A 72,089-nucleotide genomic window follows, 5' to 3' on the forward strand; every position below is an offset into this window, starting at 1 on the left:
TTGAAATGAAAAAATCAAGTTAAATACTGACACATGAGTCACTTTGCTTGGAACGTCAACATGTTATGACCGGAAATGTAATTTGGGTAACTAATGTCTGAACACATGATCGAATTTTTGAATTTTGGATTTTACTAACTTTGTATCCAATGTCCAGAATGTCAAACTTTACGCGCTTTCCCTTCAGTGTTCCGTATACCGACCCATTGTAAAACCATGCCGATGTCACACCTTCTGTATCAATTAGTCGCTTAATGGATTCACTATTTTCCTTTGTTAAATCGTCCCCTATTCTGATCTTTCCCGGGGCGTTTTTAACCGACGATCTATGTCGCATAATATGGGCTTTTCTGTCATTGTTTTTCATTGCCATTATGATGGATCTCGGGTAATCTGTCTAGAACCCGGGATACGATGGACTACTACAGTTTATGATTTTAATATCTGTATCGATCGGTTACTTTGTATTCATGTTGGTAGTTTACTCCAAAGCACATTACACATGGAAATAACTAAGGATGGGTCCGTGTAGGCGGATTATATTTTTTCTGCAGTGCTAGCTACCTTCATCGCCCGATAAAACAAAACAGACAGTTTAATGTATCTAAATTTTTAATGCATTTCTTAAAGAAATAAACTAATTTTAAAAGAACTAAAATGGCATATGGTTGACCCATTCGTTACTTTAAACGGAACAGCCAATGTACCCTCGACGTTGATGACGCTCCATATTTGGTAATGATTACAAAGACAGGTGGTACTAAAATACCGGATCGAACTAGTTTGCAACAAACTGTATTCATTGTCACAGATGAAAGCACTTCAATTTCAAAAGAAATATAAGAGAAAAGATTCTGTGAAGTTACATATATTTCTATGACGAGCTTGATGTGTTTTTCAAAGTTTACGTTGTGACGTAATAGACACAGCCGCTGAAGCGACGCTTCTATGCTTATTTTCTAATGTAGACTGGCTAATTTTCGGCACATAACACTTAACCATATTCTAGGATTAACAAATTATAAGTGATATTTCAGCTTGGGTCGAAAGCATGATAAGAGCTCGTCCAGGCCCGCTCTCGATCACGTTTTCTTACTTCTTAATAAATATTATGTTTATTTCAAGAAATGTAGGAAGAAATATTCCATAGCAGATTAATATTTCATATTTCAATAAAACCCATATAAAATCTTTTCCGAACTAAAAATGATTGCAGATTACATTAAAACCAAAATAAAAGTCAAATGGCAAGATAAAGGCAAAACATGTGGTCGGATAAAATTACCTCCGATATAAAAACCATACAATACAGTAGGATAAAAATCACAGGCACCTGATATATAGACACTACAACACCCCCCCCCCCCCATCCACTTCTGATTTTTTGCGGCGATGACTTCTCCGAAATTTGTGGATTTTATGCGATAAAATTTCATTATCAAAGTTGGTGGATAAAAATTTAACCAATATATAAAAACCGACAACATTGCAGGATAAAACATTTAGTAAGATATATGCCAAGCATCCGGCAAGATCAGAATTTCATCACAGAAATAAACCTCCTTATAAAAACTGGGCATACATAGCGATACAAAGAACAATAAAAGTAATATGTTTGAGGAACTAAACACATCTGTTGAATACTAACAATATATACTGTATAGAAACATATGATATTAAAGGCATAAACATCCCTTTAATAAGTCGGTTTCTATGTGGGCAGCATATAATTTATAAGTACACTAAAAGTACTTGTATCGCGTATAAAAATTTATCATTTTAGTGTAATCTTCAAAGTCCAAGCCCATTCACATGGCATCTTACGGACACTAAGGGCGGGAAATACAACTTTAAGACCACGTGACTCTTGTGCAAAGGACACCACCGCATCCGACCCAAGCAGTGTGACCTCGGAAACGGGAATGTCCTTCAACGCTCCCAGGGTCACCTCGTTCTCATACGGCCAATCCAAGATTATACAATAAACAGCTTTCTTTTCTGACTTGGACGCTGTGTACCTGTAAATTCAAAATGTTCATAAAATTGTGTGAGTGCATTGTAATAAACTTTCACTTAAATATACTAACATAGCTTAAATATTTAAATTGATCATAGAAACCTTGAACATGATTGAACGTAACATTTAATAATGTAATTGTAAAATTATTTCTATGTTGACTCAATATTGACTTCCATATTCCACGCTATCCATCATGACTAGAATATTTAAAATTTCCAAATTTCAGATTTACTACTTACTATCTATCACACTCTCATTATGGTGACTTGATATGCCCAAATTGTCACTGAGTCATTCTAGTGACTTAGTATGACCCATTTCTCAATATGTCCTTTTCTTGACTTAACATTACCCATTTCTCAATTTCTCCTTTGGTTGACTTAACATGACCCATTTCTCAATATGTCATTCTATTGACATAACATGCCTACTTTCTCACTCTGCCATTTTGTTGACTTAACATGACCCATTTCTCTATCTGTCATTTTGTTGACTTAACATGACCCATTTCTCACTGTCATTCTGTTGAATTAACATGCCTAATTTTTCACTCTCTCATTTTCTTGACTTAACAAGATCCATTTCGCACTATGATCGACCCCTAGACCTTCACAAAGTCCATAGAATTGTGATTCATAACATGAAAAGTCTACTTACTTTTATTTACAAATAAAAGCCTTAGAAGTTCAATTTCCCCTACCCCATGTGTCACTGTCATTATGGCCACTATAACTAATCGATTCACTTGCGTTAAGTTAATAATGTCTGATTATCATCGTTTCACACAGGTAATATGACATGCTGCACTGGTCAACACGTCATCCTTTCTGTCATTGAGTCATCCTCATGAAATACCACCCCCAATTTATAAGTGTGTCTCTTTGCTGAATTAACTTATTTACGTTCTCATAAAGTCATTTTAAGAACTTTACATCAATTAATTGTCAATATTACCACAATATATCACTGTGTCATTATTACCACGCTCTATTTATCACTGTGTCATTATTACCGCGCTCTATTTATCACTGTCATTATTACCACGCTTTATTTATCACTGTGTCATTATTACCACGCTCTATTTATCACTGTCTCATTATTACCACGCTCTATTTATCACTGTCATTATTACCACGCTTTATTTGTCGATGTGTCATTATTACCACGCTCTATTTGTCACTGTCATTATCACCATGCTCTATTTATCACTGTCATTATTACCACGCTCTATTTATCACTCTGTCATTATTACCACGCTCTATTTATCATTGTGTCATTATTACCACGCTCTATTTATCACTGTGTCATTATGTTGACTTACCACGCTCTATTTATCATTGTGTCATTATTACCACGCTCTATTTATCACTGTGTCATTATGTTGACTTACCACGCTCTATTTATCATTGTGTCATTATTACCACGCTTTATTTATCACTGTGTCATTATTACCACGCTCTATTTATCACTGTGTCATTATTACCACGCTCTATTTATCACTGTCATTATTACCACGCTTTATTTGTCGATGTGTCATTATTACCACGCTCTATTTGTCACTGTCATTATTACCACGCTCTATTTATCACTGTGTCATTATTACCACGCTCTATTTATCACTGTGTCATTATTACCACGCTCTATTTATCATTGTGTCATTATTACCACGCTCTATTTATCACTGTGTCATTGTTGACTTATCACGCTCTATTTATCACTGTCATTGTTACCACGCTCTATTTATCACTGTCATTATTACCACGCTCTATTTATCACTGTCATTATTACCACGCTCTATTTATCACTGTCATTATTACCACGCTTTATTTATCACTGTCATTATTACCAAGCTCTATTTGTCACTGTCATTATTACCACGCTCTATTTATCACTGTCATTATTACCACGCTCTATTTATCACTGTGTCATTATTACCACGCTCTATTTATCATTGTGTCATTATTACCACACTCTATTTATCACTGTCATTGTTACCACGCTCTATTTATCACTGTGTCATTATTACCACACTCTATTTATCACTGTCATTGTTACCACGCTCTATTTATCACTGTGTCATTATTACCACACTCTATTTATCACTGTCATTATTACCACGCTCTATTTATCACTGTGTCATTATTGCCACGCTCTATTTATCACTGCGTCATTCTGTTGACTAACCACGCTCTATTTTTCATTGTGTCATTATTACCACGCTCTGTTTATCACTTTCATTATTAACACGCTCTATTTATCACTGTCATTATTACCACGCTCTATTTATCACTTTCATTATTACCACGCTCTATTTATCACTGTGTCATTATTACCACGCTCTATTTATCACTGTGTCATTATCTTGACTTACCACGCTCTATTTATCATTGTGTCATTATTACCACGCTCTATTTATCACTGTCATTATTACCACGATCTATTTATCACTGTGTCATTATTACCACGCTCTATTTATCACTGTGTCATTATTACCACGTTCTATTTATCACTGTGTCATTATTACCACGCTCTATTCATCACTGTGTCATTCTGTTGTCTTACCACGCTCTGTTTATCACTGTGTCATTGCTGACTTATCACGCTCTATTTATCATTGTGTCATTATTACCACGCTCTATTTATCACTGTCATTATTACCACGCTCTATTCATTACTGTGTCATTCTGTTGACTTATCACGCACTTTTTATCACTGTCATTATTACCACGCTCTATTTATCACTGTGGCATTATTACCACGCTCTATTTGTCACTGTGTCATTCTGTTGACTAACCACGCTCTATTTATCACTATGTCATTATTACCACGCTCTATTTGTCACTGTGTCATTCTGTTGACTAACCACGCTCTATTTATCACTATGTCATTATTACCACGCTCTATTTGTCACTGTGTCATTCTGTTGACTAACCACGCTCTATTTATCACTATGTCATTATTACCACGCTCTATTTATCACTGCGTCATTATTACCATGCTCTATTTATCACTATGTCATTATTACCACGCTCTATTTGTCACTGTGTCATTCTGTTGACTAACCACGCTCTATTTATCACTATGTCATTATTACCACGCTCTATTTATCACTGTGTCATTATTACCATGCTCTATTTATCACTGTGTCATTATTACCACGCTCTATTTATCACTGTGTCATTCTGTTGACTTATCACGCTCTATTTATCACTGTGTCATTATTACCACGCTCTATTTATCACTGTCATTATTACCACGCTCTATTTATCACTGTGTCATTATTACCACGCTCTATTTATCACTGTGTCATTATTACCACGCTCTATTTATCACTGCGTCATTCTGTTGACTTACCACGCTCTATTTATCACTATGTCATTATTACCACGCTCTATTTATCACTATTTCATTATTACCACGCTCTATTTATCATTGTGTCATTATTACCACGCTCTATTTATCATTGTGTCATTATTACCACGCTCTATTTATCACTGTGTCATTATTACCACGCTCTATTTATCACTGTGTCATTCTGTTGATTTACCACGCTCTATTTATCACTGTGTCATTCTGTTGACTTACCACGCTCTATTTATCATTATGTCATTATTACCACGCTCTATTTATCATTGTGTCATTATTACCACGCTCTATTCATCACTGTGTCATTCTGTTGACTTACCACGCTCTTTTTGTCTCTGTGTCATTCTGATGAGTCCAAGGCGTTGATTTATATATAGCTTCTCCATTGACCTTCAACCATGACCCCAACTGACGGAATCTTTCCTCATAAATTGGGTCAAAGGTTCCCCATGATGTTGGCCCGGCATTAATTAGTATGTTACCTCCAAAACTGGTAAAGTAAAGAAAACCCTTTGAAATAGAAATAATGATTAAATGAAAGGTAAAGATAATGAACAGTGATCAATCTCATAAATCCCATAAGCAATACAAAATAGGTAGTTGGGCAAACACGGACCTCTGGACACACCATTGGTGGGATCAGGTGTCTAGGAGGAGTAAGCATCCCCTGTCGACCGGTCACACCCGCCGTGAGCCCTATATCTTGATCAGGTAAACGAAAGTGTCCATACTCAAAATCAGTTTGCCAAGAACGGCTTAACAATCGGTATGAAACACATAAGACAGCATTTGACCCAATGATATGTTGTAATGGCAAACTAGATCGCTATAACGCTCAATCTCGCCCACTCTGAATGTCACTACAGTGTTTTGTACCTAATGGTGTAAATCATTTCCTCTAACAGCTCTTCTATGGAGTAGTACTGGCTTAGATCAGCGTTTCTCCTGTACCCCCAGGAGTATCTGTCTATCGTCATGGCATTCACCCATTTATGTGGCATAACATGACCTAAACAAATCAACAGTACATGTACTTCTGTTAGAATAATTTATATTTAAAATTTAATTATTTCATCGCAATGTTTTATAAATAAAGACGTTTTTGCCCAACTCTTTGGTATATCTTATAGGAGTTATGAGCTTGATCAAAGTTTGTTATTATAACCTTTCAATTAGAAATGAGAACAATCACTTATTTATAATTAAAGGTTGCTTGCAGTTTTGTTATGAATAGATTGAAAAGGTAATGATAACGAACGGTGGTCAACCTTATGATGAAATGTGAATATAACGAACAGCGATCAATCTCATAACTCCTCTAAGGAATACAAATTAGAGAGTTGGGCGAACACGGACCCCTGGATATACCAGAGGTGGGATCTAGTGCCGAGAAGAAGAAAGCATCCCCTGTCGACCAGTCACACCCGTCGTGAGCCCTATATCTTGATCAGGAAAACGGAATTATCCGTAGTCAAAATCAGAGTGCCAAGAACGACCTAACAAACAGTTTGAAACAAGTCTAATAGGAGTCGATATCATGGCAGGTTGTATAGGCAAACTAAATCGTTATAACGACCATAGAATCTGCGAAATGCAAACTTTAGAGGATACTATTGAAAGCCATGTAACATTAACTTGTTTGTCTGTAGCTTGTCTCGATTTCAAAATTGATCATACGCAGAATAAGTTCCTGCCTATCGAATCAGTTGAGAGATATAAACACCATATGCAAATGAAGAATACATATTTCTTTTTAATAGAAATAAAAGTATAACAAATACATATCCTTAGAAAATTATCAGTTTTAAGTCAATAACTTAATGTCTTAAAGAGATTGTTGGCAAGATCTATCAAAATATCTATTTCAAATACCCGGATGGAAACGGTCAGAACATGTCCATATCCCTCCATGCTTGCAGAAGCAGTCATATCCCCATCTGTCATTTACCACAATAGTGTCTTTCACTGGACTGCAGGAATAACAAAAACGACATCAAAGTAAAGAGACCAAACAATAATTTATTTGTAGTAGTTCGAAACCAAATAATCTATTCAGCATTTATGCCCTAAATAATACTGGTAAATTCTAATTCGAGTGCAAACTTGTTGATATCATTTTAACTTCTTCTGGGAGACTTAATTAATCAACTTCATATTTTTCTCTTCCTTTCCTCACCAAAAGTTATGATAGACAGATGTATACATGCAAATCTTTATTTCTATCATTTACCTCTTGTTGTACAACCAAGCTAAGAATATTGTAGAATTCCAATACCAGCTGGGAGCTAACCAGCCGGCGTCATTCCACAGGACATCTGGCTGGTAAGTATTGATAATCTCATAAAGCTGGGGATGTATATAATCCTACAAAACGTAGAACCGTTTGATACATTGGTTTAATAATCCGTTTTCAATTACTACTGCTTTCGTGGCTGTTACAGATCAGGAAATCAGGTGTTCAAAAAGACACAACTTTCATTTCGAAAGAACGAAAAAAGTACGTTTCCATGAAATCTAATAAATGAAATTTATCTAATTTTACAAATCCACCAATTTAATCACCATTAATTGATAAAATATCTTGGGGGGGGGGGGTACTATCTATTTAAAATCTTTAACATGAGGAGAACAAAGTTCTTACTGTGGTCTTAAACTCGACATTTAGATACATCGTTCTTGGCACACTGATTTTGACTATGGATAACTCCGTTTACCTGGTGAAAATACAGGGCTCACGGCGGGTGTGACCGGTCGATAGGGGATGCTTACTCCTCCTAGGCACCTGACCCCACCTCTGGTATATCCAGGGGTCCGTGTTTGCCTAAATCTCTAATTTGCATCGTTTATAGGAGTTTTTAACTTTTATTCATGGCATATACGTATCCATATCCTATATAGTAAAGGACATGACAGAGTCTTCCACATCTGCTTCTTATTTAGATATTTTATTGTACATAGACGTTAACAGTACACTAAGAACAAAGCTTTATGACAATTGCGATATCAGCTTCCCCATCCCCAACGCTCCATATTCATGTAGCAATATTCAATGATTACCTGGATAATGTATTCTAATCAGCTTTTAAATAGCGACAGGCTACTTAAAAACAATTTGATGGTACTGGGTTTCAAAAGTCTCGTTTAAAGTCAGCATTTCGCAAACTATATGGCTGTTATAACGATCGTATATACAAATACAATTTTGAATGCTGCCTGACGTGTTTCATACCAATATGTCAGATGCGACTACGGATTACTCCGTTTACTTCATTAAGGTAGAGGGCTCACAGCAGGTGTGACAGGTGAACAGGGGATGCTTACTCCTCCTAAGCACCTGGTCTGACCTCTGGTATGTCCATGGGTCCGTGTTTGTCCTACGCTTAATTTTGTATTCTTTGTAAGAGTGACGAGATTGATTACTGTTCATTATCTTTACCTTTTCATTCGAAATTATGTATTCTTTTTTTAAGTTTATGACAATGGCCATATTTTGTAATCTTCATTTTTTCAATCTTCAGAAATGTAAAGTATCCTAATATCCAAGAACACCTTTTCTCAAAGATGAAAGGCGAAGATAAGGAACAATGATCAATCTCATAACTCCAATAACCAATACAAAATAGAGAGTTGGGCAAACCCGGACACTTGATATACCAGAGGACGGATCAGGTGCCTAGGAGGAGTACCCCCCCTGTCAAACGTGTAAGATGTTATGTATTCGTTGGGCCTTTCTTGTTGTAACTCACTTTGACATATCTTTGAGTGGTGAAATTATTCTTTTGATCTGTGAGCCATATTGGGTTAAACCATTCTATCATGGCATGATAGAGCCCAAATTTTACATCTGTCCCCTTCAGTGCTTCCTTTAAATGACCTGCAGATACATAATGTAATGGTTATTTTATCAAAAATATTACAAACACATAAATCCCTATAGTTTAATCCTCAATTAGATGACAATTAAATAACATGCTCTTGAATTGGTATAAAGTTTATATGCAAGGTGAAGATAACGAACAGTGATCAATATATGTAATCATTTGTTCTTTTTGAATTGTGTTTCAACTATATATTGTCCACATATTCATATAAAATGTTGTATCAATTGTGATGATAATAGAATCCATATCTTCTATAGATTGTGTACAACTGTATATGAAATGTTGTCATAATAGTGATGATAGTAATATTTATATCTTCTATATATTGTATACAACTGTATATGAAATGTTGTCATTATAGTGATGATATTGATATTCATATCTTCTTACCCACTAGGTCTTGCTTTGGACCGACATCTCTTGAATTCCATTGATAGGTCACATTAGTTGGGTACATGCTATATCCATCACAGTGTTTAGAAGATAGCACAACATATCTACGAACAAAAGAGCAACTGCTTTGTTCAGGTGGAACGAATTAGTGAAATACATATTTGTTGGAGTCAAAATCAACAAAGTGTGATAAAGCACGTTTTCTCCATTTCATGCGATGTTAATTTGTGGGAAATTTGATCATTATCAATTTACAGATAATATTGTATTATCTATAGACTTTGTTTCAACTGAAGTGTATATTCAGCATTATCAACCAAATATCACAAATTAAGGTGGCATATTGTCATAACATTATGGCCGATTTCATTTCAGACAAATGCATAGATAAAACCAGTCATATATATTTTTCTTGTTTCCGTTCAGTGGGGTTAAAATGTAAGGTTGTCGATCTGAAATAGAGTCCCTCAAGTGATTTTGATTTCTTTCACCTTGTGATCTTTTCATTAAATTAAGTAAATGTTTCAATTCAAAAATATTGTGCATATCTGTTTGTTTTGGTGTTTTGTACCTCTTTGATAAAGAGAATTGATAGTACTGGACTTCTTTCATAAAATGTACGATTGCGGTGGATTTCCTCTATTTAAAGTTATCTTTGTTTCTCTATCTTCTACTTAGCAGGTTGTATTGATAATGGAATAGAGTACCATGTTGAAAATTTGATAATCAGATTTGATTTTCCCTATCTTCTTTTTGAAGTGATGTATGAAAAGTAAATGAATAACGTTGTTGAATGACGTCGCGAATATTTGTAACGTTATTTGTTAAAAACCGCTGCTGTGATGGTTTTTAAAAACAATTTTGACATCTTTTTCTTTAAAGAAAACAAACTCGATTACCCCATAATTTTTTTTTTCATAAATATTTTTTTTAATTGTTTTTGTTTCGCTTTGATATCAATATTATCAAAATGAACAGCATCAATTTCTGTCTATTTTAAGTTGAATTATGCAACGAATAAAGTGAATCACTATTATTTTCTATATAATTCAATGGAAAACAGTGTTGCAACCGTTCAAACAATGGTATGTTAAAGACCTAATTACTAAAACCCTGTTTTGTTGAATGAAAAACGATTTTCACAGAGTAGTATATACATTGCCAAGATACATTGGTCAAATTTTAAGGTGGGGTTTTCGAGTGAGAGAAAAAAAAAGGCCTGTAAACCTGAAACCTACGTTAAGTTAGATCGATACTCGTGTGATGCCATTGGTTTTTGCAAAAATCTTTATAACATTAAACTTTGCGCATAATAGAAGGATCTTTTAGAAAAATTTTATTCACTGAATGAAATAAAACATTTGGTAAACTATTGCTTATATTTTCCATAGATAATTAATCATTCATAATTAAAAAATGTTGTCAAGGACAAAAAACCTATCCTTGTATTAACTCTACTGTATGTCTATTATACAATGATTTCCTTAACATCCACAATTAATTTATATATATTTATGGATCAGTAGTTTTTCAAAACTGTTGACATGAACAATTTGTCATTTTAACAAGTTTTTATCTATATTTATAATTTTTTTTACGAAAATGTGTGATTTTCCTATGTTGACAGATACTTCTGTTTTTGTATGTCTGGCATCTTAAAAAAGGGTGGTGGAATACACATTTTCTCTGGTTATTACTTAGATTAAACTACATTGAGTGGAAATTAATACAGACCATCAATATTGATAAGTCACACGAGGGTGGAGCTACCTTAAATCATTTTGATTTCGGCATACTATAAAACCTGGCCTGTCCCATTGGCCTGGTCGGGCCTCAAAAGTTGGCCTGGCCTCAACTTTGGCCTCTAAAATGGTTTGAACTCAACCAATACTAATTTTTTAATCTAAAATTTCGATTGATTTCATTGATTTATTATCGGTTTTATTTTTTTCAAAGTCAAAGCAGATAATTCATATATTTCTGTTGTTTTGTAAATGTACACTTTAAAATAAACTTGAACTACCACCAATCTGATTGATTTTATTGAATATCTATTGATCAGTTTACTGATAAAATGATTTTCTTTTTCCTTCCTAACTTATGTACTAGTACACATAAAAAAAAGTATACAATACTAAAGACAGACCAAATTTGAGGTCAGGCCAACTTTTGAGTCCAGGGCAACCTTCGAGACCATGCCGAACTTTGGGTTGGAGTCAAATCAGAGGCCAAATTTGGGACCAGGCCAAGGTTTATGATATGCCTTTTAATTTCTGATTTCAGATGCTTCTTTGATACATTTGTTAAATTGTTTAAATGCTGATACAAATAAAAAAATTCAGTTTACTTGATGAATGTTTTGTTCAATGCAGGGAAGGATTGGACAGCAGACTGCAATCCCATAAATGTCAAATCCGGAAGTTTATATTCAGACATAACTAATTTGGGATCTTCGAAGGGTTTCTGATTTGTCAAAGAGCGTTTGATAACTAATAAATCAACACTGTAGCAAATATATCAACTGATGAACATGAAGGAAGAATAGACATAGACAATGTGTCAAACTTTAACACCAATACAGGTATGCTTAAAATCTAGAGATTGGTTCAAACCTTATCTTTCACAGAGAAAACAATTTCTCTTTATCCATAACATTCCAGCTTAATGAGTTATGAGTTCTTCAGGCAGTGTAGTAAGTCCTTTATCATTCAAATCAAGAATGCGAATTCATTTTATACACATATGATAGTGATACTTTATTTCCTCTTAAGCACAGCATAATATCACAAAAGTTGTTTTCTCAAACAGGTGCCATTGAAGTCATATTGTTTGGTTCAAAAAGAAAATTAAAGAGATGTTCATGATTATCATTTATTACACAGCTTATCCCACTATTCACATTTATACCATGACTAGTATCCAAAGGTCAAGAGGTTATAGCTCTACAGATACTCCAACCAAAATATAACAATGTCCACTAATGAAAATAGCACTCAAATAGTCTAGTGTTTACACGCCTATATTGACTTATAAATATTGTACTCACATATATATAGTGTATATACATATAAATAGTGTACATACGTATAAATAGTGTACATACATATAAATAATGTACATATGTATAAATAGTGTACATACATATAAATAGTGTACATATGTATAAATAGTGTACATACAAATAAATATTGTACACACATATAAATAGTGTATATACGTATAAATAGTGTACATACATATAAATAGTGTACATACGTATAAATAATGTACACACATATAAGTAGTGTATATACGTATAAATAGTGTACATGCATATAAATAATGTACATACATATAAATAGTGTACATAGGTATAAATAGTGTACATATGTATAAATAGTGTACATATGTATAAATAGTGTACATATGTATGAATATTGTATACATATGTATAAATAGTGTACATACATATAAACAGTGTACATACATATAAATAATGTACATACATATAAATAGTGTACATATGTATTAATAGTGTACATACGTATAAATAGTGTACATATGTATAAATAGTGTACATACGTATAAATAGTGTATATGCATATAAATAGGGTATATACATATAAATAGTGTACATATATATGAATAGTGTACATACGTATACATAGTGTACATATATATAAATAGTGTACATACATATAAATAGTGTACATATATGTAAATAGTGTACATACATATAAATAGTGTACATACGTATAAATACTGAACATACATATAAATATTGTACATACATATAGGTAGTGTACACACATATAAATAGTGTACACACATATAAATAGTGTACATACGTATAAATAGTGTACACATGCATAAATAGTGTACATACATATAAATAGTGTACATACATATAAATAGTGTACATACATATAAATAGTGTACATATATATATATATATATATATATATATATATATCCAAATTGTGTTTTTAAAAAAAATCACAGTGTCCGGTATAAAATATTAAAAGAAATAGAATAAACAGTACACAAAGTTAAAAATTTAACGCAAGCGCTTTCATTTTATAATCCTCAGGCGTTACATTTTAAAATAGTTTTGAAATGGTTTGACGTCATAAAGGCGTCCTAACATTTCACGTACATAACGACGTCATAAACGAATGAAGGGAAAAGGATTTTACGTTAAGCATATTATGACGTCATAGATAATAACAGTAAACATATTTTACAGTAAGCTATTGAGAGCCGGTTTTAAAGTCTTAATAAAGTGTCTTTCTTTTTCTCGTCGGGAAATAGTATTTTCTGTATACAGTTTATAAAACGGAAATACATTGAATTGTCCGTGGCCACACACATCTATATGTTCACTAACTTTAATTTTTCTGTATTCGGGTGCTGAAATGTGTTGTTTATGAACTCGTATACGAGTTCGCAGAGTAGTTCCAGTTTCACCGATATAATGTTTTCCACAGCCAGCACATGTTATAACATAAATTAAATTTTTGGTGGAGCACGTCATATCTGAATTTACCGTAAATTCCTTGTTGTTAAATTCGAACGAACTTCCTTCCCTTAAGTATGGGCACGTTCCGCATCGCCGATCGTCACATTTGGTAACGGTGAAAATTTTTTTGTTGGACTTTTCCTGAAAATTAGATTTACATAACAGTCTCCTAAGATTTTTCGGTTGTCTCTTGCTGTTGATAAAAGTATATTTCTTCATAATTTTCCCCATTTTTTCATCTGTTTTTAGTAGGTCGTTGAGTTGCCGAACGATAGGTGTAACATTAGAGTTCCTTGGGTTGTATGTTGTAACAAACGGTAAAATGTGTGAATTTGTTGTGGGATTGATTTTGGATTTATTGATAAGATTTTCTCTATTACAAAACGTGCCATACCTTACAACCTCGCCAGAAGAATATGTACCATCGTTAGCGAAGAACCTACCAGAGAACAACGTTTAGGGGAATTAAATAGTTATTTACAAAAACAGAATTATCCAATCAAACTTATAAACGACGGAATCAAGAAAGCCAGAGAACTCAATAGAGAAAATCTTATCAATAAATCCAAAATCAATCCCACAACAAATTCACACATTTTACCGTTTGTTACAACATACAACCCAAGGAACTCTAATGTTACACCTATCGTTCGGCAACTCAACGACCTACTAAAAACAGATGAAAAAATGGGGAAAATTATGAAGAAATATACTTTTATCAACAGCAAGAGACAACCGAAAAATCTTAGGAGACTGTTATGTAAATCTAATTTTCAGGAAAAGTCCAACAAAAAAATTTTCACCGTTACCAAATGTGACGATCGGCGATGCGGAACGTGCCCATACTTAAGGGAAGGAAGTTCGTTCGAATTTAACAACAAGGAATTTACGGTAAATTCAGATATGACGTGCTCCACCAAAAATTTAATTTATGTTATAACATGTGCTGGCTGTGGAAAACATTATATCGGTGAAACTGGAACTACTCTGCGAACTCGTATACGAGTTCATAAACAACACATTTCAGCACCCGAATACAGAAAAATTAAAGTTAGTGAACATATAGATGTGTGTGGCCACGGACAATTCAATGTATTTCCGTTTTATAAACTGTATACAGAAAATACTATTTCCCGACGAGAAAAAGAAAGACACTTTATTAAGACTTTAAAACCGGCTCTCAATAGCTTACTGTAAAATATGTTTACTGTTATTATCTATGACGTCATAATATGCTTAACGTAAAATCCTTTTCCCTTCATTCGTTTATGACGTCGTTATGTACGTGAAATGTTAGGACGCCTTTATGACGTCAAACCATTTCAAAACTATTTTAAAATGTAACGCCTGAGGATTATAAAATGAAAGCGCTTGCGTTAAATTTTTAACTTTGTGTACTGTTTATTCTATTTCTTTTAATATATATATATATATATATATATATAATGTACATACATATAAATAGTGTATATACATATAAATATTTTACATACATATAAATAATGTACATACATATAAATAGTGTATATACATATAAATAGTGTACATATGTATAAATAGTGTACACACATATAAATAGTGTAAATACATATAGTGTACATACATATAAATAGTGTACATATGTATAAATAGTGTACACACATATAAATAGTGTAAATACATATAAATAGTGTACATACATATAAATAGTGTACATATGTATAAATAGTGTACACACATATAAATAGTGTAAATACATATAAATAGTGTATATACATATAAATAGTGTACATATGTATAAATAGTGTACATACATATAAATAGTGTAAATACATATAAATAGTGTACATACATATAAATAGTGTACATATGTATAAATAGTGTACACACATATAAATAGTGTAAATACATATAAATAGTGTACATACATATAAATAGTGTACATATGTATAAATAGTGTACACACATATAAATAGTGTAAATACATATAAATAGTGTACATACGTATAAATAGTGTACATACGTATAAATAGTGTACATACATATAAATAGTGTACATACATATAAATAGTGTACATACATATAAATAGTGTACATACATATAAATAGTGTACATATGTATAAATAGTGTACATACATATAAATAGTGTATATACATATAAATAGTGTAAATACATATAAATAGTGTAAATACATATTCAGGGTCAACACGAATCAGTAAGTGTAATACATATTGATAAGTAAACATTACATTTTGTCATCTTATCATTTTTCATATATAAACTGATAAAATTACTGATGACTGTAGTTTAAGATAAAATTACTGATGACGAAGTTTAAGACTTACACATGTATCTATAATGTTGATTATGATATTTCCAAATATATATCAAACATATATCATTTAAACAAAATAGTTACAAAACCAGAACATAACCGATAAATTAAGATCAATCATGTAAAGGCTGAGGCGGTCTGAGAAAGGGGAAATGTTTCCGGGAGTTCTTTTTATGCTGAAGTTTAACGGAGTCCATGCTGACAGCCTAGTGACTCGAGGCGGGTAGAAGAGGAGACAATGAGCGGGGTAAGGGGCGGGAGAGAGCAGAGATATTATACGAATGAGTTAGATAAAAGAGGAGAAAGTGGAACTCCCTGTCCGAACTCCAACACCCCATGTTAGATGATAAAATATTATGGATTAATAATTATACACAAGGAATTAATTATCGCATGATTTCACAAGAGGCATCACTCCCGAAATAAAATTATTCGTTTCTACTTTTCTGTTGTTAAAATACATAAAAAAAAAAAAAAAAAAAAAAAAAAAAAAAAAAAAACTCTTGATTAACAAACCAAACGCGATTTGTCATATAAAGGTATTTCGCCATATTTTAGTACTCACGTAAAATAAGGAATCTAAGCAGTTCCGAGATGCAATGCTTCTATTGATCGATTGACTGATGTTTTCCGCCACACTCAACAATTTTTCCGTTATCTGCTGGCGCCCAGTTTTTATTCGAACCCAGATACAATGTAACTGGGAAGAGACCACCGACCTTCCGAAAATAAACTGGGAAACTTTCTCACTTACCGCGGCTCGAGCGGGATTCGAACCCGCGCCGACAGTGGTGAGAGGCCGTGTGATTTTGAGCGCGATGCTCTAACCACTCAGCCACGGAGGCCCTTTAATGCTTCAATGACGTCCGACGAAAATCAAATAATGTAAAGAATACTTATTCACAATCTCAGATTAATTCAAATTTCTATTACTTACTTTACACCGGATGAGACAATAATGTCTTTCCACTTATATGGATCATAAAACTCGGCACGAAATTCTTTAGCGAAGTCCGCATACGTCCAGTTTGGTGGGTAGAATTTCTTCATAAACTCCACCACGTTTGTTTGTGGCTGTCCTTTCCAGAACCACCAGAACCACTCAGTGGTACAAGAAGGCACCGTGTAAACTCCCCAGTTAATGAACATGCCCACTTTGGCATCGTCGTACCACCCAGGAATTGGACGAGAGTCGATACTCTCCCATGTGGGTTGATAATTTTGACATTTTGTAAGCGAAATGATGTTGAATAATATAATTAGTGCACAAATATTTAGTGCATACATCACGAGAGCACAGTATCAAGTGACGAGATTAAACAGTTAAAAGTCAATCTCCTACAGACAGCGATAACCTCCATACAAGTAAGTACGTCTCTAATGTATTAACACTTTGTACCCAGGCCATGACCTTCTCATTATAAAACGCATGCACTGGACAGTGACCGACTAATACCCTTAGAGATTAGCTGGACAGAGGTGTGTCATACGCTTAAATTAAAGCGGACATGAATTGATAAATACGTACACATTTCACATCTTATTTGCTATATTTCTCTCAGGTAGCATAATTTACTCTACCCATATACATGTATACCCCTAAATGCGATTGTCACACCTGAGTGATTGCCTAAGTGGACTTGACCAGTGCACATCTCCGAAAGTAATGTATAGGGAATGAGAAATAAATAAAATCACGTTTTAAAACATCATGCTTTGCTCAAAATTACAAAATATCTATTGTATACCAGTGAAACATTTTGAAATAATTTAGACCAAAATGCATGCGATAAAAGTTTTTCTTGTATACTTGCTAGTGCATGCAAGTATTGCAGTTGCTTATGATATAAATGCGGAGAAATCATTTGCCAATTACATACTGATATCTTTTCCTTCTAATGGACTAAGCAAAGAGGATAAAATATCTATTATTCCCACCAATTCTTGTAAAATACAGGTGCATGTCATATACATGCATAATATGGCACACACATGGCATGCTCGCAAAAAAGGATCAAATGCGGACATCTATTCAACAGGTACCGGAGATGTGCACTTACCTAAAATGTTAGATTCTCTTTATTCTGATAAATCCACGAAACAAAATGATTAACTCCATTTGTATATCAACAGAACTTTACAACACGATATAAACTGCGACTTACTTCACCCGTACCAATCAGGATGTCTTCAATCAGGGGAGATATCAGAGTCGAAATATTTTTCCTGTATTGAATGCTTGACTCTTGGTCAGGGGTTTTGCAGTTTATAGAAATCGTGGATCTGGTCATGCACGTACATAATGATATATTGCGTTCACAATTAAAACTTTATCGATGATGACATACAAACTTCGATATATAAATAAGGGAATTATGATCGGAAATATACATCTGAGTGAAAATACGTGTATTTGCAATTCAAAATAAACAGTTCATTACACGTACAAATTCATATATAAAAGGAAAATTAATAAATAAACGAAAATATTGTACAACTTTCAAGATTCGTTGTCTCCTTGGGAATCACATAATTATTTACAGTCACTTTGCATGTACATATTCATTCATAGAACAGGAGAGAGAGAGAGAGAGAGAGAGAGAGAGAGAGAGAGAGAGAGAGAGAGAGAGAGAGAGTCCTACTTCAATGTACAATTCATCATTAGAAATAAAAAAAAAAAATATTAGTTTGAACTTTGCATGTAGAAAACATTGACTGTATGTTAGAATAACGGAAAAAGTAAATTGTCAAAAAAGTGGGGGAGGGCAGACCAGGCCCCCTTGCCTACCCCAACCCCTGTATATGTGCCTGATATAACATTTATACAAGTTCAATTCAATACGGCCTTTGAGCAGGGAGGGATCTTTATCGTGCCACACCTGCTGTGACACGGGGCCTCGGTTTTTGCGGTCTCATCCGAAGGACCGCCCCATTTAGTCACCTTTTACGACAAGCAAGGGGTACTGAGGACCTATTCTAACCCGGATCCCCACGGATTACATGGGAAAGAAGGCAATGCAATAAGACTGGGTCTTGAAATTTAATTACATATTATTCTTGTACGTAACATCTCATTATTCTTGTATTATATCAATGATGACATCCGTCTTGAATAATCACATTATGTAAGTATTTTGAAGTAGATATACGACGTGTGTATTTGTGTGTGCGTGTTTGAGAACGGATACGTATGATACAAACATTACTGCGATGTTAATTTTACTTAGATTGCCTAGTCGAATACTCGGCTTTAGTCGAGTACGTGATAAACAAGAGGCCCATGGGCCACATTGCTCACCTGAGACTCATATTTAAAGATTATATATATTTTTTTAAATATCCAATAATAAAAGTTAAGAAACACAAAACTTTTTATAACTGTCTGAAGAGACATTAAAGCCGAAAGCGCTAACAGTGAAATGTTATTCGAGTTTTGTGTTTCTTGATTTATTATTGGATGTATTTACTCTATCAAATACTGAATTCTTTTTTACAAACTATATATATATATATATATATATATATATATATATATATATATATATATATATATATATATATATATATATATATATATATATATGAAAGCACGAAACCCCAACAACACCCTACTTTCTTAAAGTGTCAGATCTGAGAAGATACAAGCCAGTAAAGAAATTTATAAAAGCACTGAAAAGGCCACGACACTGTTGGTTATTTAAAACTCAAATTCTCGACGCAATCCGCGCCTTTATCAAGAGACATATACAGTACAGCCAACGCGGGTCCCTTATTTACTGCGTCACCGCGATGGAAAGTTAATCCTTTCCGCATTACACCGTCGCGGTTTTTCATAGCGGGGCTTCGCGGGACCACGTTTATACCGCGGCAGAGTAAACTACCTGTAGTTGTACAGTTAATAACAAGTCTGAATACTATATATTGTCTCCAATGACAGTTACACTGCATGAAAACTATGGTTTCCATGGTGCAGAAACTGTGCGGAAACTATGCAGAAACTTAAGAAAACAAATCCTTTACGCAAGGTTTCAGTTTGGAAACTTCAAATTTACAAAGGTTTATAAACATCGTTTTAATAGAAATTAATTTGAAACTAGAGTTTAGAAAATAGATAACATGTCGTAGAGATCTATACCTTGACAGTACACTACTTACACATATGTACACTATTTATACGTATGTACACTATTTATATGTGTGCACATTATTTATACGTATGTACACTATTTATATGTATGTACACTATTTATACGTATGTACACTATTTATATGTGTGCACATTATTTATACGTATGTACACTATTTATATGTATGTACACTATTTATACGTATGTACACTATTTATATGTTATATGTGTGTACATTATTTATACGTATGTACACTATTTATATGTATGTACACTATTTATACGTATATACACTATTTATACGTATGTTATTTCGGATTTCAAACATTTCGGTTGAGCATCACTGAAGAGACATTATTTGTCGAAATGCCCCTCTGGTGCATAAAAATTGGTACTGTAAAAGTTTTACATTATAACCCCTGGGTGGAGGCCTCTGCTGGTGTACTGTTAGTCCCCGAGGGTCTCGAAAGCCCAGTAGCTAAGTATTACGTTACTAGCTTGAAAATACGATGTATATTTAATTGCTGTCATAAAATTTAGAAATTCATTTCAAAATTAAGGATTATCTCCCTCACGCATAGCTCTTATCCTTAAACGAATTTGACTCCACTTTTTTGGCACACTGTTTACCCCTATAATAGCTCTAAAACTTCATTGTTATTTCGGATTTCAAACATTTCGGTCGCATCACTGAAAAGACATTATTTGTCGAAATGCGCATCTGGAGCATCAAAATTCGCACCATATAAGTTTTACATGTACACTATTTATACATATGTACACTATTTATACATATGTACACTATCTATATGTATGTACACTATTTATATGCATGTACACTATTTCTATGTATGTACACTATTTATATGTATGTACACTATTATACGTATGTAGACTATTTATATGTATGTACACTATTTATATGTATGGATACAATATTTATACATATGTACATTGTATATATGTATGTACACTATTTATACGTACACTATTTATATGTATGTACACTATTTATATGTATGTACATTATTTGTATGTATGTACACTATTTATATGTATGTACACTATTATACGTATGTACACTATCTATATGTATGTACACTATTTATATGTATGTGCACTATTTATATGTATGTACACTATTTATATGCATGTACACTATTTATATGTGTGTACACTATCTATATGTATGTACACTATTTATATGTATGTACACTCTTTATACTTGAGTACACTATTTATATGTATGTACACTATTTATATATATGAACACTATTTATACATATGTACACTATTTATATGTATATACACTATTTATATGTACATAGACTATTTATACGTATATACAATATTTATACGTATGCACACTATTTATATGTATGTACACTATTTATATGTATGTACACTATTTATATGTATACACACTATTTATATGTATGTACACTATTTGTATGTATGTACACTATATGTATGTACACTATTTTTATGTGTGTACACTATTTATATGTATGTACACTATTTATACGTGTGTACACTATTTATATGTATGTACACTATTTACATGTATGTACACTATTTATACGTATGTACACTATTTATACATATGTACACTATTTATATGTGTGTACATTATTTATACATATGTACACTATTTATACATATGTACACTATTTATACGTATGTACACTATTTATATGTGTGTACATTATTTTTATGTATGTACACTATTTATATGTATGTACACTATTTATATGTATGTACACTATTTATACGTATACACACTATTTATATGTATGCACACTATCTATATGTCAATATAGGCGTGTAAACACTAGACGACTTCAGTGCTGTTAAAGTTTGATACATTGTCCAATGTCTATTCTTCTTTCATGTTCATCAGTTGGTATATCTGCTACAGTGTTGATTTATTGGTTATCAAACGCTCTTTGACAAATCAAAAACCCTTCGAAGATCCCAAATTAGTTATGTCTGAATATAAATTTCCGGATATGACATTTATGGAATTGCAGTCTGCTGTCCAATCCTTCCCTGCATTGAACAAGACATTCATCAAGTAAACTGAAATTTTTATTTGTATCAGAAGTTAAACAATTTAACAAATATATCATAAAGCATCTGAAATCAGAAATTAAAAGGCATACCAGAAACCTTGGCCTGGGTCCAATTTTGGCCTGATTTGGCGCCAACCCAAATTTCGGCATGGTCTCGAAGGTTGCCCTGGACTCAAAAGTTGGCCTGGCCTCAAATTTGATCTCTGAAATGTTTTGGGCCTCAATCAATGCTAAAAAATCAATACGCCAATCAACTCTTTAGTATTGTTTAGTACTGTGTGTACTAGTACATAAGTTCGGAAGAAAAAATTGATTGAATCAGTGAACTGATCAATAGATATTCAATAGGATCCATTAGATTGGTGGTAGTTCAAGTTTATTTTAATGTGTACATTTACAAAACAACAGAAATATATCAATTATCTGCTATGACTTTGAAAAAAGTTAAACCCGATATTAAATCAATGAAATTAATCGAAATTTTAGATTAAACAATTAGTATTGGTTGAGGCCAAACCATTTCTAGAGGCCAAATATATGGCCAGGCCAACTTTTCAGGCCAGACCAGGCCAGGTCAATGGGACAGGCCAGGTTTTATAGTATGCCGAAATCAAAATGATTTAAGGTAGCTACACCCTCGTGTGACTTATCAATATCAATGGTTGAAAGTGGGGAAACCGTATTAATTTCCACTCAATGTAGTTTCATTTAATTAATAATCAAAGAAAATGTGTATGTCACCACCTTTTTTTAAGATGTCAGACATACAAAAACAGAAGTATAGGTCAACATAAGAAAATGACACATTCTCGTAAAACAAAATTATAGATATAGATAAAAACTTGTGAAAATGACTCATTCTTAACGTCAACCGTTTACAAAAACTACTAATTCATAAATGTATATAAATTAATTGTGGATATTAAGAAAATCATTGTATAATAGACATACAGTAGAGGGAATACAAGGATGGGTTTTTGTCCTTGACAACATGTTTTAATTATGAATGATTGATTATGTATGGAAAAATCAACATGTTCACAATCAATAGTTTACCAAATGTTCTATCATATTCAGTGAATAAAATTCTTCTAAAAGATGTTTCTATTATGCGCAAAGTTTAATGTTATCAAGATTTTTGAAAAAACCAATGCCATCACACGAGTATCGATCTAACTTACCGGAGGTCGCAGGTTTACAGACCGTGTTTTCTAGCTCGAAACACCCACCTGAAAATCTGACCGATGTATCTTGACAATGTATATACTACTCTGTGAAAATCGTTTTCCATTCAACAGCATAGGTTTTTAGTAATTACGTCTTCAACATACTATTGTTTGAACGGTGGCAACACTGTTTTCCATTGAATTATATATAAATTATAATGATTGACTTTATTCGTGGCATTATTCAAGTTAAAATAGACAGAATTTGGTGCTGTTAATCTTGATAATATTGAGATCAAAGCGCGACAAAAACAATTCAAAAAATATTCATGAAAAAAAATTATGGGGTAATCGAGTTCATTTTTTAAAGAAAAAGATGTCAATGTTTGATAAAAACCATCAAAGCAGCAGTTTTTAATAAATGACGTTACAAATATTTGCGACGTCATTCAACAACGTTATTCATTTACTTTTCATGCATCACTTCAAAAAGAAGATCGGTAAAATCAAATCTGCTTAGCAGAAGATAGAGAAACAAAGATAACTTTGAATAGAGGAAATCCACCACAATCGTCTATTTTCTGAAAGAAGTATAATACTCTTAACCCACCGCAATCGTCTATTTTATGAAAGAAGTCCAGTACTATTAATTCTCTTTATCAAAGAGGTACAAAACACCAAAACAAACAGATGCACACAATATTTTTGAATTGAAACATTTACTTGATTTAATATTGTAGTTGTATTTTTTTTTAAAGATCACAAGGTGAAAGAAATCAAAATCACTTGAGGGACTCTAGTTCAGATCGACAACCTTACATTTTAACCCCACTGGACGGAAACAGAAGAAAAATATATATGACTGGTTTTATCTATGCATTTGTGAAAGGAAATCAGCCATAATGTTATGGCAATATGCCGCCCTAATTTGTGATATTTTGGTTGATCATGCTGAATATACTCTTCAGTTGAAACAAAGTCCAGAATACTATTTTATCTGCAAATTGATAATAATCAAATTTCCCACAAATTAACATCACATGGAATGGCGAAAACGTGCTTTATTACATTTTGTTGATTTTGACTCCAACAAATATGTATTTCACTAATTCGTTCCAACTCGACAAAGCAGTTGCTCTTTTCTTCGTAGATATGTTGTGCTATCTTCCAAACACTGTAATGGATATAGCATGTACCCAAACTAATGTCGGTACAAAGCAAGACCTAGTGGGTCACTATTATTACAACATTTCATATACAGTTCTATACAATATATAGGAAGATATGAATATTAATATCACTATTGATACAACATTTCATATAAATATGTGGACAATATATGGTTGCAACACAAAACAAAAGAACTAATTATTACATATATAAACTCTATACACATTCAAGAGTATGTTATTTAATTGTCATCTAATTGAGGATTAAACTATAGGGATTTATGTGTTTGCAATATTTCTAATGAATATAACCATTACATCATGTATCTGCAGGTCATTTAAAGGAAGCACTGAAGGGGACAGATTTAAAATTTGGGCTCTACCATGCCATGATAGAGTGGTTTAACCCAATATGGCTCAGGGATCAAGAGAATAATTTCACCACTCAGAGATATGTCAAAGTGAGTTACAACAAGAAAGGCCCAACGAATACATTACATCTTACACGGTTGACAGAGGATGCTTACTCCTCCTAGGCACCTGGGCCCACCTCTGGTATATCCAGGGGCCCGGGTTTGCCCAACTCTCTATTTTGTATTGTTTATAGGAGTTACGAGATTGATCACTTTTCGTTATCTTCGCCTTTCATCTTTGAGAAAAGGTGTTCTTGGATATTAGGATACCTTACATTCCTGAAGGTTGAAAAAATGAAGATTACAAAATATGGGCATTGTCATAAACCTCATAAAGAACAAAAAGGTGAAAATAATGAACAGTAATCAATCTCGTGACTCTTATAAAGATTACAAAATTAAGAGTAGGGCAAACATGGACCCCTGGACATACCAGAGGTCAGACCAGGTGCTTAGGAGGAGTAAGCATCCCCTCTTCACCTGTCACACCTGCCGTGAGTCCACTACCTTAATAAAGTAAACTTTTGTGGAGGATCAAGAATAATTCAATCGTACATTGGAAAGACCCTGCAAATCTGTTCATACCCAAGTGCAATTTGATTGCTGCTTGTACAACATTTCATTATCAAAATAAAAATTACGGTTTATTAATTTCTCTGTCACGAGTCAGTGCTTCAGATGGAACTAGGCCCCAGGCAATACATTAGTTATGGGTCTAACGTATAACGCATCCTCATGTATAACGCACAATCTCAAAGTTTGGTTAATTTCCTTGGAAAAAATGTATGGTGTTTTCTCGAACTTTTCTCAGAAAAAAAAACATGTTTATTTCGCATAAATAAGATAATCAAATGAAACAAAACTTGTTAAACATGGATAATGAATTAAAATTTATTTCTGTCTTATATTTCTTTTCATGCTAGCGAACTTGAATTAAACAATAAAATGCTTTCTTTGTTGTTTCCTCGGGTGATGAAGGTAGCAAGCATAACAGAAAAAATGCGGGTTATGCAAATTTTTTTCTGCAATGATTGCTACCTTTATCACTCAATGAAACAACAGAGAAAGACATTTTATTGTGTATATTTATATTTTAATACATTTTTTAAAATATAAACTAGAATTAAGTTCTAAAATATATGGTTGATCCATTTGTTACGTTAAACGAAACAACCAATACACCCTTTGGCCTTGTTGACGTTCCATATTTGTTAATGATTATGCAGACAGGTGGTACTAGAAAACCAGATCGAGCTAGTTTGAAACAAACATGTATTCATTGTATATTGAAAGCAATGCCAATTTCGAAAGAAATATAAGAGAAAAGATTCAGTGAATGTAAATATTATGAATTAACCCAAGTCTGTCGTAATATTCCTTAAATCAGTTGCATTTCACACATATAGAAATCTTCTGGCGTGATTGACTTTCTTAGGGTGGGAGATTTTAGGGTGGAGGATCTTAGGGTGAAGGAGATGGTAGTGGTAGTTCGTTCTTTTCGGAGGTTTTCTGTCGCACACAGTCCTTTCTCCACCCTGCAAGATGACTGTACGTATCAAGATCTTCAGGGGATTCACATTCCGTGGCTTCGGAAGGTATCGGCGGGGTGACGTCAGAAACGTTCTGTACGGGATGCTCCGAGATTTCTATATGGTGAACGTGAAGACACGCACTGCAGATGTCTGCGATTCCCCCCCCCCCCCCACATCGTCCTCATCAAGCCTTGGTGGATTCTGAAACGTTTTAGGAAAAAGGTGAAAATAAAAAACAGTTACCAATCTCATAAATCCTATAAGGAATACAAAATAGAGAGTTGAACAAACACGGACCCCTGGACATACCAGAGGTGGGATCAGATGTCTCGGAGTAAGCATCCCTTATTTTGAACACACACAAATAGACTTTCTAGATCCCTAAAGGCATACTAATAGATGTAGTTTAGTTTAATTTTATTCAATACGTTTATGACAATAACTACCAGGTACAAATACCAGTAAGAGATTGGAAAATGTTATGGTTTATGTATATCCACACAAAATATTCTGTTGCAATTGCGAGATTGATGGAAAATGACGCACATCAATTTATTTGTATATGTTACTTCCTATCAGACATGATAGTCAATGTAGAATATGAAAGGTGAAGATAACGAACAGTGATCAATCTCATAACTCCTATAAGCAATACAAAAAAGAGGTTTTATGATGAAGATAGGAATGAAAGTAAGACAGAATTTTCTTACATTTTCTGCTGATTCGTAAATGATCTCGCTGTGGACTACGTAAGTATTGAGGCTGAGTTCCAGCTCCTGTGTTTGCATATCTAACCTGTTATAATAACGAGCAGGTATTATAACAATATCTAACCTGTTACAACAACGAACAGGTATTATAACAATATCTAACCTGTTACAACAACGAGTAGGTATTATAACAATATCTAATCTGTTACTAACAGAAACTATGACATACCATATAACTAAACACCTCCTCAACTCCCATTCTCCTCCAGTAAAGCTAACATATTTGATTACATTATTCGATAACAACATTCAACATATGAAAGGTGAATATAACGAACAGTGATCAATCTCATAACTCCTATAAGCAATACAAAATAGATAGTTAGGCAAACACAGACCCCTGGAGACGCCAGAGGTGGGATCAGGTGCCTACGAGGAGTAAGCATCCCGTCCACCGGTCACACCCGCCGTGAGCCCTATATCCTGATCAGGTAAACGGAGTTATCAGTAGTCAAACTCAGTGTGCCAAGAACCGCCTAACAATCGGTATGAAACACGTCACACAGCATTTGACCCAAATGATAGGTTGTATTGACGAACTATATCGTTATAACGACCATAGAATTTGCGAAATGCTGACTTCAATCGAGATTATTGAAACTCCTGTACCATCAACTTGTTTGTCAGTAGCTTGCCTCGATTTAAACCCTGACCATACGCAGAACAAGCTCTTGCGTATAGAATCAGTTGAGAGATATAAACACCATATGCACATGATAATGGAATATTGCTACACATGGTTAATATGACGATGGAGAATGAGAAACTCTAGCATATTTTTGTATTTCAACTTCAGAGAACTTCTGTGAGGAATCAGAGTGGTGTTTAACAAAAGCAATTTTTTGGATGACTGATCACAGATATGAATATTTCCTTTTTCCATTTTTATTGAAGAAGCAACGGTCTATGATGTCAAAAAGTCTAGTCTTTAATTTATCGTGAGGAATGGTCTTGTAAAATGTTGAAAAGTCATACGTTTTGATTTGATTGATTTGGGAAAAGTTTTGCGATTTCAAGTTTACTTAAAGGTCTTTAGAACTTTTTAGAATCCGCATTTGATTAACATCACTTCTGACATATGTAGTCGCACAGTAAATTTGAAGTTTCTCCAAAGCTGTTAATATTTTCGTGAAGAGCAAAGATGGGGGTTTGGTAGAGCACTTACTGTATCCAGCAATGTATCTTTGTTTGTAAGGGTTTTTATATAGTTTAACAATCCAGTATAGGTACGGTAACTCATATTCATTCGACCCATTGACTGGGATATTAAAGGGACTGGTTCACGATTTTTGATAAAAATATTTTTTCAATTTTTATGTTAAACATTAAAAATATAACTCTTTTAATGTTGACAGCCAAATGTTTGACCTTCTGAATGCAAGAATAAAAGCAATATTTTAGCCTTAAATCTCTGTTATGTAAACAAAGACTCGAGTCTTTTTATGTATACAAACAAACAAGTGAAATATTGATTTTGTAATGTAAAGCATCTTAATTTTGCATAGTCACAAATTTTAACTTTTAGATTACACATTTTACCTCAAAAATGCTTGAAATGTGAAAGTTATGATAAAGTTAGATCAATATCCATTTCTTTTGAACATTTCGTAAACAATTATATACTCCAATCTTTGTTTACAAAACAAATAATAAACTCTCTAAAATGAGCTTCTGTAATAATGTATAACCTTAATTTTTATGTGAACTCTTTTAAACACATTAGACAGTTGATTTTGATCATTAAAATGAAAAAGAAATTTTTGGTGAAAATCGTGCATCAGTCCCTTTAAACGTGTCTAAAACTGAAGCATGGGGTTTGAAGAATTTCAACTTTTGAAAGGGCAGTTGGAGTATAAGTACGATTGCCAAAAGTGGAGTTAATGCCAAGTTCGTTTAAAATACAGTTGCAATAACGACTCTTACAAAGACAATGTTGTTACAAGCTTTGATAGCTGGAACCAAAACATATTCCTCATGTAACCTATCTAATTCTTTTATCACTTTTGGTTTACTAAACACAGCAGGATAAATGGTACGTACGTTTGTTTTAATATGCCTAATGCGGGATTTTAATATTCCTCTTATGCTTTTAACCCATTCTGACAAAGTATCAAATTTTTCTCCATATTTAGCCCATCGTCTGGCATAATCTTCGACATAATTCATAATAGAGATGAAGTTCTGTCGCCAATTAAACGACCGAGGTTCTCTGTATTTAGGACCTTTTAGAATAAGTGATTTCAGGTCCTCATTTTCAACTATATCAACATCACCAGTAATGACATATCAAGCTGGATTATAGTTGAACGCAGATGAAGAACAAGAAGACGTTGGTGAATTACGTATAATATGGTCTATGTCTAGGCACTGCAAAGTTTGTTTATAATTAAAACGTTTGCATGCAATAGTAGAAGTATAGCTGTAGGAAATACAGGGTGTAGACTTGAACTTGAAATAAGTTGGAATACACGACTGAACCCTTTTATGACCAAGAATGTTGCTTATGTTGACGGCATTTATTCCTTTGTTTATAAATTTAAGCTTAATGAATTGGCGGCATGGTTTGGAAGGAATATCATCCATGACCCGTGCTGGTTTAAAAAGCCTGTGATAGGCAACATCCATAATCATAGAGTTCAGGCTATATTCAGGTGTTGAAAATTCAAGTATAGACTAGCTGTAGCTTCTTCAAATAACGTATGTAAAACTCTCAATGGAACAGAGTAAAGTTTTGTACGAATATGATGTGGACCTAATTGTCTGTTGACCTAAGGCAAAAGTGAATCAAACATTTATACTTGGTCTTTTATATGAACGATGTCCATGAGTGCGTTTCCGTCTTTGAGTATTGGGAAAGAGTCCCATGACATTCACGTTATTTCCTTGTGCACTAGTCAAATTTCCCACATCATATACATTATCATTGCATCCATATGGAAATACAGTGTCTAGGGTCCTGATCCAGTGATCTTCTCCTTGTCTAGGAAAAGGGGTACTTAATGTTGGATTGTTTGTGTGATGGTAATTTTTTTCCAAAATCCTTACCTTCATGGACAAGATGGAGTGGCCCGGTGCATTAAAATCCTTGTAAAGAAGTTGGTTACCACCATTATTTATTTGAAATCTGTGCCGCGATATTCTTTTATTAAGTGAACCCTTGGTTTCTCCCACATAAATTAAGCTACATAGGTTACAATCAATAGCGTAGATAACATTAGAAGATTTACAAGTCAAATTATCAAAAGTTTTGGTACAGAAACTACGTCCAGTGAGATTACTGCTAAATGAATTTCTTGTGATCAGTATATCACATGTTTTACAATGTTTTGCAGAACATTTTGAGATTGAGCACATGGGATCTAAAAAGGAATCATCAAAAATATCTCTTAAAGGAACATAACAGTCTTTAATTTGGGTATAAGAATTTTGGTTTATGTACCAAAGCTGACAATTTGACGATTGTACATAAGACAAATCTTTGATATCTCGAAGGATAATCCGAGGGACACCAACCGATCTGTAGGAGCCTGCGTCCCTTATATACTCCACAGAGTGACACCTTTTTATAGTGGGCAACGTGTCAGCCAGTATTGTTTGGTCATTGTGTATATTCATGAAGGAACATATATCGAGAGACAAGTATCCTTACGTAATGTACAAATTTACCATCACACAAACAATCCAACATTCAGTAAGTATATAATGTAAACATTCACCGAGGGATTGGAAGCATGTCCACAAGCATTTCTATGACGTCATTGACAGTTCATTACGTTTTAAAAGAACTTCCCCATTCATTATTCACTACTAATGCTAATTGTATTGTTTTTGTAAATAATTAAGAAATAGATATACTATTAATACGCCTATAGAAAGCATGATTAGAGATGAAGCAATAATCACTAAATCTAAGTTCATCAGCTTACATATATGTCAATTCGATATATTCCTTTGAACTCGAGATAAAAGACACCACAAGGTCCTCCACATCTGCTTTGTACTTAGATATTTTATTGAAAATGAATATTAACGACATACTAACAACTCAAATTTATGACAAACGGTATGATTTCAGCTTCTCCAATGTGAAATTCCCATATTTATGTAGCAATATCTCATTATCACCTGCATATGGTGTTTATATCTCTCAACTGATTCAATATGCAAGAGCTTATTCTGCGTATGATCATTGTTCTAAATCAAGACAGGCTACTGACAAATTAATGTTACAAGGATTTGAGCAGTCTCGTTTAAAGTCAGCATTTTGCAAATTATATGATCGTTATAATAATTCAATTTGCCAATACTACCTGTCATTGAATCAAATGCTGTCTGGCGGGTTTTATACTGATCGTCAGGCCGTTCTTGGCACACATATTTTGACAACGGATTACTCCGTTTTCCTGATCAAGATATACGACTCACGGCGAGTGTGACTGATTGATAGGCGATGATTTTTCCTCTTAGGTATCTGATCCCATCTCTGGTATGTCCAAGGGACAGTGTTTACCCAACTATTTATCTTAGGAGTTATGAGATTGATCACTGTTCGTTATTTTTACCTTTCATATACATGGTGAAAATAAATTTACTAAAACTTTATTCACCAAAAATCCAAATCTGCCAAATTTGTGTTCCGTAAAAGAGACTTTACGGTACATGTATGTATGGTATGGTAATGCGATCCAATTTATGGAATTCCAGTGTTATCATCTGCTAATTTGAAAACATATATCAACATAAATTAACGAATGTTTGATGACGTCAACAAGTTATCCATAAAATGATAATTTCAAAGGATAGATTGATAAATCGTTAGATCAATAGATTGACATATGAATGAATCGATATAAAGATAATAAATTTGACTAATGGAGAATGGTTTCTGTAAATGTTAAGTATTGCTTGAGACGTCACAAATGACGTCATAAAATTGCCTGTGAGCGTGATTTACCCTTGCAAACCAACAAAACATTTACAGCAAATAAAAGTCACGTAATTCACGCATAACTTGAAATTGGCTACATCTAGATATTCACATAATTTTACTAATTGAAGAAATTCAAAAATATGCGTGTTATTCAATTTCTCAGCGCACCGTTGTGTATCATCAGTGTGATCAACGTAAACAAGGCCAAACATATTAAACAGTCATTAAACATGCAAGAGAATAGTTGGTGCTTTCTTCAGTAATTCTTTACCCAGATGCAAGTTTGAATACAATATACAGTTATGTTTATCTTTCTGTGTCTATCTTCTGTTAAATCTCAGTACCTCTCATGTCGACGTTTTCTTCTCCGGAGACAGCTAAATACAAACACTGTACCAAGTACTCCGACAACAAAAGAACCGAATCCAACAAACAACAGTCTTCTGGTAAATCCTGATATGAAAATTAATAAAATTACATCAATTGAATACTCTCTCTCTCTCTCTCTCTCTCTCTCTCTCTCTCTCTCTCTCTCTCTCTCTGATGGATTGTATTTTGTTTAACACCTCTCTGGAGAATTTTTCACTCAAATGGAGACGTCACCAACACCGGCAAAGGGCTTAAAATTTAGTCCTTTGCTCGGCGCTTGCAGTCATTGAGCAGTGATGGTTCTTAAGCGTACCACACCTACGGTGACACAGGATATCCATTTTAAGGTCATATCCGAGGACCCATGACATTCACACCTAATGCCGAGCGTTTGACGAGGGAACTCTCACTACCTGTTTTAACGACTTACGTCTGTCGTTGTTAGGATTCGAACCCCGGCCTTCCGCATGCACGGCGAACGCTCTAACCTCTAGACCAGCTATATCACATAATATATACATGTATAAAGGATTCAAAGAATAAAAATCATAAGAGGATGATAAGTCCAGACTAGATTCACTTGTAATACTTTTATCTCTGTCTGCGTCAGGTGTTGATTCTCCATGTACACACACCTCACTATTACTACTGCATTGAGTGGATTCTACACAAGACTGTCCAGAGGAGACCATTCCTGGTAATTACAAATATAAGATACAGAGAAAATTTGAAAAATTGTACATAAGTATGTTAAACACATTCTTGGATAGATCTGCCAAAATGGCTAATTTCGATCACACCACCTTTTTTCTTCTCGGACTAAAGGAAAGATGCTTGCTAAGACATTTTTGATTACTCTTGTTCAGTTCAGGTTCTGTATTCTTCATGTCTTACATCATCTCAGATGAACAATATTTACCCTATTTACACTCAACAAATATTCATAATATGAAAATCACATGTGAGCAATATATATGCATACTGTAAACCAACATTTATTCGCGGCTATTTCATTTTGCGATTCACCTGTGGTAAACTGGTTCACTGCGACTAGTTTTCGCATTCGAGCCTTTTTCGAGTTTATGTTAGACATTCAAGAACTGCTTCACAACGAGAAATATTCACGACGATGAGATTCTTGCGAATCTCGCGAAATTTTCTAGCACGCAAATAACAGTTTGTTTACAGTATCATTGATATCTGTCACGGTTCCAAAATAGTCACATTTTCAAGCATTACAATATATGGTAAAAATTACTCACAAAGTAAGCACCTACTGCCATTTTTAATACATTTCTCCTGACAGGCTTATGAATGGTTCCGAGATTCTATGTTGGTCAAGAAACGTTGGTTCCCGAACCAAAACACCGTGTTCAATATTATTACGCAACTTGATCTTAAGGCATTCCTCGTCAACAAGTGGCATCTCTCTCTCTCTCTCTCTCTCTCTCTCTCTCTCTCTCGTCACCAACACCGATGAGGGGCTTCAATTTTAGGCCTTTGCTTGGCGATTGCAGTCATTGAGCAGTGATGGTTCTTAAGCGTACCACACCTACTGTGACACAGGACATCCATTTTTAAGGTCATCTCCGAGGACCCATGACATTCACACCTGATGCCGAGCGTTTGACGAGGGAATTCTCACTACCTGTTTTAAAGACTTACGTCTGTCGTTGCCGGAATTCGAACACCGGCCTTCCGCATGCGCGCCGAACACTCTAACCTCTAGACCAGCTACCACATATAATATATACATGTATAAAGGAATCAAAGAATAAAAATCAAAAGAGGATGATAAGCTCAGTATAGATTCACTTGTAATACTTTTATCTCTGTCTGCGCCAGGTGTTGATTTGTCAGGTGAGCACTCTCCCTGTACACATACCTCACTGTTACTACTGCATTCAGTAGATTCTACACAAGACTGTCCAGAGGAGACCATTCCTGGGATTAAAGGAAAAATACTAGTGAAGACATTTTTGATTACTCTCATTCAGTTCAAGTTCTGTATTCTTCATGTCTTACATCAGCTCAGATGAACAATATTTACCCTATTTACATTAAACAAATATTGATAGTATGAAGATTACATGTGAGCAATATATATGTATACGTCCATGTTAGCCTTTTATATTCTGCATAGGAGGTATGGAAATATCACCACCTAGCTTGTCTTAAATGAATATTTGAATATGAAATAAAATGAAATTGGTTTTCAATGTCCTTACTTGTACAAAGTTTATGCAAACAACATGTATCATATTTTATTCATTAACATATTTTTCAGCTTCAGTTTTGCAGTTGGGTAATGAAAACCTAATAATGAATAGGTGAAGATAACGGATACTGATTGGTCTCATAACTCCTATATGGAATACAAAGTTGGGAGTTAGACAAACAAGGACCCCTGGACATACCAGAAGTGGTATCCCGTGCCTAGGAGTAGTACGCATCCCCTGTCAAACAGTCATACCCGTCGTGAGCCCTATATGTTGATCAGGTAAACGAAACAATCCTTTGTCAAAATCAATGTGTAAAGAACAGCGTAATAATTGATATAAAAAATGTCAGACAACATTAGAACCAATGATAGGATGATTGATAGATTGAATATTGTTTAACGTCCCTCTCGAGAATATTTCACTCATATGGAAACTAAATCTTTCTAAACTTCTGACTTTCAACGAGACTGTTGAAACCCCTATAACATCGACTTTCCTCCCTCAATTCAAAATCTGATCATAGGCAGAACAAGCTCTTGTGTATCGAATCAGTTGAGAGGCATCAGCATCATATGCAGGTAATATTGGAATATTGCTACATGAATATGGGAAGTTGATGGTGGACAAACTGAATTCATTCCGTTTGTCATAAAATTAAGATGTTAGTTTGCCGTTAATATTTATCTTCAATAGAATATCAAAGTACGAAACAGATGTGGAAGACTCTGTGATGTCCTTTAATTCGCGTTCACTGAGATATATCGGTTTGAATAATTGGCATGATGAAAGTGCAGACTAAAAACTAGAAAGAGTTTCCGTGCTTGAATACGTTAGGGTACACATAGGTCCTACTCGTGGGGGAAATTCTGTAATTGCAATTGTCCATCCATCGATTTAGCAATCTTAAGCTAACACTATAGCATCAAATGTTAATTTCGTGGTGGTGGTGGTGGTGGTAGGGGTTAGGTGATGATGGCAGCGATGATGGTGGTTGCGTGATCGTGGTCGTGATGATGATTGTGATGGTGGGGGTAATGGTGGTTAGTGATGATTGTGGTAGTGGGGTGATATTGGTGATGGTGGAGTGATGGTGATTGTGTAGTGGTAGTGATGATGTTGATGGTGGTGGTGGAGTGATGTTGATTGTGTAGTGGTGGTGATGATGTTGATGGTGGTGGTGGAGTGATGGTGATTGTGTAGTGGTAGTGATGATGTTGATGGTGGTGGTGGAGTGATGTTGATTGTGTAGTGGTAGTGATGATGGTGATGGTGGAGTGATGGTGATTGTGTAGTGGTGGTGGTGGTGGTGGAGTGATGGTGATTGTGGTAGTTGGGTGATATTGGTGACGGTGGTGGTGGAGTGATGGTGATTGTGTAGTGGTAGTGATGATGTTGATGGTGGTGGTGGAGTGATGGTGATTGTGTAGTGGTAATGATGATGTTGATGGTGATGGTGGAGTGATGGTGATTGTGTAGTGGTGGTGATGATAGTGATGATGGTGGTGGAGTGATGGTGATTGTGTAGTGGTAGTGATGATGTTGATGGTGATGGTGGAGTGATGGTGATTGTGTAGTGGTGGTGATGATAGTGATGATGGTGGTGGAGTGATGTTGATTGTGTAGTGGTAGTGATGATGTTGATGGTGATGGTGGAGTGATGGTGATTGTGTAGTGGTAGTGATGATGTTGATGGTGATGGTGGAGTGATGGTGATTGTGTAGTGGTAGTGATGATATTGATGGTGGTGGTGGAGTGATGGTGATTGTGTAGTGGTAGTGATGATGTTGATGGTGGTGGTGGAGTGATGTTGATTGTGTAGTGGTGGTGATGATGGTGATGGTGGTGGTGGAGTGATGTTGATTGTGTAGTGGTGGTGATGATGGTGATGGCGGTTGTGTTGGGGTTAGTAGGGGTAATGATTGTAGTGGTAATTGTGATTGATGTGATGTTACTGTTGTGATGGTGTGGTGGGGATGAGTGCTGAGGTAATTGTGTGGTGGTAGTGCGGTAAATCGTAATAGCACTTCAGTCTTTTAGACCTTTTCAATTTTTCAAAGACTTTTCTATTAAACCTAAGCCTTGACGATAAGGATGAAACGCTATCAAATTTCGTGTTATTCTATATACAAATATAAATATGAAAAGGCACACAAAATTATCCATTCAGAAGTAAGATTGAGAAGTATTTAAGGGAACGTTTTCTATAAATGAGTGAATATATTCCTGTGGATGTTGTTGTACATAACTATTTCTGCCCTACATGTATCAGTTGATAAAACTTCGAATCAATTTGAGCAAAATTTACTTCCGTCTTATACAAATACTGTACAATCATAGCAAGCTTTTAGGATTTGTGAAAACTACCTTCTAAGCATTTTTCGCCCTCTTCAAAAAACCCTTGATCACAGCTACAAACAGTTTCCCGCTCTTCGTTGTAGTAGAGACACGTTCCTGCATTTTGCGTACCAGTACATTGCTCAGAAAATATACATATCCCTCTTAATGATACTCCACCTGTTGTAAAAGGACGAAAAGTGCAGACTTCATCCGTTTCCATTTACACATTTGAATCACTTTAACTTATCATTATTTCATTAAACACTGATTATTTCATAAAACACTGAAGACAAAATTTGGGATGGAATACATGGAGATAGTGACTATTCATTCTTTCATTAAACACTGGAGGCAAACTTTGGAATGATATACAGCGATAGTTAAGAATGTAAACACTATTGAACATGTTAACCTTTTAAACAAATCCCACCAAACACGGCGTATCCATCTGGACAATGACAGAGTTTTATTCCCTCTACATATCTACATTCTTTGGCGTTCAGAGTCCCTCTACATTGTTTGCTTACTTCACAGGATTCATACAGACGGCGGTTAGCTGGAATGCAAGAACTGTATCTCAAAACCCAACAAACAACACCCCCATCCCCCTAAGAAACAAATTAACTCAGTCAAGGAAAAACGATTTACTATAACACAGTAGTCTACTGCAAACCAACTTTTATTCGCGGCTACTTTATTTCGTGATTCACCTGTGGTAAACTGGTTCGCTGTGAGTAGTTTTCGCATTCGAGCCTTTTTCGAGTTTATCACAGTATTCCGTGAATGCCGCGGAATTTTCTCACACGCAATTAACAGTTTGTTTACGTATTATGATTATCTGTCATGGTTCCAAACTAGTCATATTTTCAAGCATTACAAGATATGGTAAAAAATACTCACAAAGTAAGCACCTTCTGCCATTTTGAATACATTTCTCTTCACAGGCGCATAAATGGTTCCCGAGAGTCTCGTTGTAAACACATTTAGCACATTCTATGCTGGTGCATTGTCTGTCGTCCTCACAATCATCTCCAAGAGAAACCTCAACTAAGTAACAATTAAGGAAACGGAATTTCTCATAAAAGAAAGTCTTAGTTTAACATACAGAATTTGTAATATAACAATTAAAGATACATAATCTGTTATGAAAAGACTCAAGTCAAACAAACTATAAAATCTTAGTTTGCTATGTCATGCTCGAATGAAATAAAATCTTTTCATCTCAATCTTAATGGCAAACCTTTAAATTTTACTACGAAAATCTATTCTAAACAATGATATATGTTTCGGAATTTACCTATATAAACACATGTACATCTAAATGAAGGACGAACCATGTGCAAAATAATTAGTTAACTTTAATTGACAGTTGACTTACCCTTATTCTTTTTTTATATTTATAGAGTGTTAACTAAACGATAACTAAGAAATCAACGTAACTAAACTTTGCACAACTAGACCCTGGTGTTTAATAGCAGAATGTCGAGCGCTTATCATTTTTGCTATTTCGAACTTGGTAATTACTCTTTGCATCATGGGCCCATTTAGAATAATTTACACGATTTTGTCCGTAAAATGTAAATTCCCCATAAAAATGAATAGTCTTCTCCTAAAACAAAATAGTGTTAGGCTACCTACCTTCTCAGATGGTTAGAGAAAAGCTGACAAACAAAAATCGTTCAAAGGTGGCCTAAGAACCTTTGTAAATACAACACAACCGATTCTGAGAATTTTTGTATCAGGGTTTCATAACTCATTTCTACATTTCTTTAACACCATGTCAGTTGCAATCACCTTGTAAACATTTTCCATCGAAGATCTCGAATCCCTCTTGACAGGAGCAAAAATTTCTCTCGCCAATTCGTTTACATTGGAAGTCCGAGTCGCAGTGTTCCTCCTCGTTGCAAAATTCTAGAAGTTTTCTTTTGGCTTAGATAACAAAAATTATCATTTTTAACTTTTGAAATTGAAATTATATCTTTTAAATAGCTAACTCTTTCTTGATATTAAAGATCGCTGCATTTCCACTTGGTTTTTTACGAAATTACTAATATCTGTTAAAAACTGACAATACTAGCATTTCATTGAGAGTTTGAAATGCTCATCGATTCAACTTCAAATTCCATTAGGCGTAGTTTTACGAGGTACACACTAATCCTTACGTTTAATACAGTCTCCGTTCATCCAATCCAAACCTCCACTGCAGGCACACACATTGTCTTGATACTCCTCTACATAGCGACATTTCACTGCTTTAGGAGCCCCTGTGCATTGTTTATCTGTACGACAGCTTTCATGAATCTTTTTACCATCTATGAAAGATGAAGATAACGAACAGTGATCAATCTCATAACTCTTTTAAGCAATACAAAATAGAGAGTTGGGTAATCACGGACCTATAAAATAAAATCAAAACAGTAATTTTTTCCGTTTACCTGATCAGGATATAGGGCTCACTGCGGGTGTGACCGGTCGACAGGGGATGCTTTCTCCTCATAGGCACCAGATCCCACCTCTGGTGTGTCCAGGGGTCCGTATTTGCTCAACTATCTATTTTGTATTGCTTATAGGAGTTATGGGATTGATTACTGTTCGTTATCTTCACCTTTCATCGAAGTCTTTTTTGCGATATTTACAATTATGTTTTGCCTTGGATAGCTTTATTAATTAAGATGATAGACATTTCCTCATGAATATGAACGATGTGCGTGTGAATTTTGATAAATATAGTAAGATTAATTTAATGGTTCGAAGTATCATTATGCTGAAATCATGGATGAAAGGTGAATATAACGAAGAGTGATTAATCTTATAATTCCTATAAGTAACACAAAATACAGACTTGGGCAAACACGGGCTTCTGCATATACCAGAGGTGGAATCAGGTGCCTAGGAACAATAAACACCCCCTGTCGACCGGTTACACCCGCCATGAGCCCAATATCTTGATCAGGTAAACGGAGCTATCTGTAATCAAAATCAGTGTGCCAAGAACGGCCTAACAATCGTTATGAAACACGTCAGATAGCATTGGACCCAATGATAAGTTGTATTGGCAAACAAGATCGTTATAACGACCATAGAATTTGCGAAATGCTGACTTTAAACGAGACTATTGCACCATCAAATTGTTTGTCAGTAGCCTGCTTCGATAAATGATAATTCAAATAGTCCACATATTCTAAATTTGATTGCAGTGTTTTCACTGTGAAAAGAACGAGTTGTAACCTATGCAGCACGACACATTTATATGAAATCTTCCCACAAAGACCGACAGGGAAACGAAAGGTGAAAATACTTTCTTTGCAAACACTGTTGGTCAATGCTGACGAGTCCCATGTCACAAATACACACGCTGTATTGCTTTTGTAAATCAAACACACATCGGGTAGCATTGACTGTTCCTATGCAGTCTCTCTCGTCATAACAAGCTTCTCCTACAGAAGCGGCACCTACAAAGAATATGTAATCTATGTAATAACCACAAAATTATATGACATGTGATCACATGATACATCATGGAAATATTGATTGCTGGGACGGAGAAATTTCAAACGTATTTTGCCGCAAAATATGCCAGGAAAGGTATATATGAATGTGGATTCTAAACAAAATCTAAAGGTGATTTATTAGATTTGAAATCACGATTTTTTTTTTTAAATCAACACAATGCAAGGTGAAGATAACGAACAGTGATTAATCTCATAACTCCTATAAACAATAAAATCTAAAGGTATGACTTTTTAACACTTTACACAATCATTCCTCATGATGAATTAAAAACTAGGCATTTTAACATCATAGACAATTGCTTCTTGAATAAAAAATAGGAAAAGGAACTATCCATATTTACTGGTCAGTCATTAAAAAACTACTTTGTGAAACACCACTCTGAGTCTACGCACAATTACTTTGAAATTGCTATTAAAAGATGTTGGAGTTAGTCATTGACAATGTCTTTGTAGTCTTTGGTTATCAGGTCTTCCAACAGTTTGTTAGAATTGCCATGAGCTCCTTAATTAGCTGACTTGCTTTTATATTCTTACGAGGCAGAATTAATTAAAACGCGTCTACTTGGGAAGAAAAAATCACTTGCTGTGACCTTCAAATCGACATTTAGATATATTGACGATGTTTTATATAGAACAATGATCCTTTCCATTCACATGTCGATTCGATATACCCCAATAAACTCGAAATAAAAGACATCACAGAGTCGCCCACATCTGCGTCATACTTAGATATTTTATTGAATTTAGATACTAGCGGCAAACTAACAACTCAACTTTATGAAATACAGGATTACTTCAGCTTTTCCATCGTCAACTTCCCATATCTATGAAACAATATTCCATTATCACCTGCATATGGATTTTATGTCTCTCAATTGATTTGATACTCGAGAAAATATTCTGTGTATGATCGGTTTTTAAATCGAGGCAAGCTACTGACAATCAAGTTGATGCTACATAAATATGGGAAGTTGACGACGGAGAAGTTGAAATCATCCCGTTTGTCATTAAGTTGGGTTGCTAATTTGCTTTCAATAAAATATCTAAGTATGAAGTAGAAGTGGACGAGATATATCGACGGCATTTTATGACCTTCCTATGTATGTAAGATATTCTAATAAAGAATATTTTGCTAATGCTATAACTTCACATATTCAAGGCAGTAATATACATTGTATTGAATCAGCAATAAATTCTGATTTGCGCGAAATTGAAAATTAGTTTTTACTAAAGCAAATAGTCTTACATGTAGATAAAAGCAAATATATGATTATGGGAACAAAACAAAGAAAATCTAAAAACAAATAATCATGTCTAATAATGCAGATCTCGGAACAAATCTTCAGAAATTTGAAGTTGAAAAACTGCTTAGTGTTCAATTTGATCGATCATTTTCATTATCATTTTCACATAGATTCAGTTTGTAAAATTCAATTTGCGTAATATTAGGAACATTCTTCATCCAAGTGTAAAAGAGGTACCTGGCTATAGACAGTGAAAGATATTGTTAGAATGTTAGTGCTCTAGCGCTTGTAATGGCAGCTTGCACTGTATCCTTCCTAGGAGGCTGAGAAAGTTCTAGATTGATATAAGGTATGCCGGGGTAATAATGTACATTGATTATTGTAAAGCGCTTTGAGCAGCATACGCTGGAAAAGGCGCTGTATAAAACCAATTATTATTATTATTATTAAAACCAGTGAGCTTTTCTGTACATGTAAAAATATTTTCAGTACAAGGTGTACGTACGGTACGCCTTTAGAATGATGGAATAATGTGACCTTTCTTGTCTATATTTAAACTTAATGTGGATAAACTTATTAAAAGCAACCGTGAGAGTCCTTCAATGTTTCCTCATCGGAACAGTTTATCTCCCTTGTCGTGCTCTGTATATTGTTATATTTGTGTTGACTTCTTGAATCTCCCTCCGTATTCATATTTTATGATATCATTTGAATATGTATGTGTGTAATTCTGCGAAGGTATGTGTTTCTATGTAGATTTCAAGTTTATTTTGAAAAGCGGAGATAACGAACAATGATCACTGTGTAATGTGTGTTGTAATAATTCATATTAAATGTAATTTAGAAGACCCCGGGGAAGAATAGTGTACTACACTAATCGCATCACCTTTAAATAAAGTTTTATATTATTATTATTGATATGTTTTACGGTGTGACTGTTGAGACGAGGGAAGACGACTTTAGGCATCATTTAACACGGGAAATATAATGCGGTTAATGTAAACAGTACATTGAGACGTCATTACCAGCTGCGATTTTTTTCTATTCCGAACCAAGAAATGCACAACAAAACGTAAAAAGGTATGAAAAAGCATGTCTGGAGTTTAACATCATTTATGGAACTTTCCAAGCTATTCATGTGTTTTATCTACAGGGTTATCAATGAAGTATACTGCAGTGACGGCGACATTTTTCCGGAGACATTGTGGGTAGTCCCCATAATTTTTCAGCTGATGAAGAGCAAATCCTATGACTCAATTGTGTAATCATTGGAGGGAGCTCGTCGCCGCTTCATTAATAGCGAGCGAAGCGACGCGACGAGCTCGCTTCAATGATTACGCAATTGAGTCACATGATTTGCTCTTCATCAGCTGAAAATGATGGGGACTACCTCTACTACTTCTAGAAAAATGTCGTCGTCACTGCGGTATACTTCATTGACAACCCCGTAGATGAAACAAATAAATAGTTTGGAAAGTACCACAAATGATTTTAAATTCCAGACAAGCTTTCCCATACCTTCGTACGTTTTTTCGTGGATAATTTCTTGATTTGAAAGAAAAACAACTGCAGCTAATGATGACATAACAATGCACTGTTTACATCAATGGCGTTATACTTCTCGCGCTAAATGAATTTGCTCAAGTCGTGTTGTAAGATGTTATGGGTCTTCGCTCGTCTCAATAGTCACACAGTGAACCTAATATGTTTACGGTGTGACCATTGAGATGAACGAAGAACCATAACATCTTACAACACTACTTTCAGAGCCAATTTAAGTTGTTTTTCTTTCAAATCAAGCAATTATCCACGACAAAACGTACGAAGGTGTGGGACAGCTTGTCTGGAATTTAAAAATCATTTTAATACTTTCCAAACTATTCATTTGTTTCATCTACGGGGTTGTCAATGAAGTACAGTATACCGCAGCTGATGAAGAGCAAATCACGTGACTCAATTACGTAATCATTGGAGCGAGCTCGTCGCGACGCGAGCTTCGCTCGCTATTAATATGTCGTACGGCGTGACCGTTTTTGGGGGCGACGCAAAAAGTATTGGCATCGCCATCTTCACAAGTCAACTATTTTTGATTCGTAACCTCGCACTATGCGATTTGATCCGCCTATTCATTGAACGCCGGAAACATAACGCACTTGATGTAAACAGTACATTGTGACGTCATATTTTATGTAACATCTCAGTACGAAGTGCAAACTTCCACCAGAGTTCGGTTGCTCACAAACCAAACTCTTCCACTTAGGCATTATGGGATAGCATTTCTTAGGCCGCGTATACTGTGACGTCACTGTAGAATGACGAAAAAACATAACGTCAAACGTAAACAACTTTCAAAACAAGAACGTAAACATCAAGTTCATTACTTTACACAATAATTTGAACAGAGTCTCCCTACTTTTTAATGATATTTTGATCATTTTATGTTTAAAATAAAATCCATACTTTTATATTAATACTCTTAATATTAATATCTTCAAACTTTTAACTGCGAACTATTTCTTTAGTGTAATTTGTCTGCGTGATAATCGCGGACTCACAATATACAAATCTGTATATTGTGGTGCGTCACATAGGAGAGGTCTATTCGTAAGTGACGTAATGAGGCCTCGACGGGGAGTTTGGTACGAAGTGAACTTGGGTGCACGAGATTTGATATTTATAGGTTATAGACTTTATATGGGAAAATATGACGACCGAGTTTTTTGGCGCGTAGACGGACCGAGCTTGAGAGGTCCGTCCGCGACAATTAGGCAGCAGAAATTAAATTAAATTAGGTTGCAGAAACAGCCCATTTTAGTTTTCTCCCAGGGTTTTATATTAAATCATTAAAACATGAATGTGATTGAAATATTTTTGTACTATATACATGTAGGTTTTTTTCTGCTGCCTTCACTGTGACTTGCTTAACCTTTTACGCGACTTGTTTAGAACTGTATGCTCTCGATTTTACTTATTTCTATCCTCAATCTTTCCAAGTCACTAATTGTGTGATAAAAATGGCCAAATCTTGTTGCAAACCTTTCAAGTTTGTAAAACTGTGTGAACAGCACTGCCTTTGAGCAGAGAACGCATTTCAATATAATGATAATTTTAAATAAATCGATAAATTCAATACTATTGCATATACATGCGCAGATCCCGTCCCACCCTATGCGTACCTATCTAATTTTTAAAAACAAATGGAATTCTTATAACAATCCCCTTGTAGCAATGGCATGTTTCAGAAGAGAAAATTAGAACAACATTTATACAGTGCAATATTGTACATAATCCTAGTTGTTACACCATGATGAAATATTTCAGTATGCGCATATTATTGAATAAATTGCAACATATTTGAGCCCCTCTTCACTGTTGCTGTAAGGATATATTAAAATTTATTCACAAAACTAGAATTAATTAATGATTTTTCAGTTGTTAATAGCAAGTGGCATGGTTGGTTATCGGGGGTGGTGGAGGGGGGTGGTGGTGGAGGTGGTGGTGGGGTGGGGGTGTCATCGTGGTTTACATTACCGGACGTGCCAAGCAAATATATTTAATCAGTTCTTATTTTTAGACGCTGAAAAAACAAAGATTTTAAAAAAATGTTTTTGATCCGGCCGAATTCCGTTCATTTTTAATTTTTGTACTTTTTCAAATAGCTTAAATTCAAATAATTTAACAAGTTAGTCTTTTTTTTTTCTTGTTAGAATAATCAATTTCTTTTGAAACTAGAGTACATATTTGTAGTTTGCAGTCGATTAAACACAATTTGTATTCGATGCCATATTATGTATGCCAAATGGTTACGTATACATGTTTTGTCCCGGTAGAATGATCTTTTACAAATGGAAATAACAAGTACTTAGATCCGCCACTGTCAGTCTTATTATAACGTACGTCAAGACGTAGATATGACGTCACACTTCATCTTACCCTGCTTTTCATAAACATTGCACTTCCTTAAACATTACGCCTTTAATGGTACACTGAATTTTCGAACTAGGAGACCACAAGATTAGAATGATAATCCACGTAAGTTCACAATCATAATCCAAGACCTGACTTTGCGAGATCTCAGCCATTTTTGACAAGGGACTTTTTCTGGGATTGGCGTAAAAAAAATTCTTGTTAAAGGTTTAGATTTAACTCGGATTATTTCCCGCGCTCTAGTCATTACAGACCCGATTTTCTTCCGCTTTTTAGCGGAATTCCGCTCTTTAGATTTGTGCAATCCGTTTATAAAATTGTATTCCGCTTTTTTAAAATAGATATATATGACCGTTTTTGTCTGTTAGCGGGAAGGGCTTTTGCCATTTAAGCCATGAAGAAATCAATTACTCGTCACGAAGATGGTTGGCACTGGAACAGTACATCAACAAGAGAATTGCATGAGATCTGGTAGAGCCAATCAAAGCTTTTCTGGTAACTATCAAATAATATAAATCCATTGATTTACGATATTAATAAACAGGGATTTATCAGTTCCTTCTCGCGGGAACCGAGATTCATCTCCCTAATACTTTTTTTAAAGTCTTATTTTCAGTTCAAAACATATGTAAGAATTAAGAAAGTATATGTAAGACTAAACTTTTGTATAAGAAATAGACAATTTGAAAGTGAAAACGAAGTGCCAGGAAATGCTCAGAATGCAGGATTTTGTACCATTTACCCCATAGCTCGCAGTACGAGCCAGCTCTGCGCTCGCTATAACTACCACTATAATTACTTACGTGTACAAAGCCTTTCCCAATCGTCAAACAAATCTTTACACACTTCGTAGTTTTGCTTGCATTTCTTTCCTTTATAACAGGTATCCCATGAACCTGATGACCATTCAAATAACTCAAAATTAATACACTGTAAATACTACAATGATAAATCATGTTGGTGTATGTACCGAATAGGCAGTGTCATCACTACATGTCTACACAAATTGTTATGACGTCACTAACAAATGCTATCATGAATATCATTACAAAGTATTCGCACAACATTCTCTGAAATTAGTATACACTCGTGACCTTAGAAAAAAATCACATAATAACTATTATTGTATTGTATTATGTATGCATTTTAATCCCTTACATAAATAGCGCCTCACCAGATTCCCATCCGCAAATCAAATTAACGCGGACGTTCTCGATGTCCTTTTGACTGCAATTATTACTCTTGACATTTCCAATTCTGGCTGTATATTGTATACCATACACGTTGAATGCGGTCCTTAAACTTATGGAAATCGGTTTAGACATGTTCAGCTGTGGATTGTTTATGAATAAATGACAGGTTTTTCCACATTCTGATGGGTTCAAAATTCGAGTATCTAACGAAAAATTGAAATAAGCATCACATCATTGACATATCTGAAATGTTTTTCAATAAGTTACTAGAAATTAACAAAACATACTGTATAGATAATGATTCTAGATACCATTTATTGCAGAAAGAAATTCTTCCATGTGAAATCCACAATTATCGAACTTTCGTATAAAAGATTCCACTTTATTGTAGCAGACCGGTCTGAAAAAGGAAGGAAGTTCTCTTTTTATAATGCAGAAATTTGAATTTTGACGTTAAGCTGTCTTCATCTTTCGATCGATTGAGCGATCTATTTTTCTGTTTGTCAGAAATGTTCGTCCTCTTACCCCATTCGTTGGTGTGTCATGCTATTCAATGATTGATGAATGAGGGCAATAAAGATATTCAATGTACCTTCAATGTAAAAGATAACATTATCAAATATATACATTTTTAAGATAATCAAAATATCCAAAATAATTTACGTGTATTTTGAAGATAATCAGTTTATCAAAACCACAGACAATTGCATTTTATTATTGCCAGGGCCCAGCTAAAAGTCGACTAAAATTTTAGTCACTTTTCCGAATTCATTTCTGCATTACTTGCAGAATTTCGGGATGGATTTTGGTAGCAATGTAAATTGATTATGTATGTATAAATTACAATACAAAGTAGAATTTTATATCAATTGGTTTATTGTTGCTATATTGGCTAACTTGGGTACCCTATATTCAGAGTTCAATACCTTTACTATTTAATAGTAAATTCGACCCCAAGCAATGAAATTTGCTGTAATCAAAACAACTCTATAGCCTAATTTTTTCGGGAATTTTTTCGTATACAAATGACACACTAAGTAACATTTCCAGAAGATTGTAAAGGAATATGTTAGAAACTCAATAAACTGTTCAATTCCAAAGAATATGCAATAATAAAAGTACTTACACCATGGCGAATATTTGTCACTTAACTTCATGGTTCTGATTGTATTGTCGCTTTATCATATTATCTGGCACATGGTTTCCAGGAAACATATGTTTTTATTAAACACAGATATAATCCACATGTAATTAAAATTCCCCGGACGTATATCAAATATATATTGCTGTAGTCATTTACACTAATATATATATATATATATATATATATATATATATATATATATATAAGCACTAAAGTTCCAACAACACCCGATACCTCAAAGTGTCGCGTGTCGCATCCACAACATTGATACAAGGTGAAATACAAAAAATTATACAAAGCACTAAAATGACCAACGACACGAACAATCAGATTGTCAAATTTTCGGGACGACCCGTCCCTTCTTCAGGACAAACGTAAAGAATTACATAATGTGGCCAATATCAACATAGAATAATAACAAAAACTACACATAAATACATCTAGCACTACAACTATACTAATCTACAAACGTATTTACAACGCAGACTATACATGTTTTTTGGTCTTTAGGCTTGCCAATCAATGTTAAAAGTGGAGCGAATTAGGACATGTCTTATTCGTCCAAAGAGCTGATCCAAAATATACGAAGTGATAAAAATAGACTTAATTAATCTCAAGTGGAACGAGTTAACCCAATTACGTTGATAAATAGTAAAACTAACTGTTACCCAGAGAGATTCTATTTTAACTATGCATTAAAAATAAATCATTTATAAAAGATAATAATAAGTAAAAAATATCAACACACACACACACACACACACACACACACAATAATAATAAAAAATTAATAAAAGAAAATAAACTATGTAAATGAAGTAAGAAATGAACAAAATTTGAGAGAAAAATAATGTAAATAACAAGTTTAAATAAGTAAACAAAGTGGACCAACTCCAAACAAAAACAAAGATAAGCAGCCTAGGAAATTGAATCACCATCAGACATTCCCGTACTGATCATGTCTAGGGTAGACGTGCAAAAAACATAGAATCACGGAAACTGATAAATGGGGTTTACATGTAAGCAATCGGTTATGAGGGTCAAAGTAATTAAAAGGGGTGGGCTGATTGTAAACAGAATTAAAAAGAAAAAAATGTGTTTAAAAATGGTCATAGTACCACTGTTAGGGACATGATCAGACGAGTAGGTCTAGTTGAAGCTTAAAATCTAGTAAGGGTTTAGCCCGTATTCATCCTGGTGAAGTAAGTAGGTTTGTTGATACCATGCGGTTCAAATGACTTCAACCTGTGCATCCAGAATTTTTCCTTCTGCTTTCTGTCGGTATCTGACCAACTAGGGTCATGATCAATAACCACTACTGTCATGTCCTCCCATCGGTGGTTATTGCCATTGAAATGTGTTGCTACTGGGAAATCTTTTTTGGTTCTGATGGAAGACCGGTGGTTGTTGACCCGTCTGCGAAGATCTGTTGTTTCTCCTATGTACTGCTTCTGGTAGACATCGCAACTGATGAGATATATGCAGATATTGTTTTGCAGGAAAAGTTTCCCAATATTTTATAACTGCGACCCGTGACAGGACTGCTAAAACCCTCAGTGTCTGAGGTATATTTGCATATTTGACATCTGAGGTCTGAGCATGTTTTGAAACCCCCATTGGGTAAAGGGTTATCCAGTTTGGTCCTTACTACCATGTCCTTCAGGTTTCTGGTACGACTGATTGATGCCATCGGTGGTTCCTTAAAACACCAGCCATTCGTTTGTTGGCACGCAGAATAGGCAGGTGTTTTTTCAGAATATAAAAAACAATCATATACTGCTACCGCTTTCTCCATGTCTACGTGGTTCATCAAGCAGTTGAAATATACAAAAGTTGTTTAGCAACGTCTTTGTTTTGACGTCAATTAAACGAGTCCTTTATGACGTCATAATAACGTTGACAGGTAGCGTTTGTTAATTGTCTATAATTCCCACATATTTTGTAAAAATATTATGCTAAATTGGCTGGTGTTTATATATATATATATATATATATATATATATATATATGTGTGTGTGTGTGTGTGTGTGTGTGTGTGTGTGTGTGTGTGTGTGTGTGTGTGTGTGTGTGTGTGTGTAGATGACTACAACAATATATATTTGATATACGTCCGGGGAATTTTTATTACATGTGGATTATTTCCGTGTTTGATAAAAACATGTTTCCTGGAAACTATGTCCCAGATGCGAGATAATATGATAAAGCGACAATACAATCAGAACCATGAAGTTAAGTGACAAATATTCGCCATGGTGTAAGTACTTTTATTATTGCATATTTTTTGGAATTGAACAGTTTATTGAGTTTCTAACATATTCCTTTACAATATTCTGGAAATGTTACTTAGTGTGTCATTTGTATACGAAAAAATTCCCGAAAAAAATAGGCTATAGAGTTATTTTGATTACAGCAAATTTCATTGCTTGGGGTCGAATTTACTATTAAAGAGTAAAGGTATCGAACTCTGAATATAGGGTACCCAAGTTAGCCGATGTAAAAACAAACCAATTGATATAAAATTCTACTTTGTATTGTAATATATTCATACATAATCAATTTACATTGCTACCAAAATCCATCCCGAAATTCTGCAAGATATGCAGAAATGAATTCGGAAAAGTGACTAAAATTTTGGTCGACTTTTAGCTGGGCCCTGGCAATAATAAAATACAATTGCCTGTGGTTTTGATAAATTGATTATCTTCAAAATACACGTAAATTATTTTGGGTATCTTGATTATCTTAAAAATGTATATATTTGATAATATATTTTACATTGAAGGTACATTGAACATCTTCATTGTCCTCATTCATCAATCATTGAATAGCATGACACACCAACGAATGGGGTAAGAGGACGAACATTTTTGACAAACAGAAAAATAGATCGATCAATCGATCGAAAGACAGTTTAACGTCAAAATTCAAATTTCTGCATTACAAAAAGAAAACTTCCTTCCCTTTTCAGACCGGTCTGCTATAATAAAGTGGAATCTTTTATACGAAAGTCCGATAATTGTGGATTTCACATGGAAGAATTTCTTTCTGCAATAAACGGTATCTAGAATCATTATCTATATAGTATGTTTTGTTAATTTCTAGTAACTTTAGATATGTCAATGATGTGATGCTTATTTCAATTTTTCGTTAGATACTCGAATTTTGAACCCATCAGAATGTGGAAAAACCTGTCATTTATTCATAAACAATCCACAGCTGAACATGTCTAAACCGATTTCCATAAGTTTAAGGACCGCATTCAACGTGTATGGTATACAATATACAGCCAGAATTGGAAATGTCAAGACTAACAATTGCAGTCAAAAGGACATCGAGAACGTCCGCGTTAATTTGATTTGCGGATGGGAATCTGGTGAGGCGCTATTTATGTAAGGGATTAAAATGCATACATAATACAATACAATAATAGTTATTATGTGATTTTTTACTAAGGTCACGAGTGTATAGTAATTTCAAAGACCGTAGTGCGAATACTTTGTAATGATACTTATGATAGCATTTGTTAGTGACGTTATAACAATTTGTGTAGACATGTAGTGAAGACACTGCCTATTCGGTACATGCATCAATATGATTCATTATTGTAGTAGTTACAGTGTATTAATCTTGAGTTATTCGAATGATCATCAGGCTCATGGGATACCTGTTATAAAGGAAAGAAATGCAGGCAAAACTACGAAGTGTGTAAAGATTTTTTTGACGATTGGGAAAGGCTTTGTACACGTAAGTAATTATAGTGGTAGTTATAGCGAGCGCAGAGCTGGCTCGTACTGCGAGCTATGGGGTAGATCTAATTGGTGCAAAATCCTGCATTCTGAGCATTTCCTGGCACTTCGTTTTCACTTTCAAATTGTCTATTTCTTATACAAAAGTTTAGTCTTACATATACTTTCTTAATTCTTACATATGTTTTGAACTGAAAATAAGACTTTAAAAAAAGTATTAGGGAGATGAATCTCGGTTCCCGCGAGAAGGAACTGATAAATCCCTGTTTATTAATATCGTAAATCAATGGATTTATATTATTTGATAGTTACCAGAAAAGCTTTGATTGGCTCTACCAGATCTCATGCAATTCTCTTGTTGATGTACTGTTCCAGTGCCAACCATCTTCGTGACGAGTAATTGATTTCTTCATGGCTTAAATGGCAAAAGCCCTTCCCGCTAACAGACAAAAACGGTCATATATATCTATTTTAAAAAAGCGGAATACAATTTTATAAACGGATTGCACAAATCTAAAGAGCGGAATTCCGCTAAAAAGCGGAAGAAAATCGGGTCTGTAATGACTAGAGCGCGGGAAATAATCCGAGCTAAATCTTTAACAAGAAAAAAAAATTGACGCCAATCCCAGAAGTCCCTTATCAAAAATGGCTGAGATCTCGCAAAGTCACGTCTTGGATTATGATTGTGAACTTACGTGGATTATCATTCTAATCTTGTGGTCTCCTAGTTCAAAAATTCAGTGCACCATTAAAGGTGTAATGTTTAAGGAAGTGCAATGTTTATGAAAAGCAGGGTAAGATGAAGTGTGACGTCATGTCTACGTTTTGACGTACGTTATAATAAGACTGACAGTGGCGGATCTAAGTACTTGTTATTTCCATTTGTAAAAGATCATTCTACCGGGACAAAACATGTATACGTAACCATTAGGCATACATAATATGGCATCGAATACAAATTGTGTTTAATCGACTGCAAACTACAAATATGTACTCTAGTTTCAAAAGAAATTGATTATTCTAACAAGAAAAAAAAAAGACTGACTTGTTAAATTATTTGAATTTAAGCTATTTGAAAAAGTACAAAAATTAAAAATGAACGGAATTCGGCCGGATCGAAAACATTTTTTTTAAATCTTTGTTTTTTCAACGTCTAAAAATAAGAACTGATTAAATATATTTCCTTGGCACGTCTGGTAATGTAAACCACGATGACACCACCACCACCACCACCCCTCACCCCCCCCCCCCCCCGTCCCAATAACCAACCATGCCACTTGTTATTAACGACTGAAAAATCATTAATTAATTCTAGTTTTGTTAATAAATCTTGATGTATCCTTACAGCAACAGAGGAGAGGGGCTCAAATATGTTGCAATTTATTCAATAATATGCTAATGCTGAAATATTTCATCATTATGTTACAACTAGGATTGTGTACAATATTGCACTGTATAAATATTGTTTTAATTTTCTTTTCTGAATCATGTCATTGCTACAAGGGGATTGTATATAAATTACATTTTTTTTTTAAATTAGATAGGTACGTATAGGGTGGGGTGGGATCTGCGCATGTATGCAATAGTGTTGAATTTATCGATTTATTTAAAATTATCATTATATTGAAATGCGTTTTCTGTTCAAAGGCAGTGCTGTTCACACAGTTTTACAAATCTGAAAGGTTTGCAACAAGATTTGGCCATTTTTATCACACAATTAGTGACTTGGAAAGATTGAGGGTAGAAATAAGTAAAATAGAGACATACAGTCGAGAGCATACAGTTCTAAACAAGTCGCGTCAAAGGTTAAGCAAGTCACAGTGAAGGCAGCAGAAAAAAATGTATACCCCGGCGTCAACAGTTTTCGACGATGTAAGGATAAATTCGCTTTGTGCGGACGAAAGGTTGAATAGATCTTTCAACTATGTGCTTTTAAATACATCATATTCACTATCGTATCCTTTCTGCAACAAAGTAAACAAATATGACTGACACTTACCTTGAGTAGCGTGCGTAGTACGTCATCAGTTTTCGACGTTATGCAAATGAGGCATTTTGGTATGTACGGTAGCCCATACATGACAATTAAAGTTCACTTTTTTGGTCGTTCAAAGTTTTAAAAATGAAATTTTTGTCACATAGTAACTAACTGTCAGGTCATTTTTAGTTCAAACCAAATTTCAAACTTATCTACAGGTTAAAACAAGTCATTTAGATGTGTTCTTTTAATTCTTTTCTGGGTCACATCCAGGGCAAAATAATTTTGCACCCCTTCTAATAGCTTTGACATTTGTACAAAACTACAAATGTACCCAGGAACCACATTTGTCACATTTACCCCCAAGAAACAATTTTAATGTAATTCAAAGCATCCATATCTTTGGGATAGAGCCTATTGCAAACGCAACACTTTTCATCATCAGCAACATCGGGATCTGAATCCAATGGAGAATCAAGCTGCATTGGTGTTGTTGGTTTAGGCTGTAATTTTGTCTTTTTAGTGATGAGATAAGAGGGTCCTGGAACTGTCGCTGAAGTAGATTGAGAACTATTCAGGGATGTCACGCTTTTTCTCTTTTTGGAACCTGATGACTGAGACTCTATACGAGTCTTCATCTGTTGAAGAACACCATCATCCGTGATTGGCTTCCCAGCAACCACTTTACTTAATGTTTTACGTACTTTAGCTGTTTTTTAGGTTCTGAAGAATCTGGCCTCCTTTGCATTCTTTTTCCTTTGATTGTTTGGGTTGTTCATTTTCCTTGTCTTCACTACTGGTACTTGAGCTTGAATTCGATGATATGGTGAAGGAAGAAGTGGCTGTGAAAGTAAGTGATGGAGCAACAAGGGTATCTGAGACTACTGCTGGGTCATAGGGATAAATTCCACATTTTCTAAAGGCTACTTGAATATTGGATGGTGTCAGTGTGGCAGCATACAATTTGCAGGTAATTTTACAGACATCAAACCTCGTTATGACATTTCCACCAGATTCCCTCAAATGCCTGTGGCACGCAGAGTTCCAGGCAGTCTCGAAAGGCCCATAGCAGCTCACATCTAAAAGCTGAAGAAGATGACTACAATGGGGTGGGAAAACAAATAGGATGATGTTATTTCCCTTTGCCCACACAATAAGTCCTATAGATATGTGACTCCTGTGTCCATCATAAAGAACAAGCACTGGAGACTTTTCATCATGATGAGGTAAGTATTTGATATAGGACGTGAAGACATACATATTGGACCATCCAGAATCACTCATGGTACCTGTTGCTCCTGGACTTGCACCATCAAGAAGACCATCTAAAAATCGTTTCCCTGGAAACATAAAGTATGGTGGGACTTGTTGCCCAAGATCATTCCCAGCACCAATGATGGTAATGGTCTGAGACTTCCCAGATGTAACAGCTTGTGTTTTGTATGGTGATCCAGACACTATTTTAGGGGGGTTGTGGTCTGTAGACAAGCCTTTCTCATCAATGTTATAGATCGAATGTGGCCTCTCTTTAAAGTTATGTTGTGACATGATGTTATCCAGTTCTTTGAAGTAATTATCTATAAAAGATCTTGTTGCACACTTTGCCCTGGCTGCTTCTAAACTCCTTGGTTTCCTAACCTTCAAATCTGGCCATCTCTGAAGAAAATTATTTAACCATTTCAAGCTAAATGGCTTTTCTCTTTGGCGCAATCCAAGATGAATAGCATAATCTGATGCAAGATTTATAGTCTCCACTCTAGAGTAGCCATATCCCAGCTCTGCCATTGCATTAATATGCTGCGAAAGTAAAGCCTCTTGTTCCTGGGGAAATAAAGGGGAAGGTCCAGATTTTACGGTGTCGACATCAATGCAGCCTTTAATTCTATCTTTAAGAGTAGTGATTGGAACTCCATAGGATGTAGCTGCTCTTTGGACAGGTATTCCTTGTTCCAAAACTGCATTAAAAAGCCTCATTCAAAACTTCTGGGTCATAATGAGACCGATAAGGCCCTGTCCTCTTTACTTGTGTCAATAATAATAAGCAAAAACCCCATTAGGTTGCATAATACACAAAAATATTGTTAAGGGAAAAACAGAGAAAATCTGCAATATTTGTATAAGAAGTCCCTTATAGGTTTCTATACTTTTTTCTCGGTAATCGTCATTGGAGACTCTTGTCACGTGATGTTTATAGCTTTTCGTAGTAAGATTTGCAGACGGTAGTAAAACAATATTTTTTGACGTTTTATATACATTGCACATGCATGAAAATTAGGGAATGGTGGAAATAGGAAATTTTGACTTAAAAAGACATGCAGATAATAAATCTAAAGTACTTCCGCACGGATCATCATTTTCACCCGAAACTCGATATGAAAACTCGAAAAGTGTGTCTGCGTCAAAATAAAACCTCGTAACCTCTGAACTCGCGTGCAACCCCGATTGAACTCGGAAATACCTAGACCGTCGAAATTAGGTAAGCGTCGAAAATTGGTGACGTCGGGATATAGTATAAAAATATTTCAATCGCATTCATATTTTAAAGATTTGATATAAAACCCTGAGAGAAAACTAAAATGGGCTGTTTCTGCTGCCTAATTTCATTCATGTACTGAGTATTTGGCTAATAGTTACTGTTTAAATTGCACCTGATCAAAGCATGAACATTAGGGCAAGTAAAATTAATTAGTAGATTATCATTCAAACTTCACCAAAAATGGGGCGGATGGGAGGATTTTATTTTTATTTTTTTATTTTTCTCCACGGTATTCTTGACCTCGAAAATACCTTCTCTCATTGAGAAAAGGCTTTATTAATCATAATTACATGTGTATTTGGGTTTCTAAAAGGCAAAGTGAAACAAAGCACGTTTACGATACCGGACCGGACATAAAAATATCCGGAAATCGTAATTTTGAAAAATAAAAAAAATCGGGGCGGGGCGATTTTCGAGGGGCGGGCGGGAATGATAATCTACTAATTAATTTTACTTGGCCTTACAAAATATGTACATACATGTAGCTGCGTTCGCTCAAACGGTAGCACTGTCAACATATTAATAATAGAGGGCGAAGCCCTCTCACGGCCCTTCCGGTCGTGAAAGAGGAGTTCTCCCTATAGGTAACACGTATATACATGTTTAACGCGAAAATATAGAAAACTAATGAAAAACTAGTTCTAATTGTAACGGGGACCGTTACAGATGTTCCCCAAACCTCCCCCAATTAAAAAGTGATGTCCTTGTGAATCTATAGCGAAAAATCATTTTATTTTAGCCTTTAATTACATGTAGTACGTTCAATATGGTCATTTCAGTACCAAAAAATGAAAGAAAGCGTTGCACGCGCATACACGCGCACGCGTGTATGATTCCGAAATTTTGTTGATGTCGTTCAACAGGCATGTGTATCATATACCCACAGTGTGAATTTCATAACGTTTCCACCAAATATAAGGAAGTTATAGCGATTTTAAAATCGTCCAATCAGAATTCAGCACACGTGCATGCACGTGATGAGCAGTAATTCTAACCACAGCAATTTGTAAGGAGTACCAAGACACATCTAAACCCCTAATATCAATTGAATTTGATGAAAAACAAAAACGTTATCGTCCTTTAAAAATTGAACATTTAAAAAACGTTGCACGCGCATACGCGTGTGCGTTGGTATTTTTTTGTTACACCAATATATAGATACACATATTGTCTACGTATGCTGTGAATATCATCTCATTCGCTTCATAAATAAGATAGTTACAAACGTTTTAGTATTATCCAATCAAAATGAAGCGCACGTGCATGCGCGTGCAAATTGGTAATTTTGACCATGCAAATCAGTTAAGGGTCTCAATATCTACCTATGATATGAATTTCAAGCCATTTCAATGAACAACAAAAAAGTTAGACTGATTCCAAAGTTAGCGTACAAATTTTGTAATGCGCGTGCACGCGCATTCGTGCGCGTGCAGACAAAATAACTATTATTTTTCATATGCACAAATGATATACTATCATCCTATTTAGGTTTTATATCGCTTCCTTCAATATTCTGATTTTCCATTTTTTGTACCAAAATTGCAATGCACGTGCGCGCGCGTGCATGCACGTGCAGACAAAATGACTATCACTATGCACATCTACAAACGCTATACTATCATCCTGGAAAGTTTCATATCGATCCCTTTTGTAGTTTCTGAGAACACTACCGGACAAAAAAGTACCGGAGAAAAAGAATAATAACTAGACACTCATTACTAGTAATGAGTAGGTCTTCCGTTAGACCACTTCCGGTAAGGAGCTTTCTATTCCTACGAAAACCATTTAAATGTATCAGAAAATGTGCCTTAACAATGAATGAGAAATGTATTATCGAATTTTTTACTCCTTTCTCGTAACTTCCGGTGACGACCGGAAGTACTATTCAGATGCGTTTTCCTATAAATGACATCGATTCTTTACTGTCTACAATTCCCTGAAAATTTCACGTCTCTATCTGAAAGAGTTCTCAACAAAAAGAAGTAGACTAAAGAAAGAAAAAGTAGCAGGTTACTACCGACCGGAAGTCAATTTTGAAAAACAAAATTATCAAAACTCTAGAAGTTGATACTTTTATTAAGACATGTGAAAATCATATGAAAGACTTCAAATATAAGCGAGATTTATGGGAACAAAGAGACGAAAAGTAAAAAAATATTTTATCAAGAAACCGGAAGTAGTCCTTTTGACCACCGACAGACTCAATATTATTTTGACACTTTGAAAGAGAGTTGATAAACTAGTATAGGTTTCAATTTAAAAGAAAAAGTTTGAAATTTGCGATTCTTTCCATCACTTCCGGTGACGACAGGAAGTGACGGTCGACATGTTCAACCCCCTACTGCACGCTTACAAACGGAGATTGATCATTCCTAAATATATGATGAACCTATATTTTACCTTTTCGAAGAAAAGTGCTGGACAAAATTCCTTTTGAGAAACAGAAAATCGGCCCTATTTTCCGACCGGAAGAGAATTTTGTAAAACAAAAATACCTATAGCAAGGTCATTTCATAAGACATTATTCCTGAAAATTTCAAGAAAATATATCCAGCCATCTCTGAGAAATCACTAGAAGAAATTGAAAAATCGACATTTTTTCAAATACTTCCGGTATAGACCGAAAGTGACGGACGAAAAAATTGAATGCATGTGTACAATGGACTAATGCTAGTTGATCAACTCTACAAGTTTCAAACGTCTATCTATATTCATTATTGAGACACTGAAAAAACAAGGTTTTAAGATCAATTCTATGTAAAAATCAAAGAAATCAGATAGGGTCTGGCCACTCAATGTCACAGATTTCTTTGATTTTCACAGTATTAACTTTACTTGCACCATCTTACATAATTTCAACCCCACCACCGAATTTCTACCATCCGTTGCCATGGAAACCGACAGCAGTCTATGAGGGCTAATTGAACTGCAAAATTCAGTCCGTTTTGCCCATGTTTTGTCCTTGTGGTATATAAAAAATTGAAAAAGACAACTAATTTTCTCCATAAATCTCGATTCCCCATAAAATTCCCTCCTTATTTATGATATCTATATCCACCTATAGTAAAGAGTGTGTTACTGACCGCTGTACCAATGTATTATAATTTGGCACTTTGCCAAAAAGTGATTTTTTGTTGGATTTCGTTGATGAATTTAGATAATTTGGAAAATACATACAGCATAATCAACTTTCATCAAAGGATGTCCATATCAAAGACTCTTAATATATATAAAAAGATTAATGGTGAAACGTAGTGCAATAGATCTATTGTAGTACGAAAACTGTAGATTTGGGCATTTTGCCAAAACGGGATTTTTTGTTGGATTTCGTTGATGAATTTAGATAATTTGGAAAATACATACAGCATAATCAACTGTCATCAAAGGATGTCCATATCAAAAACTCTTAATTTATATAAAAAGATTAATGGTGAAACGTAGTGCAATAAATCTATTGTAGCATGAAAACTGTAGATTTGGGCATTTTGCCAAAACGGGATTTTTTGTTGGATTTCGTTGATGAATTTTGATAATTTGGAAAATACATACAGCATAATCAACTGTCATCAAAGGATGTCCATATCAAAGACTCTTAATGTATATAAAAAGATTAATGGTGAAACGTAGTGCAATAGATCTATTGTAGCATGAAAACTGTAGATTTGGGCATTTTGCCAAAACGGGATTTTTTGTTGGATTTCGTTGATGAATTTAGATAATTTGGAAAATACATACAGCATAATCAACTGTCATCAAAGGGTGTCCATATCAAAGACTCCTAATTTATATAAAAAGATTAATGGTGAAATGTAGTACAATTGATCTATTGTAGTACGAAAACTGTAGATTTGGGCATTTTGCCAAAAATTCATACTAATGGCAAATAATACAACCTACACCACTTTCAGTTAAAATGAACAATATGAGCAATTGATATTTCAAAAATAAACATGGAGAAGTTTAACATATTAATAAAAATTAGTTAGAGTGATTAAAAAAAACCATGTAAACATAAACTGTAATCCAGTAGGACCCCCCCCCCCTCCCCAAACACCAAGTAGATTTTGCAATCATTTCCATAAACGAGCTATATTACATGTACTGTATTGTCATGTAAACTATTATCAATAACTATAAAAAGTCTTCTCAAGATATTGGGTAGATACCAATAACTTGTTCATTGTACTGCCTTGTATTTGTTGACCTTTGACCTGGAAATCATTAGGGTCATCTACTATTCATAACCAACCAACATATGAAATATCATAATTGAACAACAGGCCCAAGATATTGGGGGGACACCATTGCATAGAGTACTAGCTACATTGCACCTAGTCATTTTTAATTGATTGATTTATTGATATTTTCCGCCACACTCAACAATTTTTCAGTTTTCTGGTGGTGCCCAGTGTTTATTGGTGAAAGTGAGAACCCAGATACAATGTACCTGGGAAGAGACCACCGACCTTCCGAAAGTAAATTGGGAAACTTTCTCACTTAATACCAGCGCGAGCGGGATTCGAACCCGCGCCGACTGAGGCCGTGTCATTTTGAACGCTATGCTCCAACCACTCGGCCACGGAGGCCCCTGCTATTTTTAATCTTTTGACCTGAAAATCAATGGGGGTCATATACTACCAGTGACCAACCCCTGTATGAAATATCACTATCAATCAAAGGGTTCTGAAGAAACTGGTCAGACATCAATTGTACAGAGTATTGTATTGCACCTGGTGACCTTTGGACCAGAAAATCAATAGGTGTCATTTTCTACTGCAGAAACTGCATGAAACTTTAAAATTTATTGAAGTTTGTTCAGTGTTACTGTAATCTATGTTGACATACCAGTAATTAGTAAATTTATAATATTAACACAGAACAACTCATTTTTGCAAAGTTGTTTATTCAACAAACATAGATCACAATGTTATCCAAACAACACAATCATCTTTTTTTAAAAATCATTATAATAGTGATTTTCCTTCAACTGTTCAGTAATGAATCCTTATTCAGTAGGCTCACATAAGACACTTGCAGGTTAATTTTGCAATGCTTTAGTTACATTAGTCTTCTGACACCAAAACTTGATCTTAACTAAGTCATGGTGTTTCCTTAGAAGAATAGTTTACTGAATCAGGATGGACTTGTGTCGTGAGGTGTGTTCATTGACTGTAAAACTCGCAGTTTTTTTTCCATTCTCAAGAGCTCTTCTTTGTCTTCTATATCACATAAGAGTCATGGAATGCATCTTCTGCTCTTCAAGTTCTAAAAAATGTGTTGAACAAATATTGAAAAGTTCATCTTATTTTTCACATTTTCATACAGTACACACCTAATTCAATTTGATTAAACTAAATTTACATGTACAAGATCATTCATGATGCTAGAATAGTAATTATACCACTTGATTAATTACGTAGTTGATAGATTATCATGCCCGCCCACCCGCCCCTCAAAAATCATCTGTGAAATAACATAGATTTATATATCTGGCATTAAATTATGCACTTCTGTTGACAAAAACTCGTTTGTCATCAATATATTTCTCAGAAAATAAAAATTAAAAAATAAAATCTTCCCACAGTCTGCCCCATACTTTTTGGTGACCCAGGATGATAATCTTACTAATTAAGTTGAATTGGCCTAAAGGATGTTATGTTTTGATACAGTTTGTATACATGTGTTTATGCTGTATTGAAGAGCTATTAATAGTGTTAATACTCATAAATTAACAAGATGTCCACAAACCTTATTGGTTACCTGAGTATTAATCAAATTTAAAAAAAATTCAAAGTATCACTATAGCTCTAAGGGCTACAAAATCCATGTTATACACTATATGACTCTTTTGGACCCACATTCACAACCCTGTGTTTTCGAAATTCGCAATTTTGGTACCCCTCTCTGTTTTTTCTTCATAAGCATTCAGCTTTATTTAAGGTAGTTCCACCCTCCTGTGATGTCATAATATTTTGCGGAGTCAATGATTTAATAAGATTTATGCATAACATGAACATAAATTGTGTTCGAGTCTTTTTCAATAGTTATTGTAAAATATCTTGTATAACCATAAAATATTTCAAACGTATATGAATAATCAATGAATTACATTTTTCACAATGCTATACGAGTTATTTCCCCCTGATTACAGGGAGCGCGCATCACATTACTGTCATTCGATGGTGTCAAGTTAGGAATAAATAGAAAATTTGCAATTTCTGATTGCAATCAATTGCCAGGTAAGGAATTTTTTTAAGAATTAAGTGTAATGACTTGAAAACAGTATGACTGAACAACATTTCTTAGTCACTGATTACATGTATGTGGCCCATGTGTGTTTTTCTTGCAAGCAATGTATGGTCATGATGTAACAAAGTATGTAAATATTAATTAGTCCTCAATTTCTTTAGATCAGAATCATGATGTGCTTAGTATATCAGCAATTCTTCATTATTAATTTCTATCAATATTTTCGACAACCAAACACAACAAAACATGCAATAAGATATGCCTAAAACACATGTACAACCAACGCATACATGTACATTATCAATTTATCGTTTCACAATGAACAACACTACTTGTTGCTAAATGTACACCAGATGCCAATAAACAAAGCATGTTAATTATCTTGAATTGGCATCTCTAGTGTAAAATTTTTGTTAAAATTTACTTGTTAAGAATTTTCAGGCCTTATTATGAAGTCCCCCCCCCCCCCCTCCTTATCACATGTATGCTTTCATTGTGCTCTTAATTCTAGGTGTCTGTTGTTTTAAAAACAGACTACTACTGAAATCCTCAGTATTAATTGCATAATTTGGACACAAATAAATGTCAAATACACTTATACCCCCCCCCCTTCCCCACCTCTACAATTTAATGAAGTGTATATCTGAAAAAGTTTTCTCCATAAAATTGAAGAAATCAAACCCTGGTTTTAAAACAAAATTCTCAATTTTGGTATAGAGCATTTTTAAAAGTTTTAAAAGGGACTTAATTCCCCTTGTCCCAAAGATGCTTAAAAGAAATTTGAAAAGAATTGGAAGGGTGGTTATCAAGAAAAAATATTAATGTTCAATTAACGTCTTATGATGACTGACGCACACAAATAGCAACATGTAGGTCACAGTGACACTTGAGTGATTCTCAACATTGACCAATCATTTTTACAAATGATACTGAGCTCATACACATGTGTACATATATATGTGCGTCATTGACAACAAAACAACTAGTCTTTTTGAGTATGCTAATTAAGTGAAGTAATAAATTTTTCTTAGGAAGTTGTGATGAAAACGTTTCAAGTCATCATGTCGCATAAAAAATGGATGGTCTCCTGTGATTATTCTAGAGAATTCAGTTTCCATGCAGGCTCTATAACCAAGAAACTAAACCCAATGTACCACATTCCCCACATCTATTAATTTGTTTTAGGATTTATAATACTGGGATTCAAATTTGAATTTCAAATTATGTATTCAATGTGTATGTATTAATGCTGAATATTTACCTCCTCAAAGTCAGCAACTTGGTCAACTCCATCTTTAGGTGATTTGCACAGTATGATGCTCATACAGCTGAAACACAGAAAAGCACACATTAATTACATAAAATAGTGGTCATGTACTTTGGCCAAAATATGTGATTATTGGATGAAAAAGTAAGAATTCAAAAGTATTTGAATATTTACAATTTACATTTAATATTTTTTGATTTACTTCAGTTGACAGGACCTACATGTATTAAAATTTGAGGGCCCAGTTACAGGACCCAATTCAAAATCATCAATTTTTCATCATTTAATTTTTCCAAATCAAGTGTCCTAAAGTTCATAATTACAGAGATGAGAAAACTTTAAATCATAATAGTATTTGTGTGATTTCTTCTGTAGATTAGAACCATCACATATTAATTAGTGGGGGTTACCACAGGTAAACAAACTTGAAAGTAGCCTGGCTCACCAATATATATGATTTTAACAATCTTTATCTAGAATGCACACAGGCATTCACATGTTTGTTTTTATTGTAAACTTGACAGTCAGAGAGAGAGAGGGGGGGGGGGGGGTCATCACTTAGGATTACATAAATTAAGCCTAGTCCTTTTGAAAATGTCCACATGAAACATGATTGGGGACATACTTAACTAGTATTCTATATTGTTCACCCATGCAGTAAATGACAGGACTACTTACAATGTTCAGTCTACATGTATACCACTATAGCTGACTAGCCTGGCTGGCAGTATAAAATAAATTGGGGTTCTCATATGTTTACTAAAAGCCAAATTTTCTGATACATTTTATTCAGCCTTTACTTTAGAATTTGGATTCTAAATCAAATAGAATACTTACGTCAATACAAGTTCCAACACGGCAACATGCAGGGCTTTTTCTATGAATATGTCTGTCAGCCTTCTGTTTCCCTGGTCATTTTTTTAGTCGGATGTGATGCAATAAAGCGTTAAATTCCACACAGCATTTACTTTTTCTACGAATACGTAGACGATTGGATGCTAGAGTCCGGTGACTATGGCAAAGATCAAACGGATTTGTATTCCATGAAATAAACCAGAATCCTTTAGCACAATTGAAGATAAATATCGTGGTAGTGAATAAGTGAACAAAGAGCATCTGATATTGATAAACTTCTGAAGAACAAATTGAATAAAAACTCAATTTCCACCTCCTGCCATACTGAAAACAAATGAAGGCTGTTCATATCTCCAATACAAGAGAGTGTTACAAAGGGCAATAACTCTTTCTGGTGTATTTTGGTTTGTGCACCAGAGGAAACTACTGGTTTATGTGTTTACCTTTGGTTTCTCCACAAATGTGTTTCTGTACTTTTTTAAAGTAAGATTCAATACATTTTACTAGCATGTGAGTTTACACCAAATGACTGGGCAAATATATTTTATCCCTCTCTAAAAATTACATATATCAAACCCTTATACATCATAAAAATAATTATTTCTATTGTTTTCAAGGATTAAATAAATACAAAAAAATTTCTAAAAGCTAGAACCTAGCTCAAAATAATTTTTACAATTGTTGTTTTTATAAACAATAGCGTTTAATTTTGGTTTATTCAAAATATAACATATATGTGCATATCTTGTCCAGCTGTTGTTAGAGGATCGGTTTCCATGGCAACCGTTGCTAAGTCAAACCTTTGCATGCCCTTTTTGTTTTATATCTATCATAATATTGTTACACACAAAGTTTCATAAAAATCTGTGACATACCGTGGCCACTGAATTTTGATAGTTACATAGAATCAGTCTTAATATGTCCACCCCATATCTCACGACCGGAAGTGAATTTTACAAAAATATTTAAATATAAGCCAGACAATTATATTGTCTCTAACATACGTAAAATTCAAATCATTAACTTGTTTTATGACCGAGATTTATGGTACTGAAAAATGAGAGAATGAATAATCTTTCTTTGATATAACCGGAAGTTGGAGTTTCAACTTCCGGTGGGGTCAACATTTTTTGAAAATTACAACAAGACCTAGTAAACCGATATAGGTTTCAATTTGAAAGAAAAAAGTTTGAAATTTATGATTCATCAATCACTTCCGGTGACGACCGGAAGTGACGGCCAACATTCTTAACCCCCTACTGCACGCCTACAAAGTGAGATCTATTAACTCTGAAAATTTGGTGACTCTATCTTTTACCGTTTCTGAGAAAAACGCTGGACAACGAAAACAGCTAATAAGCCGTATTTGCCGACCGGAAGTAAATTTTACAAAAATATTTGACGTTACTCTAGACATTTATAGTGACTATAATATATGTAAAACTTAACTCATTAACTAGTTTCATGACCGAGATTTATGGCACTGAAAAATGAGATAATGAATAGTCTTTATTTGATATAACCGGAAGTTGAAGATTCAACTTCCGGTGGGGTCAACATTTTTTGAGAATTAGAACGAGATATAGTAAACCGAAATAGGTTTCAATTTGAAAGAAAAAAGTTTGAAATTCATGATTCCTTTAATCACTTCCGGTGACATTCTTAACCCCCTACTGCACGCCTACGAAGTGAGATCTATTAACTCTGAAAATTTGGTGACTCTATCTTTTACCGTTTCTGAGAAAAACGCTGGACAAGATATCTTGTAAAAAGACGAAAATTGGACATATCTTGCGACCGGAAGTGAATTTTGAAAAAATGAAAAAAATGCCTCGAGGTACCATCGTTGTCTATAACCTGTGAAAGTTTCAGGAAAATCCATCCAACGGTCTAGGAGACGAAGGGGAAAAAAAAAATAATAATAATAATAACTAGAAACTCATTACTAGTAATGAGTAGGTCTTCCGTTTGTCCACTTCCGGTAAAGAGTTTTCTGATCCTACAAAAACCATTCAAATATATCAGAGAATGTACTTTAACAATAAATGAGAAGTGTATTATCGAATTTTTTACTCGTTTCTAGCAACTTCCGGTGATGACCGGAAGTACTATTCAGATGTGTTTTCCTATGAATGACAGTGTTTCTTTACTGTCTATATTCCCTGAAAATTTCACGTCTCTATCTGAAGAGTTCTCAACAAAAAGAAGTAAACTAAAGAAAGAAAAAGTAGTAGGTAACTACCGACCGGAAGTCAATTTTGAAAAACGAAATTGTCAAAACTCTAGAAGTTGATACTATTCTTAAGACATGTGAAAATCATATCAAACACTTCAAATATAAGCGAGATTTATGGGGACAAAGAGACGAAAAGTAAAAAAAGTATTTTATCAAGAAACCGGAAGTAGTCGTTTTGATAACCGACGGGGTCAATATTCTTTTGACATTTTGAAAGAGACTTAATAAACTAGTATAAGTTTCAATTTAAAAGAAAAAGTTTGAAATTTACGATTATTTCAATCACTTCCGGTGACGACAGGAAGTGACGGTCGACATGCTCAACACCCTATTGCATGCTTACAAACAGAGATTGATCATCCCTGAATATTTGATGAACCTATCTTTTACCCTTTCCAAGAAAAATGCTGGACAAAATCTCGTTTGAGAAACAGAATATCAGCTATATTTTCCTACCGGAAGTGAATTTTGGAAAAACAAAAAGAACCACAGGAAAGTCATTTCATAAGACATTATTCCTGAAAATTTCAAGAAAATCTATCCTGCCATCTCTGAGAAATCACTCCAAGAAATCGGAAAATCGTCATTTTTTTCAAATACTTCCGGTATAGAGCGGAAGTGACGGACGAAAAAATTGAAAGTATGTGTACAATGGCCTAATGCTAGTTGATCAACTCTACAAGTTTCAAGAGTCTATATATTTTCGTTATTGAAAAACTGAAAAAACAAGGTTTGAATATGTCCACCCCATATCTCACGACCGGAAGTGAATTTTACAAAAACTATTTAAATTTACTCTAGACAAATATAGTGTCTATAACATATGTAAAATTCAAATCATTAAATTCTTTTATGACCGAGATTTATGGCACTTAAAAATGAGAGAATGAATAGTCTTTCTTTGATATAACCGGAAGTTGGAGATTCAACTTCCGGTGGGGTCAATAGTTTTTGAGAATTAGAACGAGACCTAATAAACCGATATAGGTTTCAATTTGAAAGAAAAAAGTTTGAAATTTATGATTTATTAATCACTTCCAGTGACGACCGGAAGTGACGGCCGACATTCTTATCCCCCTACTGCACGCCTACAATGTGAGATCTATTAACTCTGAAAATTTGGTGACTCTATCTTTTACCGTTTCTGAGAAAAACGCTGGACAACGAAAACAGCTAATAAGCCGTATTTGCCGACCGGAAGTAAATTTTACAAAAATATTAGACGTTACTCTAGACATTTATAGTGACTATTATATATGTAAAACTCAACTCATTAACTAGTTTCATGACCGAGATTTATGGCACTGAAAAATGAAAGAATGAATAGGCTTTCTTTGATATAACCGGAAGTTGAAGATTCAACTTCCGGTGGGGTCAACATTTTTTGAGAATTAGAACGAGATATAGTAAACCGAAATAGATTTCAATTTGAAAGAAAAAAGTTTGAAATTCATGTTTCCTTTAATCACTTCCGGTGACGACCGGAAGTGACGACCGACATTCTTAACCCCCTACTGCACGCCTACAAAGTGAGATCTATTAACTCTGAAAATTTGGTGACTCTATCTTTTTCCGTTTCTGAGAAAAACGCTGGACAAAATATCTTGTAAAAAGACGAAAATTGGACATATCTTGCGACCGGAAGTGAATTTTGAAAAAATGAAAAAAATTCCTCGAGGTACCATCGTTCTCTATAACCTGTGAAAGTTTCAGGAAAATCCATTCAACGGTCTCGGAGACGAAAGGGAAAAAAAAAAAATAATAATAACTAGACACGATCTCGTTGCGAGCAACGAGTAGGTCTTCCGTCCGATTTGTTGATATACTCGCAGTTAAAAAAAAAAAAAAAGACAAATGAGTCCCAATTTAGTTTCCGACTTTAAGACACTTTAGATATAATCAATTTTTCATATCATAAGCTTCTGAAGCAAAGTTGCGGTGAAATTCGTTTGAAATTCGACTCTCCAGGCGAGCCATAAGGCCCGCGGGCCTATTTCTTGATGTCATTTGTTAGCCCTCTATAGACTCAACAACTTTAGTTCTATATGTCTTTACAAAATATTTACCTGTAAAAAGTTATTGAGATCGACCGATGTCGACAAAAAATCGACTCTACAGGCGAGCCATTAGGACTATAGGCCTATTTCTTGATATCAATTGATAGATCTCGATAAACTGAACAACTTTTGTTCAATATGTCCTTACAAAATATTTACCAGTTACAAGTTTTTGAAATCGGCTGATATCGACAAAAATCGACTCTACAGGCGAGCCATGAGGCCCACAGACCCATTTTTTGATATTGATCGATAGGTTATGACACATTGAACAACTTTTGTTCAATAATGCTTTTCAAAAAAGATGTCGTTTTAAAGATATGAGGCGTCAAATATTTACGATTTTGGCCCTTAAAATCTCTAATTACGTAACATATGACCTACTTTTTGATTTGATAAGATCAAGCTCGTTGAGATGAACATTTCCGCTTCTACAACTTATTATAAAATATTAATAGTTTCTGAGATATTCTCAAAAACATTTGGACCCTTCTGAACCCCTAATTTAAAGGGCCAGCCCGTTTTGCTTGATATCGTAAGAAAGGCCTTGTCATTTGAAACATTTTTTGCTCAACAAGTATTTAGAAATTCTTTACCGTTCTCGAGTTATCTCTACAAGAAATATTTAGGGGCCAAACTGTAGCTCCCTAACGGGGCCACATAGGGAAAAAACGAAATGTATATATTGTTTAGATTATCATTCTGAACAACTTTTGTTCAATAATGCTTTTCAAAATATTTGTCATTTTCAAGATATGAGGCGTCAATTATTTATGATTTTGGCCCTTAAAATCCCTTATTACGTAACATATGACCTACTTTTTGATTTGATAAGAACAAGCTCGTTTAGATGAACATTTCCGCTTCAATGACTTATTACAAAATATTAATAGTTTCTGAGATATTCTCATAAACCTTTGGACCCTTCTGGGCCCCTAATTTAAAGGGTCAGCCCCTTTTGCTTGATATGGTAAGAAAGGTCATGACATTTCAAACATTTTTTGTTCAACAAGTATTTAGAAATTCTTTACCGTTCTCGAGTTATTTCTAGAAGTAATTTTTAGGGGCCAAACTGTAGCGCCCTAACGGAGCCACATAGGGTAAAAACGAAATATGCATATTGTTCAGATCATCATTCTGAACAACTTTTGTTCTTTATTGCTTTTCAAAATATTTGTCGTTTTCGAGATACAAGGGGTAAAAAATTTATGGTTTTGGCCCTTAAAATCCCTTATTACGTAACATATGACCTAAATTTTTATAGGAATAGATTTGGATTGTTGAGATGAACATTTTTTGTTCTTTGACTTATACCAAAATATTAACGATTTTTGAGATATTTGATCTAGACTTTGAGCCCTTCTAGATCCCTAATTTAAGGGGCTAGCCCCTAAATCTTGATATTTTCGAAAAGATCTCGTAAATGTGCACAACTTTTGTTCTATATGTCTTAACAAAATATTTGCAAGAAAAAAGATATTGGAGATCAAAGGTCAAAAATCGCCGAAATCGGCGAAAAATTTTGGCATCCATTTTTTCAGGTACAGGCGAGCGTTTAGGCAAATCGCCTCCGGTAAAATCGAATCCCCCACAAATCTTCTAAAATGTTTACTCTATCTTGTGTAGAAATTTCAAGACTCTAGCTTCAAAACTAACGGAGGAGATGCGTGGACAACAAGGCCCTTCAAAAAGTCACTAAAAGAGAGATAACTCCTGACCGGAAGTGACGTCAAGCACGAAATTTTGCAAGCAAAGTCTCGTCACCAAAAGACATCTTTCCTGAAAATTTCGTGAAAATCGATCGAGAAATGGCTGAGAAAAACGCGTGTACTACCAAGGAAAATAATAATAATAATAATGAAGAAGAAGAACGCGAACAATAATAGTAAGGTCTTCCGCAGGAGACGGAAGACCTTAATAATAATGAAGAAGAAGAACGCGAACAATAATAGTAAGGTCTTCCGCAGGAGACGGAAGACCTTAATAAACAGTAGAATCACTAGAAGGTCTTCCGTTGGAAACGGAAGACCTTAATAATAATAATAAGAAACAGAGTAAAAACAATATGTTCCCAAACTTTGTTTGGGGAACATAATTAAACCATACCTATGGAAATTGAAAAGTTTGGTCCAAATGGCGTCGATTCGAATGCGAGCACGTGGACATGTATCTCTCTATATCGAATCTCATGTACCGAAATCGAATCTCATGTACCGAAGTTCACGTCGTTCTGAGATGTTACATAAGATACGATGTCACAATGCACTGGTTACATCAATTGCGTTATGTTTCCCGCGTTCAATGAATAGACGGATACAATCGCATAGTGCGAGGTAATGAATAAAAAATCCTTGACATGTGAAGATGGCGATGCCAATATTTTTGTTTTGCCCTCAATAACGGTCACGCCGCAAACATATTAATAGCAAGCGAAGCTCGCACCAATGATGACACATGTTAGTCTAAACTGGTTCCCCTTTGATTGGTGCTACAAACCAGCAACGGATCAGCGGTACTTTGGTTAGCCCAAATGAGCCAATTTCATTGGTCAGTTGATTTTAATG

The 72,089-nt window shown here is 34.5% G+C and overlaps 4 protein-coding genes and 1 long non-coding RNA gene across 7 annotated transcripts in view; 1 reads left to right on the top strand and 4 right to left on the bottom strand.

Moving 5' to 3' along the window:
- Positions 1–594: 594 nt before the first annotated feature.
- On the bottom strand, positions 595–19,331 carry LOC125665564 (alpha-L-fucosidase-like). The gene is made up of 8 exons (XM_056152313.1): positions 17,412–19,331; positions 9,658–9,764; positions 9,133–9,260; positions 7,617–7,750; positions 7,259–7,356; positions 6,263–6,395; positions 5,706–5,876; positions 595–2,018 (listed from the first exon to the last, which is right to left on the bottom strand). The coding sequence occupies exons 1-8, from the start codon at positions 17,759–17,761 to the stop codon at positions 1,775–1,777; spliced, it is 1,365 nt and encodes a 454-aa protein (XP_056008288.1). The 5' UTR covers positions 17,762–19,331; the 3' UTR covers positions 595–1,774.
- A 3,340-nt stretch (positions 19,332–22,671) lies between these two features.
- Positions 22,672–39,918, bottom strand: LOC125665565 (protein kinase C-binding protein NELL2-like). The gene is made up of 10 exons (XM_056152314.1): positions 39,744–39,918; positions 39,376–39,510; positions 38,482–38,628; positions 37,994–38,137; positions 37,609–37,758; positions 34,847–34,966; positions 33,612–33,716; positions 32,998–33,106; positions 27,664–27,748; positions 22,672–27,154 (listed from the first exon to the last, which is right to left on the bottom strand). Exons 1-10 carry the CDS (start codon positions 39,763–39,765, stop codon positions 27,068–27,070), a joined length of 1,104 nt encoding a protein of 367 aa, XP_056008289.1. The 5' UTR covers positions 39,766–39,918; the 3' UTR covers positions 22,672–27,067.
- Positions 39,919–40,827: 909 nt separating this feature from the next.
- Positions 40,828–48,747, bottom strand: LOC125665291 (uncharacterized). The gene is made up of 6 exons (XM_048897942.2): positions 48,584–48,747; positions 47,983–48,049; positions 47,769–47,857; positions 47,439–47,660; positions 47,068–47,160; positions 40,828–41,033 (listed from the first exon to the last, which is right to left on the bottom strand). Exons 1-6 carry the CDS (start codon positions 48,612–48,614, stop codon positions 40,828–40,830), a joined length of 708 nt encoding a protein of 235 aa, XP_048753899.2. The 5' UTR covers positions 48,615–48,747.
- A 2,038-nt stretch (positions 48,748–50,785) lies between these two features.
- The window catches only part of LOC125665567 (nidogen-like), a 38,377-nt gene continuing 17,073 nt past the window's right edge, over positions 50,786–72,089 (top strand). Inside the window, exons 1-5 of one of the 2 annotated variants that reach the window (XM_056152308.1) lie at positions 50,786–50,855; positions 51,384–51,450; positions 51,570–51,658; positions 51,753–51,974; positions 52,253–52,345. In XM_056152308.1, coding sequence (XP_056008283.1) covers positions 50,825–50,855; positions 51,384–51,450; positions 51,570–51,658; positions 51,753–51,974; positions 52,253–52,345 — 502 coding nt within the window. In that variant the 5' untranslated portion in view covers positions 50,786–50,824. The remainder of the gene's footprint in view (positions 50,856–51,383; positions 51,451–51,569; positions 51,659–51,752; positions 51,975–52,252; positions 52,346–72,089) is intronic. The other variant, XM_056152309.1, reaches the window with a different exon arrangement.
- Positions 60,935–66,134, bottom strand: LOC130051051 (uncharacterized). Of its 2 annotated transcripts, XR_008799457.1 has the most exons (3): positions 65,215–66,134; positions 64,372–64,438; positions 60,935–62,126 (listed from the first exon to the last, which is right to left on the bottom strand). It is a non-coding gene; the product is annotated as an uncharacterized LOC130051051 (long non-coding RNA). The 2 variants fall into 2 exon arrangements; XR_008799456.1 differs by lacking the exon at positions 65,215–66,134 and having other exon boundaries at positions 64,372–64,909.

Source organism: Ostrea edulis, chromosome 10, assembly GCF_947568905.1.
Source record: "Ostrea edulis chromosome 10, xbOstEdul1.1, whole genome shotgun sequence".
Lineage (NCBI taxonomy): Eukaryota > Metazoa > Mollusca > Bivalvia > Ostreida > Ostreidae > Ostrea > Ostrea edulis.

Excerpts from the sequence above, each read along its gene's own strand:
- LOC125665564 (XM_056152313.1), bottom strand. The coding sequence starts at position 17,761 with ATGTATGCACTAAATATTTGTGCACTAATTATATTATTCAACATCATT. Across the intron at positions 9,261-9,657 it reads TCCAAAGCAAGACCTAGTGG|GTCATTTAAAGGAAGCACTG; the intron begins GTAAGAAGATAT and ends ATGTATCTGCAG. Across the intron at positions 7,751-9,132 it reads CCACTCAAAGATATGTCAAA|GATTATATACATCCCCAGCT; the intron begins GTGAGTTACAAC and ends TACGTTTTGTAG.
- LOC125665565 (XM_056152314.1), bottom strand. The coding sequence starts at position 39,765 with ATGAACGGAGACTGTATTAAAC. Across the intron at positions 37,759-37,993 it reads TGGTGGGATTTGTTTAAAAG|GTGGAGTATCATTAAGAGGG; the intron begins GTTAACATGTTC and ends CTTTTACAACAG. Across the intron at positions 33,107-33,611 it reads TGACGCAGACAGAGATAAAA|GATTTACCAGAAGACTGTTG; the intron begins GTATTACAAGTG and ends TTTTCATATCAG.
- LOC125665291 (XM_048897942.2), bottom strand. The coding sequence starts at position 48,614 with ATGAAGTTAAGTGACAAATATTCGCCATGGT. Across the intron at positions 47,661-47,768 it reads ATTTCTTTCTGCAATAAATG|ATACTCGAATTTTGAACCCA; the intron begins GTATCTAGAATC and ends ATTTTTCGTTAG. Across the intron at positions 47,161-47,438 it reads GATTTGCGGATGGGAATCTG|GTTCATGGGATACCTGTTAT; the intron begins GTGAGGCGCTAT and ends AATGGTCATCAG.